Below are 72,089 nucleotides of genomic sequence, written 5' to 3' on the forward strand. Positions count from 1 at the left end.
CCAACTTATTCCCATTTGCAAAGTCTTCTTCACCCTGTTAAGCGACATATTCCCAGGTAATGGTGTAAACATCTATAAGGCATCAGTTTTCATCCTGCTATACTACAGTAATTAAGCATGTGTAGGACTTGCTGCTGGAGAGGTGGTTGAGCAGCTGAGAGCATTTGCAGAAGAGCCTAGTGTGATTCGAAGCACCACATGATGGGTCACAAGCAACTGCAACTCCACTGTCATGGGATGTAACACTCTTCTGTGGCCTCCATGGGCACCAGGCACAGTTGTACATGCAGGCAAAACACCCATATACATAAAAAAGTTAGAGTTAATATATAAAACTTGCCAGATATGTGTAATTCCAGTGCTTGAAAGGCTGAAGAAAGAAAGCTGAGATTTCCAGGACAGTCTATTGTCTAATGTGAGAGACTATCTCAACACAAACAAAGAAACAAAGAAACAAACAAACAAACAAACAAAAGGCTCAAAAAAATGTACGGTATTAGCAAAGGAATGGACATAAAGATCAATAGGACAGAGCAGGGGACCTCCCCCAAAATATGCCCAATTTAGTTTTTGCCATGGAATAAGAGTAATTCACTAAAGGAAAATACTGTTTTTTTCAATAAATGATTTCAGAGTATAAGATATTGAAAAAAAAAACCCAGTTGAAGTCCAAAAAATTATACAAGGTAAGTAAAAGCAGATAATAAACTTACATTTAAAATGTAAATTTATAAAGCTTTTAGAAAATAGTGGAAGATCATTGGGATTGAGAACTAGGCAAAGACCTCTTAAACTTGATATCAAAGCATGGTTCGTACAACTAGAAGTAAAGTAAGCTTCAGCAAAAATAAAAATGTATGCTCTGGGGGAAAAACAAGTTTCAGCCGAGTGTGGTGGTGCATGCCTTTGATCTCAGCACCCAGCGGCAGATGCAGGTGGTTCTCTATGAGTTCAAAGCCATCTACATAGTGAGTTTTGGGTCAGGCAGAAATGTTTAAAAAAAAAATTAAAGTGCCTGTAAAGAGGATTAAAAGATAAGTTACACAAGAGGAGAAAAATATTTGTAAACTATGTATTTGACAATCACTAGTATCATAATTGTATGAAGAACTCTAAAAACACAAAAGTTAAAAAAAATAGGGGCTGAAGAGATATCTCAGAGGTTAAGAACACTGGCTTATCTTTCAGAGGACCCGGATTCGATTCCCAGCACTCACAAAGTGATGCACAACAATCTGTAACTCCAGTTTTGAGAGATTCCAATTCCCTCTTCTGGCATCCAATGACACTAGGCACACATTTTACATTTAGGTAAAACACTCATACACATAAAATAATAGATACAATTTTTTTTTAAATGACCAAATAAGTGAACAGATGCTTTGTTAAAGAATAGTATGCAGATAATAAATAAAGCCATGAAAAATGTTTAATCCCCATTAGCCACTAAAGAGTTAGAGGTAGAAATTAAAACCACCAAGAGGTATTGCAGCTATCGGGATGGTTAAACTTTAAAAATAGCATCAAATGTTGACGAAGATATGGTGAAACCAGATCACTACTACATTGCTAGTGGAAATGTAATATGTAGACACTTGGGAAAGCAGTTTGGCAGCTTCTTATAAAGCAAAATTACAGCTATCATGTGACTGAGCAATTCCACACCTAAGCATTTATCCCAGATAAATGAAGACTTACATTCATACCAAAACATGAAGATGAATGTTTCTAGCAACAGTATTCACAATAGCACCCCTCTAACACTCTGTGGCACATTCATACCATGGAATACTACTCAGGAAAGAGCCATTCATACAAACAACAAACCACATGAATCTCCGGAGAACTATTCTGAATAAAAACGCTAACCTCCCCCAGGAATCTATATTGCAAAATTCCATTTCATATAACTTTTAAAAATTGAATTATTATTATTTTTACTTCTGGAGACAGGGTCTTTCTGTGCAGCCCAGACTGCTCTCAAATTCATAATTTTCTTGCCTCAGCCTTCAGAGTGTTGAGATTACAAACATGTGTCACCATGCCTAGATATTTAACATTCCTAAAATGATGATTTAGACATGCTGAAATTTAGTGGTGAATCACAGAAAGGGCTGGAGACAGGAGGGGAGTGAGACATGGGGGATCTTGTGGTGATGGAAATGATCGACTGTATCACTGTCAACTTCCTGGTTGAAATAGTGCTCTATATTTCTACAGGATGTTACATTGGAGAAACTGCGCTATGGCTGCATGAAGATCTCACAGTGTTAGTTTTTCTGAGTCTAGGTGAATCTAGGTGAATGCCAAAGTTAAAAGCTGTATTTCAAACTAAACAGATGAAAGTCAGAGAGACATTACAATTCATGAATGAAATAAAAGTACCCAGGCAGTATGGATGTTGGTCAGTGGTAGAAAGCTTACTTAGCACATGCAAGGCTCTGGGTCTGATCCCCATCACTGTAAAAACAAAACAAACAAACAAAAAAAACCAGAAGAAAAAGAAATGGTAGCAAGTCCATATTAGTGAAGTATTTTTAAAAGTTTATAATGGTTGGTGGTTGGAGAGATGGCTCAGAGGTTAAGAGTATTGGTTGCTCTTCCAGAGGATGCTGGTTTGATTCACATGGCAGCTCACAACTGTCTGTAACTCTGGTTCCAGGGATCTGATGTCCACTTCTGACTCTGAAGGTACCAGGCATGTACATATAAACATACAGGTAAATATTCACACACATAAAAATAACTTTTTAAAGTACATAATGGTTAAGTAGAGTTCATTCTAATAATGTAAGGATTGTAAAGCACCACATTAATAGGTTAAAGGTGAAAAACATTACTGTTTCAATACATGCAGATAATCTTTAATATGGCTCAACACTTAATTCTGATTCAAACACAGCACCCACCTTCAGAAAACTATGAATAAAACTGAACTTTAACTGGCAGAGGATATCAATCCAAACCTTAAAATAAACATCGTATTTAATGACGAATCTTTCAGACCTCCTCCAAAAACAAACAAACAAACAAACAAACAAAAACCCTGCTAGGATCACCATAGTTGCCAAGTGTAGAGAAGAGAAATGCTGCTTCTCATCCTAAGACCTTCTATGACGCTTGGTCTGTTACTACAGTGCTTTGATTTTTAAAAATGTGTTTACATACAAACAGTTTATAGCTGTTGCATATTTGCTTCACTCCCTGAAGCTATGATTTAGTTAAAGTTGAATCAGGAACATATCAACCAATTATAAAGTCATTCATAGAGAAACTCATTAACCTACTTCACAATGATCCTGCCTTGATGCGTTTTCTAGGAAAACAACGTTGGTGAAAAGTAAAGACGACCTGGAATAAGGAAGTAAAGTTCCTGAAATTTTGTCAATCCCCTTAAGAGCCTTCTGGTCAGGCAGTAGTTCATGAAACTAGCTAGGATTCCCTAAGCTAGAAGGCCACGAGAGTATTTTTTCCAAGATATCATGGAGTACTGAAACACAGCATTTCCTGTGTTCTTAAGTTTGCTTTTTATATAATTCAAGGTTCTAAAATATTTTACATTAGCAGTAGCAATAATCGTAAAAAGAATAATAACAAAGACACTGCCTGATTTTGTGTTTTGTATAAAATATAGTTTGTACAAAACACAGCTGTGTATTTTGAAATATACTTACCAATGTGTAGGCATTTGATAAGTCTTCGGTGTCATCTCATTTGATTCTAGGAAATCAATTGACAGCCCCTTGTACATTACTTAGTAGTGACAAACGGAAAATACTTTGTAATGGGGAACTCTGAGACATATGACCTGAATGCAGTGACGAAAGTTAAGACTAGCAGTAGTGGCACAATCTGTGACATGGTGCTTCTTGATATGCCACACAGAGGATAGAACTCCTGAGGTATTTTTGCCAAAAAAAAATAAGGCTAGCTCATTAGTCACATAGTTATATTCACTTTGATTATTTTACTCCTCATGTCTACTTTACACCTCCTTATTATGAGGTGCTACACCTCAAATGACTTTTGGAAATAAATGTAATAATATGACTTTATAGGTATCACTAATCTTTTAGCTTTTTAATAGCCAAAGGAAATGCTGGAATGTAGCATAATGGTAGAGCCCAAGATGTAAATATGACAGATTTAATTCCCAGCACTACAAAAACAGGATTTGGATAGACATTTTTCTTGAGAAGAAACAGATGAAGCTAATAAACACATGAAAAGATATTCCAGGTCAACAGTCACCAGGAGAAGTTCGGCCTGGTGGTGCAGGACCAGAACCCCAGTGACTTAGAAGGCTGAGGTGGGAGATTTGCAAAGTCAAAGCCCACTTGAACTGTAGAGCAAGCTCAAGGCCAATGTGCACAATTTAATGAGACTGTCTCAAAATAAAATTATACAAAAAAAGGATCGAGGTTCAAACTCAGGAGTAGATCACCTACCTATCACACACAAAGACCTAGATTTAATATTTCTCACACCCCAAATAAACAGAGAGAACTACAGTGAGATATCACTTCACACCCTCTAAGAAGGCATTAATCAAAGATAGATAGTAAGGGGTATGGCCAAAAGTATGAAGAAACTAGAGCCCCTGTGCACTGCTGCTAGGAATATAATACAGTTCTGCCCTTGAGGAGCAATATATAGATAACACACAGTTTAACATAAAATTATTATATAATCCAATATCTTCCTTAGGTGTCATATCCAAGAGAATTAAAAAATATGGCTATCCTAAAAGCTGTCCACAAATGTGGGTGGCATCATCATTCACAATAGCCAAAAAGTATTGCAATTCAAATCTCTAATGATTGGTGAATGATAAGCACTATGTGATAGATCCATCCACACACAGCGAAGTACTTAATGGGAATAAAAAGGGAATAAAGCAGTGCTATATTCTACAGCATGAGGGAGCCTTGCAACTAGTGCATCTGGCAAAGAAGGCAGATAGAAAATGTCGTCTTTGACTCCAATCTGAAATGGGCAAGTCTATACCAACAGAAAGTAGACTAGTAGGTAACAGAGGCTGGAGGGAGGGGAGTGAATGCTTAGAGATGGGGTTTCTTTTAGAATAACAAGACTATGCAGGAATTGGGTAGTGGTGATTGATATACAACTATGAATATACTAAAAAACAACATAAGCAAAAATCACTTAAATCCAGGTATGAGGGTAAATGACTGTAATTCCAGGGTTTTGGGTATTTAAAGCAGAATCATCCTGAGTTTGAGGCCAGTTTGGGATACACTGTGAGATCCTATCTCAAAACACAAATAAAAACAACACACACACACACACACACACACACACACACACACACACACACACACACCAATATTTTAGAGTGAATATTACATTATGCAAATGACATTTCGGTATAATTATTTTAAAAGTCATCATTGGTGCCTCCATTCCCACGCAGGAATCACTCTGGGCCTTTTGTTGCTTCTGTATGTTTTTCCTTCTTCACCTTTCCAAGTCCTGTCAAAGATTTCTGATCATTTACTTTCAATCTTGTTTTCCAGATTCCCTCTTGGGTTTGAAGAGACCCAGGGTTATCTATTCCATCCATTTTGCCGCAGGACTCTAATTGGTTCAGTGACAAACACATGACCCATAACAGGCCAATTAATAACAGCAAATACTAATTTAGGGACATTCAGGTGCTCCACAAACGAAGTGAATTCCCCTGCTTGACTAGTCACTGTGAGCCTGAAAATGCCAAGTATCACCAGTAAGAGCACGCCGATTAAAACCAGCCCAGAAGCAGCCATCACGACTCCCGTTGAAGTGATTTGCCCTCTAGCCACATACGCAGTTGTTTCTGCCCCTGTTTGGTTAGAGCTGGTTTGGGTAGGTTTTTTTTTTCTTCCTATCTCATACTTGCAATAAAAAAGATCCCAACTGGTATGGCTGTTTCACCTGAGTGGTTCCCACCTAGCTCAGGGCATGATTTGAAATCATTTCCCCTCATAAGATCCTGTCCATTGCGTCTATTCAGTCACAGGTTCCTGACAGCGGAAGAAGGGACATTAAGAAATCTTACAGCACAGCATAGAGAAGTTGAACTTGCATCTAACACACGAACAAATGAGAATCAAACACTTCCTACTCATTCCTAAAAAGCTGGAAAGGAATGTGTGACGCCATGGTGCCAGAGGGCGGTACAGAGTTAACCACTTCCGGCCCCAAAGCCAGAGAGTTTCATCGCCAGAATAGGGTGGCAAAGAGGGTGCAAGCCTCAATGACTGAGAGAAACGGTACCTAGGATTGGTTCTTGAAAGTTATACTAGTAAAATCCATGCTTTCCAAGGCTTATCTTCTGCCATCCTTGCCAGCCAAGCAAGAGGGGAGAGTTCCTAGAAAAGCAGAACTAGAGATTTGAAAGCACAGAAAATTGGGATCCAGGTACTCACTTCATAAAACCCCAAATGGAAGCCAGGCAGTGGTGGCGTATACCATTAATCCCAGCACTTGGAAGGTAGAGGCAGATGGATCTCTGTGAGTTCGAGGCCAGCCTGGTTTACAGAGTGAGTTCCAGGACAGCCAAGACTGTTTCACAGAGAAACCCTGTCTTGGGGAAAACAAACAAACAAACAAACAAACAAACAAACAAAAAACAAATGGAATTTGGTTGTAATTACATACCTTGAAAATTGATGACATGCAGCATCGGCAAACATTTGCCAAATGAATGAAGTCAGCAGAGAAAAACCGGAGGAGATGTCTTCCACATGCAGTGCAGGGTGGAAAGTATCTCAGGAAGATACACACATGATTTCAAACACAGATGTGGAAGGCCACAGAGAGAGACCTGGACTGAGCCTTGCTTTCATGTGGTTGGTAGACGTAAGTTTATTATTGAATGATAGGCAAATTCTCAGTAAGAAGGTAAGAAGGTGGACTGTACTGCATGGAACGAGGTAAATGTGGCCCTCTGTGGCCTCTGGCAGTTAGCAATCTGGCTTTCGCCAGCGATAACCCCTTGCCTTTGTGAGCCTATGACACGTCATGAGCTTAGCACTTTGTCCTCTTTAATATACTCATAAAGTCATGGAAAAAGACATACACAGTCTCAGAGAAGACGTCTGAAAAGTCTAAACCTTGCTAAATAATTGGTGCACATAATTTTCGCTATGTAAGTTTTCTTTTTACAGTCTTACATTGGGAGCACTTGAAAGCATTGGCCGACAATATTATCTACACAAAGGTTGCCATAGGCCATTTGTGAGGTCGAGCTATGGTGCACAAAGCCTTCCTCTGTGTCCACTGAGGTTATCATATTCATAGAGATATGGCTATCATTCTTGCTCTAGATTTTAAGTCTATTTTAAGTAACAGGTTTCAGGTAAATAAGACATATCAACTTCCCCTTTTCCCCCTAACTAGGTTAACACAGGTCCAGGAAAATATGGTAGTCTCATTGAATATTTTGTGTCAGTCATATCTAGACAAAGGGAGTTTGATCATTTCTTTTTTCTTTTCTTTTCTTTCTTTCTTTCTTTTTTTTTTTTTTTTTTTTTTTTTTTTGGTTTTTCGAGACAGGGTTTCTCTGTGTAGCTTTGCACCGTTCCTGGGACTCACTTGGTAGCCCAGGCTGGCCTCCAACTCACAGAGATCTGCCTACCTCTGCCTCCCGAGTGCTGGGATTAAAGGCGTGCACCACCACCGCCCGGCCAATCCTTTCTTGATTCATTCTTTTATTCAGGTTTTTTTTTTTTTTGATCAAAAGGTCAACAAAACTGTGTTCTCAGGAAAAAAAGATACATGTAAATGGTCCATTCCACAGTCTCCTGATTATATGTAAGAAAGGGAGCAGTAGGAGGGCATAGGAAGTGTTTTGCTAGGTCTACGCAGGCATAGCATCTGATGAATGGATGGTCCCCTCACTGAGATGAAGCATCTCTGCTTTAGAGGAATCAGACTTCAGCGAAGGAGACCTAACAGGAACTGAGCAAAGCCTTATCAACTGACAGAGCTATTGTGCTGCACGTTCATATGGAGACTCTGAGTCACCAGCATGCACACCAGTGACCAGAGAGAACTTGAGAAGACAGTGAATTTCTAGGATACATAAGAGACCATTCAGACTGGTATCCACGAACACCTGCTGAGGCGTATTGCTTTTAGTGTGTGGTCTCTCTCTCTCTCTCTCTCTCTCTCTCTCTCTCTCTCTCTCTCTCTCTCTCTGTGTGTGTGTGTGTGTGTACAAATGCCACAGTGTGAGTGTTGAAGTCAAAAACAACTTGAGGGAGTCAATTCTCTCCTCTCTCAATGAGGGTTCCAGGGAGCAAACAGGTCATCAGGCTTGGTTGCTAAGCTAACTCATTGGCCCTTGAGCTCATTGTGATGACATAGTTTTTTTCTCCTCTGATTTGTGTAGACTCAATAGTGTTCCTATCTACAATTTGGTCTCTGGAGGCAGACATTTGAAGCAGCAAAAGCTACTAACATCACTCCGGTAGTTCTCCTAACCATTAAGTTACGCATCCCTGATATAAAAGTGGTTTTCTAATTTGTGTGTGTGTGGTTTGTTTTATCTTTCAGAATTGCCAGCTTTTTTCAAAGAAGACAGCACTGATGTTACATACTGATACAAACTGAAACTGTGCCGCTCTTCAGGGCACTCAATTCTGAAGACATGGTGGTCTCCAGCGGACTCAGTGCAGTTGAAGCAGGCGGTCTCCAGCAGGCTCAGTGCAGTTGAAGCAGAGCATTGTGAAGAAGGCATCCAACACTGCCTCAGAGCCGACTGCTGGTGGCAGCTCACACCCGACACCTTCACACAGTTTAGAGCCTTTGTAGTCTGCCTCTTCCTAACTCATTTCAGGTAGCCTGGGGGGAGGGGGGCTAGTCTGGACTAGTCTGGAGTTTACTCAGCAGATTCCACCTTGATACTTTTTTGCCAACCTTGAGCTGGATTTAGCTTCCCCTCTTTGATTGCCTTCTAGGCTGTCTGCTCCAAACCAACGTTTCACTGACTTCAGAAGCGAGAGCAAAGCAAAGGTGCTTGAGGGGGAGAAATATGGAGGAAGACATTTTAGCTCTCATGGAGGCTCTGACCACCCAGGCAAGTGACGCAGATCCAGATCCTGTGGCTGCAGCCTCTGCAGGAGTGGCACCTGCAATTCAGACTCTCCCTCTTGAAGATGCTCTGTCCACTGCATGCCACGGGGTAAACCTGGGACAGAAAACTGAGCATCAAAAGGAGACTCAGGAGACAAGGGACAGGTTCAGTTTTAGCCCTTGTCTGAGTACAACGGACCCAGGCCTATGCACTGATGTGGCTCTTGAAGTTTCACCTGGTACACATGGTGGGGGCAATGTAGGGAAAAAAAACAGTCGTAAAAGGAGAAATAAAATGAAAAGTAAGGTGTATCTTTCTTGGCCCGTGACACTAGAGACTCGAGAATCGTCTACAAGGCAGGCTTCTGTTATGGAGGCTTTGTTCAGGAAAGAGCCAAGAAGAAAGGGGGCGAAAGAAAAGGCAGTGGTTCCTGCTCAGCTGTGGCACGAACCAGCTAGCACTTGGCTGCCCGAAGCAAGTCCAGTTCAGCCTTCTCTAGAAGAGATCTCTGTCGCAGCCAGAAAGAAAAGAAAAGCACAGAAGAGACGCCATTGTAGAAAGAGAGCTAAGAAGAGCCAGAAGATTGAGTCTAGTCCTTGGCCTGTGACAGTTCAGGCATGGGCTTCTTTTGTAAACCCGGAGCTGGTGCAAACCAGATTTACAGACTTTTTGCCAGCTGCCGCTGCCGCCGCCGCCGGGATCGAGGATGACATGTCTATTTTCAGTTTGTCTAAGGACACACAGGCTAACATCCCAGGCTCACCTGCACCTCTTCTGCAGGCCTTCTGGGAGGAGGTGGCCCCTGATGTGAACGCGAAGAGAAAGATAAAGAAGAAAAAACATAAAGGGTGGCAAGGAAAGGAGGACAATGCCCTGGATCATACCTGGCCTCTGGAGATACAAGCATTGGCACCATTCCAAGCAACAGCAGCTCCAGTCCAGGCTCTAAGTGAGGACATGTCTCCACAGTGGGAATGCTGGCCCTCACTGGAGAGTGAAAAAGAAAGAGAGTGTTTCCTTCCTTGGTCTGAGGGCACAGAGGAGGGGTCCTTCTCAGCAATATCTCCCTTGCAGATCTCACTGAAGGAGGTCCCTGCTATGACATTCGGGCAATCCAAGACAGATGAAGCTAAGAGGAGGCCTGATACCAGAGAGGAGCAATTCCAGGGCAGTGAGGCGCTTGCCCTGGAATCCCATCAAAGTTGGGGAAATGCCGAGCAATACCAGAGGCATCAGGAGAAAGATGACTGGGATTATAGTATTTTGGATATGCTTACTCGAGCTGAATGCTATTGTGGGGATCCCTTCTCGGAAGAGGGGGAAAAGGCTCCCTGCCTCACTGGAAGTGAGGCCTACACCAGTATTGCCGAGGCAGAGACGGACAGGCAGGAAGCGGAGGAGGATAAAGGCACATTTCAGACGCTCTGGATGGGAAAGTGGGGAGGCTTTTAGGATGCGGGAGAGAAGGGAAGTGGAGGGCCCCTTGCCTTCAGTTGTGCAGTGGCCTCCATGTGGATGGAAGAAGGAAGTGCTTTGAATGCTCGTCAGAGAAAGGCTCACACAACACAAGTGGCAAATGTCTCCATCTTTTATAGTCATCACAACTATACTCTTGAGGGTCGGTTTCTCTCCTAACCAAATTTGAAGTTTATTAGAAAACACAGGGAAACAAACAAACAAACAAACAAACAAAGCTTTTCTTCTGTCCACCCACTTTGTGTATGTAGTTTATGCTTGGTAAATGGTATTACAAATTTAGATACCCTAGTAGTAGAATGTGTATTTCATCCTAACTCGCCTATCAGTCCTAGGCTTCAGTGTCTATAGATTTGTGGATGAGTGAACGAGTGAGTTAATAAGAAGCAGAACAGTACTTTTAGCACACAAGAAGCCTACAAACAAAATCATATATGACTATTTTTGCATAAAGCTCTAGATTTTGGGGAAGAGTATTATGTGTTGTAAAAGACATACAAAGAAGTGCACACATAAAAAAGGGATATGTGATACCTCTATTTGGATTATGCCAACAAGAGTCTTAGGGGTAGGACGAGGGAGGTGGCTCAGCCAGGAAACTGATTGAGAAACAAGCGTGAGGACCTGAGTTCAGATCCCCAGCACTCACATAAAAAGATGGCCACAATGCTGTATGCCTGTAATACCAGAGCTGGGGTGGTGGAGACAGGATGCTCTCTAGGACTTCCTCACCGGCCATTCTAGCCAATTTGGTGAGCTGCAGGTTCATTGAAAGAGCCTGTCTCAAAGCACAAATTATCAAGCAATAAAGGAAGACACCATTATTGGCCCCTGGCCTCCTCATGCAGGTACACACTTGAACCTACCCATTGTTCCATCCCCATGTACACGTACACACACACACACACACACACACACACACACACACACACACAAATCAATCAAAGAAATAAAGAAAATCAACAGATTCTTAAGAGTTTGGGAAACATTACTTAAATGCAAAGAGCAATCAGCCAAGTGGTAGCTGCCATTTCAAGCTAGTAAATCTCAGTAAAGTCAAGAAAACGTTTAGTAAAGGCTGGCCAAGAGATGGGCTCTTGAATCTACGGGTCATGGCTAGCTGGAGAATCAGGTTTGTTAAGCATCTCAACCCTTTCCTGTAATAGCCATAGCCTAAAACTCGAGACAAACTGACAAGAGAAACAAGGGTTCACAGCAGTGGAGTTGGAGGGCTCCATGAATATGTCTTGCTGGCAGCTGCTAGACTTCAGGTACCTTTGGTTTGGACTGAACACGGCCAGCCATGCTGGGAAGGAAGGGAAGGACTTCAGTTTGTTCGAATGACCTATGGGAACAAGAGGAGAGAGAACTGTGCTTTTGCTGGACTGGAACAAGCCCCGGGGCTGCTTTGGCAGAGCTTATGCGGCCCTTTGTGGCTGCTTCCATGAGATCAGTTTATTGGAAGTTTATTCAGAAAGCATGAGTAGGCAATGGAGCTGGGCAGAGCTTGACGTTAAGGAGTTTGGGGGGAATGTTTTGTTTTGACTTTTTGAGTAACCTGGGTTTGGGGTCAATTTAGTTTGGAAGCTGTCCTGATATCTCCCCTGGCTACATCAAAGGTTTCAACAATCATGAGAGTCTTGGAGAGTGCTAAAGTGTCCCTTATATGTGCCCTAGATGCTCTAGCTAGAGATCTGGGGAAATCTGGAGAAATACTTACACCAAAGTTCAGGCAGGAGTTTCCTAATGTGCATTCATCTCCTGGCCTGAGGGATCCAGCTGCAAGCTCATCTACTTCAATCGGAACAGCAGTACTTGAACTTAGCCAGAAACCTTGCTCTTCTTTTGGTGGGGAGGGGGAGAGGGGGGTTTCGAGACAGGGTTTCTCTGTGTAACAGTTCTGGCTGTCCTGGATCTCAGTCTGTAGCCCAGGCTGGCCTTGAACTCACAGAGATCCGCCTGCTTCTGACCCCCCCAGTACTGGGATTAAAGGAGTGCACCACCACCATCTAGCTTAGAGGCCTTGCTCTTAAAGGTAGGGTTTTAACGGGAAGGAAGAGCAGGTTGGAGGCTGGCTGCAACGCCTCACGGGACCCTCTCATTCTAAAGTTCACAAGGGCTTGCTGATAAAAATCAAGGTTAGACAAAGAAACCCTATCTCGAAAAACCAAAAAAAAAAAAAAAAAAATCAAGGTTAGGATATGGGGAACAAAAGACCTCTAATTAGGTGGAGCTTTCTGAGACAAGAACCACCAAGAGAGCGCATGTTTTCCTTCCCCTACTCAGCTCTCTACCATGCCTCCTATGTCAGTGACAAAGTCCACGGAAGGGGGTGGAGCAAGATGAGGGGAAAGGAGGCAGAGAGAGGTGCTTGCCCCGTTCCCCGTCCTTTCCAAGTATGAGGCTGAAAGGAAGGCTAACGGCAGTGTCAGGTAGCCTCACTGTCCAGCTCCGCTTGCCCAAGCAAGTCAAGACGGACTTAAGGAAAAAGCTTGTGACTGTGACTAAGGATTGATTGTCTCTGACATATTTTGTGTCATAGCTGTCTTAGGACCTTCAAGTGCAGTAGCAGACAACTGGTAGGAATCTGGGAACGATGGTGTGGGGTGTGGAGGGAACATAAGCTTTTCTTTTCTTTCAGTTGAGGTAGGGTCTTATTCTGTAGTCCAGGAAGGCCTGCCTGGAGCTCACTTTGTAGCTCACTGCAACCTTGAACTCATTTCAAAGAAGTGAAGCTGGTCGTGGGTTTTTTTTTTTTTAATCCTACTACTGACATTGCACACACTTAAAAAGTGTAGGGGCTACAAAGGAGAAGCCAATCCCAAGAAGCTCCCTCGCGCAGTAAACTTCCCTCCACTTACAAAGGCAACAGGGTGGAATCCGTGGCCACAGAGCCAGCCACCCTTTGGGCCAAGCTTTCTAGTCCCAACATACTATCTCTCCCATTTAAAAGTCTAAATCTTTCTGCCTGCCTTTTGTACTTAAGAATACTCCGAACTTCTGGCACTGTATCCCAACAGTGCTTCTCCAAAAGGCATCATCTATTTCAAGAAGACTGCTCACCCCCGTGTCCTCAAATATATCCCCAGCATCCCTGCCCGGGTTCCATTTCTCAGACTCTCTCCAATGCCGGCTTTCCTCTCTTGTTCTGATATCCCAGTCCTAACAGAAACCTCCAGAAGGCCTTCCTGTCAGCCCCAAATACTCACCTTTATTGCTTCATCTGGATTGTTTTTTCTCACCTAAACCAAAGCTGTTTACTCAATTACTTCAGGAGCCCAGTGAAGGTCGGTGACAGGAAGCATTCCTGCAGGATATAGATTGTTCTGAACTGAGCCAGCCACTCGGGAGCCCCTTCCTGTATCCATATAATGGGCTGGGTGCCCAAGGCACTGCACTGGAACCTCACAGCTGAGTTAAGAAATCCTGGACATTATTCATTTCCTACAGCAAAATAAATAAGCCCTTGAGGGTGGTAGCCGGGAGCCCTGTAAAAACAATGGCCTTTTCATAGGACCCACCTATAACAACTGGAGAACCCAGAGTTTATATAGTTAGTACCTTCCAAAGAGTTCATTATGCTTTAAAAAAAATATGTATTTATTTACTTGTTTTTGTGTGTATAAAGGCGCATACGTGTCACAGCAACTTGTGGAGGTCAAAGGGCAATTTGTGGAAATCGGTTCTCTTCTGCCATCTTGTAGGTCCCCTGGCTCAAATTCGGGTTGTGAAGCTTGGCAGCCAGTGACTCTGCCTGGTAAGCCATGTCTTTGGCCTTCAGCATGCTGAATGTCAAAATACATTTACTATATGAATATGACATCAATCACACAGGAGGAGGAGGAGGAGGAGATGTGGGGTGCAGAAGGAGATGTGGGGTGCAGTAGACTTGGAGTTGTTTTGCCAGAAGCAGAGATGGGACTGTATTCAAGCTTCAATCTCTCCCTCAGGCATCTTGTGACCAACAGTAGCTATTTTCCAGCCAAGATTGGGCCTTCTTTGAAAGGGAGTACAGCTAAATGATACACAATGTACACTTCCTGGCCCTGTGCTTTAAACACAACTAAACCGCCTTAAAGGTATTTACGTCTACTAGTTTTAATGTCAATGTGTCGCTTACCTCCAGGACTATGTACTCTGGAGTCTGAATGCAAATATCTGAACTCTGCTTTGTTAACTGCTTAACCCTTCTATGCCTCAGTTCCTTCATCTGTAAAATCTGAATGCTGTTAATTGTAGCAATTCAGGGCTAGAGATGGGAATCAGCGTTAGAGGGTTCCCGAGTGTGTGTGAAGCTGGGGGGAAGGGGAGTCCAAGAGGAAGAGTGTGTGTCTGTTAATACTGTTGGGAGGGTTTAAGACGGTAGTTTGTCAGGTTCCTAGAGCAATGCCTGGCTTTACTTGAGAATGTAGTGAATACTGGCCCTTACTCTTGTTCCTTCTTCCCATTGAGGACACCAAGAACTGAGGCACCTTGCCCTGTATGCTCTGACTTGACCTCTAAGCATCCGCCAAGGTCTTCCTCATCTTCATCTGTTTGTCAACCTAGATTTCTTGTAACTACTTAACACCCAAACTCAGAGCATCTTGAAGGTATTGCTCAAGTGTTTTAAGGAGTACGTACATACATACATACATACAGCCATGGGTGCTGTGAAGGAACACACACGTGTGCAGGCTAGCCCAGAGGGAGAGCGGAGAAACTGAAACTGAGAGAGAGGCCAGTTGTCCACCTGGCAAGATTCAGCAAAAGGGAAATAACTTTAGCAACCTGCAGAAATTATTGCAGTGTAGCCCAAACCTGCTGGTCCTGAGCAGGTGCAGCTCCGGCCCCTAGAATGAGCTTTTAGCCCACATCTGAGAAAGCAACAACACAAGATCTGGGAGATAGCTGTAAGACAATCTTGTGGCGTTTGTTGTTGGTAAAAATAAAATGAGGGACGTTGATCTCCTAACAAGGACATAACAATTATTATCTACTAATTACCTAGAATACTGTTGTGTGGTGTGAAGGGAAAAGAAGATATCTATACGTGTGTGTGTGTGTGTGTGTGTGTGTGTGTGTGTGTGTGTGTGTGTATTTATCTTATTTAAGCAAAGTACTAGGCTTTGAACTGTTTTTTTTTTTTTTTTTTGTTTTTTTTACTTTATAAAAGCTTTCATTCTAGCCGGGTGGTGGTGGCACACACCTTTGATCCCAGCACTTGGGAGGCAGAGGCAGGAGGATCTCTGTGAGTTCCAGGCCACCCTACTCTACAGAGTGAGTTCTGTGACAGCCAGGACTGTTACACAGAGAAATCCTGTCTCGAAAAAACAAAAACAAAAAACAAAAAAAGTAAAAAGAAAAAAAGCTTTAATGCTTATTGCTTTTGTTTTTGTTTTATTTTTTCATTTTACATACCAACCACAGTTTCCCTCCGCCCCCCCCCCCCAGGATAACACTAGCTAAGACTCCTAGCAATAGTGGAGAGGGAGCCTGAACTGGCCTTCTCCTGTAATCAGATTGATGAATACCCTAATTGTCATCACAGAACCTTTATCCAGTGACTGATGGAAGCAGATGCAGAGATCCATAGCCAAGCACTGGGAGTCCAGTTGAAGAAAGGGAGGAAGGATTATATGAGCCGGGGGGGGGGGGGGGGGGGGGGGGGGGGGGGGGGGGGGGGGGGGGGGGGGGGGGTCAAGATCATTATGGGGAAACCCACAGACTTTGAACAGTTTTTAAGGCAGCACAAGCTTTGAAACAATTTTAAAATAATGCAATAAAGGAACAAACATATGATTCCACTTACATGATATATCTACTATTAAATTACAAAAGCTAAATTCATAGATACAGGATTTAGAGTAACAGTAAATTTTGTTATTTTACCACAATTTTACAAATATAAGGATCTTTTTAAAAGTTCCCATGTAGTCAGTTATTCAGCCTGGCCTAAGGTAAATCTATTCATAATGAACTCAGAATAATGAAATTATTGTTACAGAATAATAATAATTTCCTGTAGAAAATTGTGTAAGAAATTCAGTAAGACTGAGAAACATTTAGGGTATTTGGAGTTTTCTTTCTTTACTGTGCTGGAGGTTGAACCCAGAACCTTGTGCATAATAGTCAACTATATTCTCAATGCACACAGTATTATCCCTTAAGCAAAGTCTATTTAAAAAAAGCAGCATGAGAGCCGGGCAGTGGTGGCGCACGTCTTTGATCCCAGCACTCAGGAGGCAGAGCCAGATGGATCTCTGTGAGTTTGAGGGCAGCCTGGTCTACAGAACGACATCCAGGACAGGCACCAAAACTACACAGAGAAACCCTGTCTCGAAAAACCAAAAAAAAAAAAAAAAAAAGGCAGCATGATGAACCTTGAGAAAGTACAGTTTGTCAAAGTGGGAATGAGGAGAAAATAGTCAGAACAAAGGCTTACAATTTGGAATGAGCATGGCCCAACAGTGAACAGTGTAATCTCATTGAAAGTTCCATGTGTCCTTCAGAAACAAGTGGGAGTTATGGCTAATTGGGTCATGGGGAGCCTGACCTCAGAAGACCTCAAACATGAAGCAAACATTTGAAATGGAATTGTTGATCAGTAGGGATTCATTGTATTAATATTGACATTTCACTACCTAGTTTGCTTTGCAGTGTTGGGGATGTAAACTCGGGGCTTTGTGCATGCTAGGCAGATAGATACTCTGCCATTGAGCTACAGTCCCAACCCTTAAAATTCTCACCTTTTGCTGAAGAACTTTGAGAGCATCTATAGTCTAGTTCATTATAATGAGCCAATGAGTCTGATTTTGCTCATGTACTATGATTAGTTACTATTGGAGGTAGTGAATGGGGAAGAAAAGGAATTCTCTGAATTCTCTTTGCAGCTCCTTGAGGCTCTATAATTATTTAAACGTTTAAGAGGAAGAAAAGTGATTGTTGAGAGATTAGCCTGCCATCTGTGTGCATGATAGTTTGAAAGGAGAAGAAATCATGGCAGGATGAGAAAAAGTCATTCCAACCAAATATTTCCTTATTTAAATCCTTAGACTTGACTCATGCAGAACAGAGACTGGCCTTGGGTAAACAAAACTTTTAAACTTTTCAGCTCAGAAGATTTTATTCATCTATGCAACTTATGAGCCAAATGTCGTGGTGCTGCATGAAGGCATTTGGTTTGTGGAACTCTGAGTTGAGAGCGGCTTTACAGTCAGCTCTCCAGAGGTGAGTCAGCCCCTGATTGTTTCTAAAGACGCTCTGAGCAATTTCATCTGCTCAGCTGTTAGACAAGTAAACCAGAATTTGTCCTAGAAAACACAGCGGAAACATCTTTAGAGGTCTCTAGCCATACAGACTGAGCCTGGAACAACTTTCTCTGTAACGTGAATCCTTAACCAATTAGTTCGGTGGGTGCCAGGATATGGGCAAAAACACGGGGTGGTGGGGGTGGGGGAGTGAGGAGGGGAACAGAAGCTCTTTCTCGCCTAGTATCTTTTTTTTTCCCACTGGCCCTTCTGAAAGTTAAAGTTTCTAGCTTTCATCCCGTTTGGTTTCTTGCTTCAGCATTTATTTCCGGAGGAAAGGATTTCTGCCAGTTAGAGTTTATGGTCTGCCTTGTACAACAGCTGGCTTCCCCAAGGCTTCTGACTTCGCTCAATTATCTTGATTGTTACAGTTTAGACTACAGAATTAGAGCAGTCAGTCATGAATACTCAGAGGATTTATCACTTAATAGCTGAACTGTTTGGGTCATTAGGGGGTGGGAGAGGAACAGCCAAGTGATTGTTACTCCAGAGGAAAATGTACCGAGATTTTGACCCTTTGCTTCCTGTCCTCCTTAAGGCACTCCTCGCTGTTAAAGGATGGAGGCCTCCCGTTTTGCCTTCCTGACTTTTGGGGTCAGGAACCCCAGTTTGGGCAGAGGTAAAGGGCATTGCAGGGTGAAGGGAAAGCAGAGGAAACCGGTTTGGACTGCACTGAGAGCAAGCAGAATACTTTTGCTTTTTACATATCAGTTCAGACTAGGCCTTTCCAAGATCATCCTGAAGGAATTTGCCTAGTTTCCTTTTAGCATTTGCATTAACCCAGGCAGGTGGTAGGATTCCCAGCTTTCCCACTGCTATGTGCTTCCAATGAGAGGACAGTGAGTTTGTCAAGGGCACAAAAAACTTGAATGTCTTCCTTCAGAGCAGTGGCTGATGAGAGTCTGTAGCCTTGCATGGTAGCCATGCTTCTACAGAACAAAACATTTACTATAGTGCCTGGCTATGTCAGAGGCGAAATATAAACTCAATACTCACTTTTAATCTGTATGCTGGGGCCATGAGCGGAACAAAAGGGTCAGGAAGATAGGTGTTCTGGATCCTTCACAGAAGCTGAGCTGAGAGACTGTGACCCCCTCTCAACCCGTGTCCTTTTCCTGGGCTAGCCTTGTGATGAACCAAGGGTGTGTGCACCCCTTCCGACAGGAGATAAACCAAAATGGTGGCAGCTCTCTATATGATACCATAGTTAGCAATTTGGCTTATGGCATTTCTGTCACCAGGCCATTCGCGTTGCAATAAAGAAGTTCTCTAACCCATGACATCTTCATAATTCAAAAGAAGAAATGTCCAATAATGGAATTGCAAGACATGGGTCAAGGTGGCAAGAAAGCCGTTTGTGAGTAAGTGGTCCCCTGCCCCCTCATGTCTCTCCACTGTCATTCAAATGAGAGTATACTGTGACAAGCCAACTCTTTTTAACAATCTTCAGTGTTCCACTACAATATTGAGTGTACTGATTCCCTAAAACATCAGTTCTAAAACTTTACATCAAAACCACCTAGAGGACTCACTGGAAACACAAATTGCTATACACCAACTCTAGAGACTAATTCAGGTGGTCTGGCCTGGAACCCAATAGTTCAGATTTCTAGTGAATTTTAAGTTAATGCTGATGTTGCTAGTCTTGAGTCTACAACTGAGGCCCATTGTATAATGTTCAGGTGTACAGGCTAGACCCCTCGGGGTAGAATCTCCACTCTGCTACTAACTGGCTTCATCGATTTATGATGGAGACTTGACCTTTACACCTTAGTTGTTTTGTTTCAGAAAAGAATAATAATGGAGATAGTGGAACCGAGTGGGTAATTGAACAGCACATAGCACCTACTAAGCTCTGTTATCATTACATAGATAATGTTATCATCATTCTAGAATGCTTCCCAGAAGGAAGCATGTCAATGTATCCTCAAAGCAGTCCAAAATTTTTGAATAATATATACTCCCTGCAAACTCCATAGACGAAGCCTTAGTGGTTTCAGAAAACAACAGCTTAGTTGAAATAGAGGCATGTGGACTTCTTTGTCTGAAGGAAGAGGAGCGTGTAATAGGATACACACAGAGATGCATGCACAAGCACACGAATGCACACATACTCAGATATTTTTGCATTTTTTCCTTTTAGGAAAGAGTCATAAGGCTCATCTCCACTGAAGGGCAACCTTCCCCAAAATAAAATGAAATTCTCTTTACTCTGAGACACAGTGGGAGGCGAATGAGCTGAAACCCCTTCCCAGACCTCTGGGGAAGAGAAACTTGTTTCCTGTTGCTTCTGAATTGGGGTCCTATTTTAATCAACCAATTTGGCTCTTCCTGGAGGCCTCACAAGGGCTATTGTTAGTGCTAGGAAAACCTGAAAGTGGGCTGATCGAGACAGTGGCAAGGCAAAGAATTTAAAGGGTTCAGAGACAACACACAGGGAACAATGAATTTTGGCCTGTGTTGCTGGATCTTAAGATTATTTAAAAAATAAAAATAAAAAAGAAGAAAGAATTCAAATTGCCGTGTTTTTCAGTAAATTTCCCAATTCCTTTTCGTGACATGGTTTCACTATGCAATCTTGGTTGGCCTAGAGCTCACTATGTAGACTAGGCTGGCCTCGAACTCACAGAGTTACACCTGCTTCTGCCTCCAAAATGCTGGTACTAAAGACCTGTACCACCATGCCCATATAAATTTTCCAACTCCTAAATGTTGCCAATCAAGAGATTAAAAAAAATACACCATGAGCCAATGAATATATTTTTACAGCAAGTACTTGCTGCCAGTGTGTGACCTCTGGGCTCTTAGGAGGGAAAAGACGGCCTTTGGGTTTTTAGTGTAGATGGTAGAGGAGGTTATCAACAAGAGTGTAGGAGACTGAGAGGTGGGAGGAACAGATGCTACAAGTAAGTCCCTGAGTGATGTCGGGTACTGTTCAAGAGGGGCTGGGTGGGGCTGGAGAGATGGCTCGGTGGTTAAGAACAATGGCTGCTCTTCCAGAGGACCTGGGTTCAATTTCCAGCACCCACATGGCAGCTCACAACTGACTGTAACTCTAGTGCCAGGGGATCTGACACCCTCATGCAGACATACATGCAGGCACATGAAAATAAAAGTAAGTAAGTAAATAAAAGTAAATAAAAAGGAACATATGCTGAGCACTTTTGACCCGGAGAGAGTGATGTATCAGAATCCTTGCTGCCTCTGAGTCATTGGGTGAAAATAACTAACATTTATTGGACAATTTCATGGTCCCAGGGGTTGTTTTGAAATTTATATATATACAATTATCCCTGAATCTCTGTGGGGGACTGGGTCCTAGACTCCCTACGGATACTAAAATTTGTAGATTTCATGTCCCTTTCAAAAAACATGTAACCCATGTGCATCTTGTCGTATACTTTTTTCATGGGGTTTGGGATAGTACCCAGGGCCTACATATACCCCGTGGCAGGTGCTCTACCACTGAGCTATATCTCCAGCACAATTACATAAACTTTAAGTTATTTCTAGGTTACTTATAGTACTTAATACAATGTAAATACTTGTTAGACTACTGCTTATAGGATAATGACAAGGAAAAAATCTGTGTGTGCTTACTACAGATAAGGCCACCAGAGATGCCTGATTACATTTTCAATCCATGGTTAGTTGAATCTGTTGATGTAATACCTATGGCTACATATACCTGACTGTGCTGTTTCATTCAACCATCACAATATCTTTGGGAGATTGGTATTGTTATTCCCGTCTTCAGGTCACCAGTACCCCAGGCTTGCCTGAGTTGACTTCATGGAGTGGAGCTTTGCTGTATCTGGACAACACACCCTAAAACCAACTCACTGACATGGGAAGAATGCCCAGTAATTACTTACTATGGAGTCCATGCAGCAACCCCACTCAAATTCTAAGAAAATCAACTTTCTTAGCAGAGTCCCATGAAGGTTCCAAATCACGGGACAATGAACTGAATGTGTTAATCTTCAAGAGATGGGACATTGAGAAATACTGTTATAATTTTACATCATCTCCCCAGGAGGCAAGGACCAGAATCTGGCTGAAAAACTAAGATCATTTTCCTATGTGTAGAGAGAACTATGCAATGTTAGCTTTGATAGCAGGGAGGGCATGCTATTTATGCCCTGGGAAACTTTTTCACAAAGGACATTGCAGCGAGGGACTGGGTGAATTGGAGAAAAAGATGCAAAAGGAACCAAATGCATAGAGGAACAGAAAGAGAGGCTAGAAGGAGCAAAGTTAACATGCTGTACAATTTTTTCTGAAGGTCAGTCTTGTATACAGGCCTTTAGCCTGGCTGGGAAAAGCCACGGAAGGAAGTGGAGTTAGGAAATCCAATTAGTACAAATGTTGGACTAGGGCACCTGGGCTCTTTTAACATTTCCCCCATACTCTTGCATCACTACAGCCTCGGAAGAGAAGGAATCTGCAAATCTGGCTTAAGGTCTTGGTTTATCATTATCTAAATATATACTTAGCAAAGGCTTATGTTTAAATGGGAATTTTTAAAACTCTGGGTAACATCCTTTCTGGTATTTTTTTTTTTTTTTTTTTTTTTAGGAAAATGAGCTTGTTGCTTTATCAAATCATGGGTTATTTATTGATGGAAAAATAACAAGGAGCACCATTTCTTCATATTGCTTAGTAACTTCTTCTACACACACACTTATCTTATTTACATATTTGTCCTAGGGCTAGCAGTTATGAAATGACAGGAAATCCTGAGCAGGCTTTAGTGTATATGTTACACTTTAGTCAGAGATTGTTTCATGCGTCCTTTATAATGTCAAAGCTGAAGTTGGTGAATTTCCTTCTTTTCAACTACTTTACAGGAATCCTTTGAACCCACTACTTGGTCATTCAACAACATTTGCTGAATGTTGGAAATAAATGTTGTGTAGCTAAAGTTTTTCTGGTCCCACCTGGTTCCTGTGGCCCTGCGGTCCCGCAGCCACTCAGACCCAAATGAACACACAGAGGCATATATTAATTAAAAACCGTATGAAGCCGGGCGTTGGTGGTGCATGCCTTTAATCCCAGCACTCGGGAGGCAGAGCCAGGTGGATCTCTGTGAGTTCGAGGCTAGCCTGGGCTACCAAGTGAGCTCCAGGAAAGGTGCAAAGCTACATAGAGAAACCCTGTCTCAAAAAACCAAAAAAAAAAAAAAAAAAAAAAAAAAAAAAACAAAACAAAAAAAACTGTATGGCCTATTGGCTCAGACTTCTCTCTAGCTAGATCTTACATCTTAAATTAACCCATTTCTATAAATCTATACTTTGCCACATGGCTCATAACTTGGTATCTTTACATCTTGCTTCTTCTGGCAGTGGCTAGTAGCATCTCCTCTCCTCCTTTTCTTCTCTCCTATCTCCCCAGTTAGAATGTCCCACCTAACCTTAATCTGCCTCACCATTGGCCAAATAGCTTTATTTATCAACCAATCAGAGCAACACGTTCACATACAGAAAAACATCACCCATCATTTCCCCTTTTCTTTGTATTCAAAAGGAAGGTTTTATCTTCAACATAGTAAAATTACATATAACAAAACAGTTATCAAGCAAAAATTGTACCTATAATGTCTAGTCTATTTGTATAAATATACAAAACTAAGGTTTTATATCTACCTTATCTCTTATCATAACCAAGGAAAAGCATACAAAAAGCATATTTTTTGCTGGTAGTGTATGTATGAGTTTCCCTTCACTAGGATTTGTTGGTGTGGGATTAACTATTGCCTGTGTTTTTGTGGGTGCATCTAACTTTTTTTGGTTGGATTTTTTCCTTCTAGTGCTTTCTATACAGCTGGATTTGTAGATAGGCATTGTTTAAATCTGGTTTTGTCATGTAATATCTTGTTTACTCCATCTATGGTGATTGAGAGTTTTGCTGGGTATAATTGTCTGGGCTTGCATCCATGGTCTCTTAGTGTCGCATAACATCTGTCCAGGACCTTCTGGCTTTCAAAGTCTCCACTGAGAAGTAGGGTGTTATTCTGATGGGTCTGCCTTTATATGTTACTTAGCCTTTTTCCTTTGCAGTTCTTTATTGTGTATGTTTTGTGGTTTGATTATTACATGGCAAGGGGACTTTTTTAGGAGGGGTCCAGGCTGTTTGATGTTGTGTTAGCTTCTTTTATCTTCATAGGCATTTCCTTCTTTAGGTTGAGAATGTTTTCTTCTATGATTTTGTTGAATACATTTTCTGTGCATTTGAGCTGATATTCTTCTCCTTCTTCTATCCCTATTATTCTTAGGTTTGGTCTTTCCATGGTGTCCAAGACTTCCTGGACGTTTTGTGTTATGACTTTGTCAGCTTTAATTTTTTCTTTGATCAATGAATCTATTTCCTCTATCATATCTTCAATGCCAGAAATTATCTCTTCCATCTTTTGCATTCTGTTGGTGTTATGCTTGCATCTGTAGTTCTTGTTTACTCAGATTTTCCATTTCTAGCATTCCCTCAGTTTGTATCTTCTTTATTGCCTCTATTTCAATTTTCAAGTCTTGAACTGTTTCCTTCACCTGATTGATTTCTTTTTCTTGTTTTTTTTTTTTTTTTTAACTTTCTTTAGGGGATTTATTGATTTCTCCCAATTTTTTTGTTTGTCTTTTCCTCAATTTCTTTAAGGGAATTTTTTTACTTTCTCTTTAAAGGCCTCTATCATCTTCATAAAATCATTTTTAAGGTCTATTTCTTCTGCTTCTTCTACATTGGGATGTTCAGGTCTTGCTATTGTAGTACTACTAGCTTCTGATGGTGTCATATTGCTCTTACTTTGTTGAATGTATTCTTGCACTGATGTCTAACCATCTCTTCCTCCAATTGGTGCAAATGGTGTCTGTTTCAGGGAACCACTCTTGGTCCAATCAGCACTCTTGGGCCAATCAGAATTCTTGGTCCAATCCGAGCTGACAGAGTCTCTGTCTCAGGGAGCAGCTGTGATCTCGAGGGATGGGTAAGTTTGGGGGATGAAGTGGGGCTGGTAATTATAGGTCCTGATGGGGTCTTGCTGGTCAGGCCTGCCTGCAGGAGTCTTGCCTGCTGGCCTGCAACTGGGACTGCAATGGGTGGGGGTCTAGGGGTATGCTTAGAGGTAGTATAGAGGACATAGACTCTAGTGACAGTTACCTTGGTTCAACTATCAGCTCTATGACAATTAGCAAGTCACTATAAAGTTATTGAAGGAAAAAAAGAAACAAAAAGGAAGGACATGATGCTCCTAGGTATGGTTGAGGAGAAGGTTTATTGTAGATATGAGAGAAAAAACAGCCAGAGGTATCTGCAAAGGTCCTGAGTAAACATGGGCAGACTGAGTTGGGACATGTGGAGGAGGGGGAGCAAAAGAGGAGCCTCCAACCAAGAGGAGTGGCCTGGGCCAAGAGACTGATGTAGTCAAAATGGCTGAGTTATAGGGAGGCTAGAAGAGCTTGGGGAAAGGGCAGCCCAGCCCCTGGGCTGGACAGTTTGGAGTAGGGGTGTGGTATGCCAGCAGGAGGGCCCTGTAACTGGTAAGAACTGAGGGGATGCTGGGAGAAGCTGCCAGCCAGTGTCTACTTTGATATGTTAATAAGCACCTAAGTTAGTCCTTTGTCTCAGGTTTGGGACTTAGCAGTTACCTTCTCAGTTTTCTCATGAAAAAATAAGACTTGATGGGTTCAGAATAACTTAGAAGAGAGGATGGCATTTTAATTGTTGTTTATTAATTTCAAGATAAATAAGCCAGCTCCATTACTGTCTTCATGGGATAAATCATGTCATCTAGTTAGATGGAAACAGAAAAGGGAAAGTGGAAAACTCTGTGAACTCGAATCTTGCCAGCAATAGAATTCGATGCAAATCCAGTTTCTAAAGTCTTCCTGTCCCTGTTTTTGACCTGGACTTGATGACTGGGGAACTTCTCTTGAAGACTCTCAACAGGGGACACAAAGTTAAGGCCATCGCTGGGATCCACTGGAGATGTTTGTTCTGGATTATGCTTAGATTTGATTGTATTAAGGCACGGTGCACATACTCCACCTCTCTAGAGACAAGACTCCTCTCCTCTCTCCAACTCCTTGGCTCTGCTTAGCCCTCCAAAGGTCAGGAAGTTGGAGGCGTCCACCCTAGTGCCTCCATCCAGCACCTTCATCAGGGCCCAGCTGCCCTGAAGGATCTTAGCCGCCTCTGTTTGTGAGCATGACAATGAGGGCAGCTCACTTTGAACACTGGCCCTCCTTTCCCATCACTACCTCTTACAGCTCTTGACTTCGTGATCTACTCTTGGGCATGCTGACTTCCATTCAGCTCCTGCAATAACTCATGCTGTCTGTCATTTGTCATTAGCACCTGTTACTCTCTCTTCTTGGGATCCTTTCATTTTGTGTTGTTGGTAGCCCAGGTTAGTCTCAAACTTCTTATCTGATTACCTTGTTGGGATGATAGGCAGATATGCTGTTTGAATATGTTTAACTCCACTTTAGCAGGTTGATTATTCCTTACTCTCCAGGTATTACTTTAAATCTTACTTCATCCAGGAACTTTCTTCTGATGCCTCTAAAGTAAATATAACTCTTTATTTGAACAATTACATGACTGTACAATACACCAGTGGCAGAAACTAACTAGCTTCCTTCATTTCCTTACTGAGCAAGGAGGAAGATCACATTTCTCAGGTGCTCCCACCATTGGATTAGCTTCTGGTCACTTTCAAGTCTTGCTATAAATCTTCCTACATAGTTCTCCATGACTTGGTTTTGCTTGCTAGTCCCCCGAGTAGAGTGGGTCCAATTCAGGACTCTAAAGGGGGCGCGGAATGGTGAATCCACATGAAAGAAAAGCTTGTATCCTGAGTCATTGCTTGGATATCTACTCAGAGGAGCTCCTTGGCATCCATTGGCCTGTGACATAATTAACAAACACACTTTTTTGTATGTGGTGAGCCACTGATATGCAAGGGTGGTTTCATTACTAATGCTAGAATTAATTACCTTGAGTAACAGTATCTCCTGTATGTCACAGCAGTTAATAATACTGATTAAAATTGCCAATTTGCTTGGCTTTACTCACCATTAGAATGATGAGTAAAGCTCTATTAGAGTTGGGAATTTTGCCAGGATTATTCTCTCCTATATCTTCAGCATTGTATTCCTTTTCTATTACTGTGATAAAACGCCATGACCAAGGCAACTTATAAAAGAAAGAATTTAATTGGGCTTATGGGTTCAGAGAGTTAGAGTTCATGATAGCAGAGCAAAGGTATGATGGCAGAACAGCTGAGAATTCACATCTTGATCCAAAAGTAGGAGGCAGAGAGAGAACACTGAGAATGGCATTAGTCTTCTAAAACCTCAGGTACTCGCCTCTTTCAAAAAGGCTGCACTTCTGAATCCTTCTCAAACAGTTCCACCAACTGGGGACCAAGTATTCACATGTCTGAGAGCTTTGGGGGATATCTCATTCAAACTACCACATTCCACTCCCTGGCTGCCACAGGCTCATGGCATATCATAACACCAAAATACATTTAGTCCCACTTCAAAAGTCTCCATAGACTTTCAGTCTCAAGACAGTTTAAAAGTCCAAAGTCTTCTGAGACTTAAGACATTCCCTTATGTGTAACCACTTGTAAAATCGAAACAGAAATTATATCCTTCCAACATACAATGACACAGAACATTCATTTCCAATCCAACAGGGAGGAATCAGAACACGATGGAGAAATACTGGACCAAATCAGACCAATACCCAGCAGAGCAAAATTCTCTAGCTCTGTATCTGGTGCTAAAGGACTTAGATGGCTCTGCCCTTCCAGTTTTGCTGCCTACAGCATACTTCTCTCTCTTGGGCTGTGTTCTAGATGGGGTTACCATGGCCGTGATAAAACACCATGATCAAAAGCAAGTTGGGGAGGAAAGGTTATATTTGGCTTATGCTTCCACAGCACTGTTCATCATCAAAGGCAGTCAAGACAGAAACTCAAACAGGGCAGGAACCTGGAGGCAAGAACTGATGCAGAGGTCATGGAGGAGTGCTTCATACTGGCTTACTCCCTATGTCTTGCTTAGCCTATTTTCTTACAGAATCTGTGACCACCAACCCAGGGGTGGCAATATCCACAATGGGCTGGGCCCTCCCCCATCAATCACTAATTAGTAAAATGATCTACAGGCTTGACTTGCAGCCTGATCTTAGGGATACATTTTGTCAATTAAGGTCCCCTCCGCTATGATGACGCTAGCTTGTGTCAAGTTGACATAGAACTAGTCAGCACAAAGCTGGTTTCACTCCCTGTATGCAGCCCTTCTTGGTAGATATCCCATGGCTCTGGCACCCCAGATCTCCAATGAACTCTGGGTTTCATTTTCACACCTTCATACAATAGCCTGTCAAGGCCTCCATGCAGAGATTTTTCTGCCACATGCCGAGCCTCAGTGGCTCCCCTTAACCATAGAAGAAGATTCCTGTGATCCTTTTATTATTATGTCTTTCATGACTCTAAAGCCAGAATCACATGAATGACACTAAGTTCAACTGTCTGCTTGAGATGGAGCCTGGCCCCAATGAATCACTCCTTGGTCATTCCCTGTGATAACATTTGTATTTTATTCATGTACTGTCCTAGTTAGCTTTCTATTGCTCTGATAAAGACCATACTCAGGAGTATCTTGGGGAGGAAAGGGTTTATTTGGTTTATACTTCCAGTCAAGTATCCATCATTAGGGGAAAGTTAAGGGCAGGAACTCAAGAAAGGAGCCTGGAGACAGAAACTAAAGAAGAGGCTATGGTGGAATGATGGCTTAATCTCCATGGCTTTCTTAGCTTGCTTTTCCTTCCTTCCTTCCTTCCTTCCTTCCTTCCTTCCTTCCTTCCTTCCTTCTTCCTCCTCCCTCCCTCCCTCCTCCTCCTTCCTTCTCTCTCTCTCTTTCTTTCTTTTCGAGACAGGGTTTCTCTGTGTAGCTTTGCGCCTTTCCTGGAGCTCGCTCTGTAGGCCAGGCTGACCTCGAACTCCAAAGATCCACCTGCCTCTGCCTCCCGAGTGCTGGGATTAAAGGTGTGCGCCACCACCGCCTGGCCTCAGCTTGCTTTTTTATAGCACACAGGACCACCTGGCCTCGGGTGGCACTACACAGAGTAGACTGGTCTTATCATATCAATCAATTAAGAAAATGCCCACAGAATTGCTTACAGGCCAGTCTGGTGGAGGCATTTTCTGAGCTTCTGAGCCGAGATATATTTTTGCAGATTACTGTTTTAATCTTCATTTTGAAATTAAACTAGAATTACCTCATTTCCACCCGCTTTCTTTTCCTCCCTCCAACCCCTTGCTCTCTCTCAAACTTATGGCCTCTTTTTCTTTAATTATTGTTTCTGTGTGTGTGTGTGTGTGTGTGTGTGTGTGTGTGTGTGTGTGTGTACAACCTGCTCAGTTACACGCTTACGTACATGATTTCAGAAATGACCATTTCGCTTATGTCAAGTTGACAGAAAACTAGCCAGGGTATGCCCCTGTCATGATTTGAAATTCCGTATCTACTGGGTGTTTACCTTTCCATTGTCTTCCTCCCTCAATGTGCTTTCAACTCTAAGAGTATAGACAGTACTTGTTTTACTCACGCAGTATATTGTGGAACACTTAGCACAGATAGCAGGCACAGGTGGCTGAAGAGCTGTCTCAGCACTTGTTGCTCTTGTAGAGGATCCAGGTTCGGTTTCCAGTACCCACATGGTGACTCACAACCATCTGCAACTCTAGTTCCAGAGGATCTGATTCCCTACTCTGGTTTTTGTGGGCACCAGCCCCATATGTGGTACACATACAGATGTGCAGGCAAATAGTCATAAAATAAAAATAAATAAGTCTTAAAAATACATGTTTTATATTATTAGCTGATTGTGGAAGTGTATGCTTTTAATACCTTTTAATATCTCTGAGTTCGAGCCAACCTGCTCCACATAGTGAATTCCAGGCTAGCCAGGGCTGTATAATGAGAGAGAGAGAGAGAGAGAGAGAGAGAGAGAGAGAGAGAGAGAGAGAGAGAGAGAGAGAAATTTCAAACATGGAACATAGTCTACCTAGCTTGTGATGGTGTTATTGCCTACAAATTCATTATGAAAAGCTCTCTCAGTTCTGCAAGGTGACAGATCCATGTAATTTCAACCCTTAGGAATCTGAGACAGGAGGATCAAGAATTCTATGTTCCTAAGTAGATAGACCCTGTCTCAGCAACAACAAAAAACAACCAAACAATAACAAAAAAAAAATTATGTCAGGCTACATAGTAAGAACTTGTCTTAAAAACAAAACAAAAACAACAAGAAGACAAGTAAGCAAAAGAAAAAAGAAAAAAAAACTCTAACAGTCCACCCCATTCAAATTTTAATATCATGTAAAACTCCCATTGGAATCATTAAGGCATGCATTAACAAACTGCTGCCCCAAAGCCAAATGTAGCCGGCTGCTTCTTTTTATACAGCCCAGCCAGGAATGTTTCCATGGTTTTACATCACTGAAAAACAAAAGGAATGATTTTTTATTTTTGTTATGCATGGACATTACATGATACATAGCTTCCTTCTTTATTGGTGTAGTCACTCTAATTTAGCTATACTTGGTCTTTTGCTGACGTCATGCTCTGACGGCTGAGTTAAATAACAGCAACAAAGAGTGTATGGCTTGAAAAGCTTAAAATATCTGCCATTTAGCCTTTTAAAGAAAACTATGCCAACCCTTGGACTAGGCCCCCATTGCAATGTGTAAGTTTCATGGGCAGTCTCAGAATGAGGTCGGGTCTGCGATCAATACTCAAACTCAGGTTTTATTCTTTGATCTGTATAAGAAAAATATAAATCATGATAAATTGTAGAAGGAAAAGAAAGGAAGGTGAATGAAATGAGCACATGACCACTCCTAGGTACAGTTGAGGAGGTTTTTATTGTAGATATGAGGGAGACTACAGTCAGAGGCATCTGGAAGGGTCCAGAGCAGGGAGAGAAAGCAGTAGACTGAACATGGCCAGCAGAATGAACCAGGCCATGAGAGGAGAGAGAAAGAGAGAGACTGGGATAGAAAGAGAGGAGGACCAAGAGAGAGGGGCGAGAGAGAAGGGGGCAAGAGAGAGGGGGGCAAGAGCGAGAGAAAGGGGCAAGAGAGAGAGAGGGGGGCAAGAGAGAGAGGGGGGCAAGAGAGAGAGAAAGGGGCAAGAGAGAGGGGGGGGCAAGCACACTGAAAGAGAATCAAGAGCCAAGAGAGTAAATGGCCAAAATGGCAGGGTTGTATAGCAATGAGAAGCTAGGGGAAGGGCAATCCATGGGCTGGAGAGATTTGGGGTAGGGGCAGGGTGAGAAGAACTGAGAAGAGCCAGGATGCCATGCTGGAACTCTGGAACAGGTACTTGCTGAGAAAGCCTAGGGGGCAGCATGGACTTTCATATACTAATAGGCATCACATTTGTCCCGAGTTTCTTCTGGACCTGACAGAAGGCAGGGTCCAAAGCAAATATCACTGACATTGATGGCCCCACTGTGAAGTCCTGAGTGGGAGCCAGGGAAAGAGGACAGTGGTGTTTAGGAAGAACGCAGCAAATGATGAATGTGGGGGAGTGGTGTTGTGAGGGACTGTCCTGTGAATCGAGCGACTGCTCTCTTGGGTAGTTCAGCTGTTCCATCTGTCAAAAGGGCTATCTGAGCTGGGCTGGTTGACTCCTTACACCCCCTCACGAGCCACACCTGAATATCCAACTCCTTATCACTGTTGTATGCAACTCTGCCTTGCCTGGACGTGACCTCAAGGAGGGGTTAGAGTATATGGGAAGTGTGGGGGCGAGGGGGATGGGAGGCTCCATTTATGAGGCTATGGGAAAGCCCTCATCTGCTGGGGGAAGGTTTTCCAGGTGCAGTCTGTAGTGGGGGGCACTCACACTGCTGTAAGTAAACCCTCACGTGTGCTCTGTGAGGGAGCCCAATAAACTCACTGGTTCCCCCAGAATGAACTTTGGTGGGAAGGTACCTCTATTTTGTCAATGGGACCTTAGGAGAGGGGGTAGACATTGTTGCTTATATCTCTCCCTGGGAAGGAATTTTAGGAACACAGCGGGGAGGGAGGATGGGAACTGCCCATACCCCAGTGAGAAAGAAGGGAAAGTATAGCCTCCCACATCCATTTGCTCCTTGTGCCTGGACACTGAAAATGCATGGAGTCCACAGGAAGTAGTCTGGCAGAGAGAGCCTAAGCCATGCTGTGGAGGATGTCAAGCTTCGCGCTGTGACTCCATGCTGATTAACTGTTGGGACGCTGTGCATTGCATGCGTGCGTGCGTGCGTGCATGCATGCGTCCGAACACAGGCATAGTTGAGAGCTACTCAGAGAAAGAGCATCCTGAAAGCCCAAAGTTCCAGGAGGCCAGGGGCAGGGAAGGCGCCCAGCTCCAACCTCTCTCCGTTTCCTGTTCTTCTTTATAAATCTTACAGATTCAGGTTTAAGTCTTCAAGAAGGCCTTTGGTTTTAATGCCCTCTCTGAGTCGCTTATACTCTACCCTCGATGGATGGGATTTGGGCCCTTCCTGCTCCTCTCTCACATGCAGGCAATGCCATAGGCAAGGGCCTGAGGTGAGGATCTTGGGCGAGCTGCCCCATGTTCTCATGGCCTACTTTTGCTTCTTTTGATTATCTGGAAGGCAATCTTCAGCAGGCCCCTGCACACAGCCGGCTCTCTTTTCCTCCCCCTATGGCAAAGGATTCCTGTTCTGCAGTGAGTCACCACCCACGAAGAAACACTACGAGCCTTTCGGCGTCGGCACTCCTAACAGTTTTTTAAGGGTGAGGCGACGGGAGAGAGACAGGCATAACGGTGAATGGAACAGAGCGAGCACACCACAAGCCAAGAGGGTAGCTCTGGTCTTCTACTTCTGGTTGGCCTGCAGGGGTCTGTGATGTGTTAGGCAGCCTTTCATTGGCTGCTTGGTTTCATTTCCCTTGCTCTTTGAATTCCACTTAATCCCTTGCAGATTCTGGAGTTTAGGGTTTGCTCTGATGGTTCAGTCCCACGGGGATTCCCAGAGCCACCAAAAGAGAGATCTAAGACAGCCTTGTGAATGTGCTCACAGACCTAAGTATAGTCTAAGACTAGGATGTTAAACATACTGTCGGAACAATACACAGGCCATCAAAGTCCAAAGGCAATGTATAAGATCCATGATAGTTATGAGGCAGAGCATTGGAGAACCTGGGTCATGATGATGATGATGAGGAGGAGGAGGAAGATGAAGAGGAGGTGGCAAGATGGCCCAGCAGTTAAGGCCATTTGTTGTTCTTACAGTGTCTTTTTTATTGTCTTTTTTTTTATTAAGAAATAATAATGGAAGGCAAGGGATGGGGAATGAGAACATAGGGGAACAGGAGGTTCGAGCTGGAACAGGGACAGAGTGAGAGAGCAAGGAAAGAGATACCATGATAAATGAAGACATCATGGGGATAGGGAGAAACAGAGTGCTCGGGAAGTTCCCAGGAATCCACAAGGATGACTCCACCATAGACTACTGGCAATGGTCGAGAGGGTGCCTGAATTGGCCTACTCTGGTGATCAAATGGCTGAATACCCTGTCATCATAGAGCCCTCATCCAGTGACTGATGGAAGCAGATGCAGAGTTCCACGGCCAGGTCCCAGGCAGAGCTCCAGGAGTCCAATCGATGAGAGAGGAGGAATTCTATGAGCAAGAGATATTGAGACCATGATGAGAGAAAGTACAAAGACAGCCAGCCAAATTAGTAGAAATGCATGAACTGTGGACCAATAGCTAAGGATGCCCCAGGGTACTGGACTAGGCTCTCTGGATAGGTGAGACAGTTGTTTAGCTTGAACTGTTTAGGGGGCTCCCAGGCGGTAGAATCGGGACCTGTCCCTAGTACATGAACCGGCTTTTTTGAGCCTAGTGCCTATGGTGAGACCCTTTGTGCAGCCTTGGTGCAGGTGTAGGGGCTTGGATCTGCCTCAACTGAATGTACCAGGCTCTGCTGACTCCCCATGGGAGACCTTGCCTTGGAGGAGGTGGGAATGGGGAGTTGGTTGGGGGGGGACTGGGGGGCTGGAGGAGGGAGGATGGGAATCTGTGGTTGGTATGTAAAATGAATAGAAAATCTCTTAATAATAAAAAATTATCTAAAAAAGAAATTTTCTATTCACTTTACATACCAACCATAGATTCCCCCTCTTCCCACCCAGCTCACAACCAGCTGTAACTCCAGTTCCAGAGAATGTGGACCTCTCTTCTGGCCTCTTCAGACTCCAAGAATGGACAAAGTGCACTTACATACATGCAGGAAAATACTTACAGACATAAAAAAATCTTTGAAATAATAATAATGAAGTCATTATGAGTTTTTTAAGATTTATTAACTTATTTAAAATTTATTTTCCTTTTTAGTGTGTGTATTTGTGTGTGTGAGCACGTCAGTGAAGGTGCCTGCAGAGGCCTGAGTTGTTGGATCCCCCCGCTGGAGCTGAAATTACAGGTGGTTGTGGGCCACTTGATATGGGTACTGGGACTTGAACTCAGATCCTCTGGAAGAATGGTACAGGCTCTTAATAGATGTCCAGTCCCCAAATCATTCGAACACTGTTTTAGCTGGGCGGTGGTGGAACATGCCTTTAATCCTGGCACTCTGGTAGCAGATGCAGGTGGATCTCTGTGAATCCAAAACTAGTCTGGTCTACAGAGTGAGTTCCAGGACAGCCAAAACTATACAAAGAAACCCTGTCTCAAAACCAACCAAATAAGCAAACAACAACAACAACAAAAAACCCCACTGTTTGAAGACACATGTACATATACACACACATGTATAATGGGTTTAGTAAAATCCTCATCAGAACACAATGAGGTATGTTGTGTTTTTAATGCCACATCACAGAAGAGAAAACCAAGGGTTTCAGGTAAAGTAATTGCCCCAAAGGATCTATGCCAAGGGGATACAGACCAGAATTTGAGCCTAGAGTTTGGCACTGGGGTCCATGCTCTTAAACACTATATTCCTCCCACCCCTCAGAAAATGTATTGATGTTTAAAAATGTGTGGCCATTTTGGCATTCGATTGGAGAAAGTCCTCTGATGAGCTGTGTCCTTCCATAGCAAACATTCTAAGACGAGGAAAGAAACAGGAGGAAGGAAAGTATGAGATTTTGCACATTGTCCTTACCTCTTAAATTTAAACGTAGGCACATGCCAAGCCTTGGCTAGAACTGGCATAACCTGGTCTCCAGAAGTCTTACCAGCTGGTATCCAGAAAGCTCTTTGTGTGAAACCTTCAAGCTGCCTGCATGTTTCTTTCTGTCTGTGGCTTGGATGTATCACTTCCGGTTTCCTGGCCACCCACCATTCTCTCTCACATAACAAGATTTATGGAACCATTTATGCTCCCTGGAAGGAAGTATACAAAATTTGAGCTTAGGAATGAGGTAGCACTTTTGGGAAGAGACAGCAAAGGCAGAAGTGAGTCGCAAAGGCAGAAGTGAGTCACAAATGAAAATTGTAACTGGTCAGAGCATTCTGCCTGGTGTATTTGACCACTGAGAGAGTAAGTAAGCAGGGAGTCTGTTGCCATGTTCATCTTTCTGGACAAAAGCTGTCGAAGGTAGTTATTATGCCATCCTCTGAAATGAGACTTACCATCAGAAATCCTCTGGAATTGATTCCTGGATAAAATGACATGTGTACTCAGAATCACGGTGTAGATGCAAGGTATAATAAAGTACATCTGCTTTGCTAGCAGAGTCCAGGAACTGTATTATGAAAATTTCAATGACAGATCTGTTCCCAGAACACAGCCACTTTACTTTGAAACAAAGCCTTGCTAGAATGGAAAATAGATAACTGCCCAGTACTCACACACTGCAATGTGGTAATGAAAATTGGTACTTACACAAGCTGGCTGAACAGAAAAAGGTACTATTAATGCATCCTAACTTTAAGATGTAGATTACAATTTCTTGGAAGAAACTGCAACAGACAAAACATGAGTTGTGCCACAATTAGCACTATGGTCATTCACTCTACGAAAGTCTTGAGAGGACCAATGTACACAGAGTGCCAAGCTGAAACTACATCAAAGGGTAATCTATGTATGGTAAATGATTCTAATCATAATAGGCATAGCTCTGCATGTATAATTGTGTACAGATAGACATAGCAACTTGAGACCAATCCATGTTACCAACTTGAGACCACTTATGTTACCATAAAGAATATTAACAGTTGCCAGGTGTGGTAGCACATGCCTTTAATCCCAGCACTAGGGAGACAGAAGCAAGTGGATCTCTGTGAGTTTGAGGTCAGCTTGGTCTACAGAGGAAGCTCCAGGACAGCTAGGGCTACACAGAGAAATCTTGTCTTGAAAACAAAACAAAATAAAAACAAAACCAAAGAATATTAGTACTTAGCATGTGTTGTGGAATAATCCTTTTGTAAACTGTGAACATATGTTACTCTTATTGTTTTAATAAAGGGCTAACTGTTCAATAGCTAGACAGAAAGAGGTTGGGTGGGAGAGGCAGACTGAGAGAACACTGGGATGAAGAAGGATAGTTGCCAGCCAGATGCAGAGGAAGCAAGGCATATAGAAAATGAGATAAATAACTATGAACCATGTAGCAGCACATAGATTAATAAATTTTGGTTAGTTCAAGTTGTAAGAGCTAGTTAGTAACAAGCCTAAGCTATCAGCCAAGCATTTATAACTAATATTAAGCCTCTGTGGTTATTTGAGAGCTGGCTGGCAGGAAAGAGCTGACTGTTGAGACACAGAAATACTGCTAACAGGCATGTAGAAGAAGAAAATTCAAAATGCTTACTGACCACTCACTGTAGGTCCTTCATTTAGGCAGAAGTTTCTGTTCCACCAACAACTCCCAAATACCCAGCAGATGCTTTCCAAATTACCACACAGAAGCTTATATTAATTATAACTGCTTGGCCATTGGCTCGAGCTTATTACTGACTAGCTCTTACACTTAAATTAACCCATAATTCTTACCTTTTCTCAGTTCTGCCTTGCCATCTTGCTTCCTCTGCGTCTGGCTTGTAACTCCTTCGCCCTTCCTCTTCCCAGCATTCTCCTAGTCTGCTTACCAAGCCTATACTTCCTGCCTGGTTACTGGCTAATCAATGTTTTATTAAACCAATTCGAGTGATGAATTTTTACAGTGTATAAGAGCATTATCCCACAGCACTTCTAATTGCACAGAGCTATGTTAGTCTGGCTTTGATGTTTATTTAAAAAAAAAGACTTGTGACTATCTTACTACCTTCAAAGACAAGAGATTTTAAAAGATGGAAACTAAGGGGTTTTTTGTTGTTGTTGTTTTCTTTTTTTTTTTGAGATAGGTTTCTCTGTGTTGTTTTGGTGCCTGTCCTGGATCTCACTCTGTAGACCAGGCTGACCTCAAACTCACAGAGTTCTACCTGGCTTTGACTCCCAAGTGTTGAGATCAAAGGTGTGCGCCACTGCCACCCAGCTAAAATGGGAACTAAGAATGTGGGAAGAAAAGTGATTTTTAAAATGAAGATAGAGAAAGTTGATGCTATTATTTTCTCTGCCTTGATCCTGACCTAAACTTTTTGACAAAAACATTTTTACAGAGTTATTAAACTAACTGCCTGTCCCATTGGTCTATGTCTTCTGTCTTGTGTGCTAGAGGTTAGAAGTCTGGGGTTTGGGAGAGAGATTGATTGCATGCAGCATTCTCCATGAGTTTATGGATATGTACATGGTTTCTTTCCCCTATAAGGAATGATTGTTCCTCTCTCTCTCTCTCTCTCTCTCTCTCTCTCTCTCTCTCTCTCTCTCTCTCTCTTTGAGACAGGGTTTCTCTGTGTAGCTTTGCGCCTTTCCTAGAACTCACTCTGTAGCCCAGGCTGGCCTTGAACTCACAGAGATCAGCCTGCCTCTGCCTCCCAAGTGCTGGGATTGAAGGTGTGTGTGCCGCCGCCGCCGCCGCCGCCGCCGCCACCACCACCACCACCACCACCTGGCCTGTTCCTCTTTTTATATCATTTAGGTAATCATAACATTAGTTGGTATTTTTACCTTTTTAAAAATGATTTATTTGTTTTTATTTTATATTCATCGGTGTTTTGCCTGTATGTATGTCTGTGTGAGGGTGTCAAATCTCCTGGAGCTGGAGTTACCATGTGGGTGTTGGGAATTGTGTCTGGATCCTCTGGAAGAGCAGACAGTGCTCTTCACAGTTGAGCCATCTCTCCAGTCCCAAGATTTTTTCCTTTATCCATGATAGGTTCCCCCCCAGTATGTCAAGATACCTATTTCTGGTCAGAATAGTCTCCATGGGGTGAAACAGAAGTTGCAGAGTTAGTGCTAGATAGTATGGTCCACTGATGCCTGTTTTGCAGCCCAGAAAGAATCATTTCTATTACACTTCTTTACTTAGTGTGTACACATGTGCGCATACTCATGCCATGATGAGTAGAGGTCAGAAGACAACTCATGGGAGTCAGGTCTCTCCATCCACCATATGGGCTGGCAAGAGCCTTTTTACTTGCTGGCCTGTCTTAGAATAATTTGTCTTGTTAAGTGGCTTCATGTAATGTGTGATTGGGGAAGAAACCTAACATATACCTCAAAATCATCCCCTAGTGACAGGTCATATTATTTATTAATTGATTTGACAAATACTTATTATCCAGTAGATGTATACATCATATGTGTATATATTACATTGTTCCATAAGATCCACATAGCATTATTTCCTACATTTTGTGGGTGGGGAAGTAATTACAGTCAAAGATATTTAGAGTGGCCACTTGACTGTTCTGGTGGACCCTGCCCCTCACCTCAGAAAGTTCTGCCAGCGATTCACAAGACCACTTCCACAGGGTATTCAAACTGCACCCCAGAAAACAGATACATGGTTTTTCGGTCTCTCTTTCCCGACTCCTCTCTGGGGCTGGAAAATCACCCAGGAGCGCTTTATCCATTAAACCAGGGGCTTTTTCTAATTTGGTCTGATGATTGCTGCATCAGCGGAAAGGCTTATTGGGGTGCAAAAACTTTTTATTGACCAAAGTCTAAAGAGAATGCTATGTTAGGGTTTTGAATCCTGACCACAGCTAACTCAAATTTACAACTGAAAAGCCTAGGGAGGCACAATGACTGAATTAATGTCCCAAGAAACAAGGTGCTGAGAAGTACCCAGGGCCTACTCAGGCCTCTGTTGTCTGGGTGAGACTATCTGGGGAGCCAGGCCCACAGCTTGCATCTGGAGCTCTTCCAAGCACCCTGGCCCGGCTCAATTTCCTTCTCCAGACAAGCCATGCCCCTATGATCTTGTTTCCAGCACCACCGAGACTATTAGATTACAGGATTCCTGGGTGAAGGAACAAAAGGCCCTGCCAACATGCCCGCCACTTTACCGAGTCCTCCAAGACAGAATTTCCTAGCAGAGCACACAAAGAAAAAGGTCAGCTCCTTGCGCCGTGATTGTTTGCCTTCCCATTTTGGCCCACCGCCAGGCTGCGATTGAGAACTCGGGCTTTTAGCTGGCCGTTCCTGGTTTGGAATTAGTCTTTCTCCCCTTTTAGCCATCCTGTGGAAACTGTAGAGAACATTCGATGGTGGTTTGTCTATTTTTGCCATTGTTGTTTTGATGGGGTTTTTCTCTTGTGGTTTTGGTTTGGTTTGGCTTTTGAGACAGGCTCTCAGTGTTCTGGCTTGTCTATGTGGACCAGACTGGCCTTCAGCTCACAGAGATTTGCCCTGCCTCTGTCTCTCAAGTGCTGGGATTAAAGATGTGAGGCACCACACTCAGCTTGGGAGCCTGCTTTCTTAAATTAGGACTGCTTTCAGGCCGAGTCATTCCTCCTCACATGAGATCTTTAAAGGGCCCTTCAGATCAAAGAACGAATGAGTATCAGGGGGACCCGGGATTGCTGCAGTGAGGAAATGGGGCCATCTGCCTCAGGCTCTTCCTCGGATTCAAGGAGCTTGACAGTGCTGCAGATCATGTGTGGCCTTGAGCCTCCACCCCCTATAGAGTAACAATAAAAGATGCCATGTTGCCATGGCATCATGCTCTTAGGCACACAGTCACATGCCCACACTTGCACCACACTTCTACCATGCCCACAGCAGCCTTGGAAAAAGTGACGTTCTTGTGTCCCTTGCATACAATAGCAGTCCCCATTTGCCCAGTGTTGGTTCTCTGTCTGTACAGTTCCCTGGCATCTCCCACTTCTGTTTTCTAAATACAACCTTGGTTTTAGCATGTTCATGGTGGGGGTCGTTAAGCAATACCTCTATGTAGTCGACTTAAGGCAGACTAAATCCCATGGCACATAAACAAGAAGTCACAAGAAAGGCATTTTCAGTCCTGTGTGGTAGACAGAATGTGTAATCACAACAGTCATGAGGCTGAGGCAGGATGACAGCGTTCAAGAACAGCTTGGACTCCATCCTGGCCTGCCTAGCATGAGCCTATCTAAATACAAAATGCATCCTCTGAGTTTAACAGATCACTGATAACTTAGGAATGTTTTCTAGATACAGTTCTGTTCCTATACTGATGAGAAGGCCCTGCTTCCTGTACCATATGTCTTTGGCTTAAGGTTTCTTAGAAAGACTACTACATTCATCCTTGGAAATGTTGGGAAAGCCAGAGACATTTATTTCCAGATACCTATCATCGCAGATGTTTGCACTCTAGATACGGTGATCACCTCTGTTTTCCTGACAGTAACAGCTTCAGTCTCCTCTACCCCAGCTCTCGTGGTTATTACCATAATTGTCCAGTGGGGGTTGACAGACCTATATGCTCATCATTTGCCCAGGCTCTGGCATTCAAAGCCAGGTGTTTAAGTAACTGCATAGAAAACAGGAATCCAATGCTCTCCATTTTGACAGAGGAAAGCTAACCAGTCTTTCAGGATCTATTGCCTTAGAGTTATGTTTTCTGCAGAGAAACCTGGGGCATGGGATTTGGATATGATACCTTCAGCATTCTGAAAATTTCTGCAGCTTCATTGGGACACTGGGCTTAGTGGTAACTGAGGTGCGGCACTTCATGCGGGGAGCCACAATGAAATTCTCATGACTGGTAAATACGTTTAAAATCCATTGTCTGGACTCATTCTTCAAGTCAACACATACTCATCACAAGACTCATTGACTGCTGAATAGAGGTCTGCAAGGGTATTTGTTCTCAGTCGCTCTTTATATACTTCATTTTTTCCTAGTTTCTTTTCTCTGCAGTGCTGGAGATGAAACCCTAGACCCTGTTCACAGCATGCTAGGCTCTACTACAAGTCTTTATGCTCACATATTTTCCTGGTCTCTGTTTCTTTACTTGTTTTTATTTATTTGTTTATTTATTTATTTATTTATTTATTTATTTTTGTTGGTGTTGTTGTTTTTGTTTCTGTTTGGGGGATTTTTGTTGTTGTTGATGATGATGTTTTCTCATGCATGGGTCAGAATAGATAAACCGGACAGTTTCTAGTGTCTACATGAAAAATCCATCTGAACTTTCTCCTTAGCATGTGACTCAGAGAACATTCAATTGAACTTACCCTGGCCTGGTAAAATAGGTGATACCGAGTCTGGTTCACAAAAGTCTTTCTGGCTGAGCCTCACAGTAAGTAGAGGAACTATTTTTAGATAGAAAATCTCAGGTTTTACAACTCCAGACAGAGGAAAGTGTTTTCATCTATGGCTTTAATAACTCTGTGTCTTTTACTTAACAAATGCAAGAACAGTGAATTTTTCCTCAGATAATTGCATTTTTGAATACTAAGTACCTGCAATCATTTTAAAATATGAATCCAACATTCATGTGTACTTACCAAAGGTCCTGGGAACATTTCATTAGGCTGTATGAACCTTAGTGTTTGAATTCACATTTACTCAGTTGGCAGAAAGAACTTATTGAAAACAAGGAATTCTGGGTAAAACATGAATCAGTGTCATAGGCGACACCTCCTAGGTAGGATCAGAAGGTACCCACTTTACTGTATGGTACTATTTTTGTCAGTACAAGGACCACTTTGGGAAAGTAGGGGAAAGTTCAGATGACATCTGCGTAACTTTCTTTCAGGAGTTCATTCTCGGGACATGCTCTTTGCTTTCATAAGCTTATTGTGCAATTCCACAATCCAAGAGAGGTGGCTGTCGGATAAATGTCATGGGGGCGGGCTTCCCTTCCTGTGCAATGCGGAGGAGTTCTATTTGCTTTACACAGCTTAAGTTCCAGGAAGGATGCCTTCCCTCCCGAGAAATCCACTTAAATGTAAACTCAGACTTGGGGTTCAGGGGAAAACTTGAGTCATGAAACCTGTTGACGAGCTGCTGCTGCTGCCACCTCCGCCGGGCATCTTGCACACCACACCACTTTTGTTCTCTCTCTCTCTCTCTCTCTCTCTCTCTCTCTCTCTCTCTCTCTCTCTCGTCTCTCGCTCTCTCGCTGCGCGCACACACACACACACACACACACACGTGCTGGTTGTAAGTGTGAGGGAATCAGACGTGTCCTGGAAAGTTGTGCTTCGTGTGCACGTGTGAAACAGCTCCAGTTCTCGCTCACTTTCTCCACTCGCAGCTCCACCCTCCCTCACCTCTAAACCTCATCCAGACAAGCTTGAGCGCATCAAACCTTGAGGCACTTCACAAAGCCACCCTTTAGGCTACCCTTAGCACAGTCTGTGGCTTGACCCACTTAGTAATGGTGGAATTAGGAGACTTTGCTAGCTCTGCTTATTTGCATTTTTTTTTCAGAATAGGTCTTGAGCAAACAATACCACTCATCCCAAAAGGCACATGAGCAGTGCCCTACGCAGCTATTCGACGTGAAAGATGGCTAAGGGAGCGTTGTTTGCCCTACCCAAACAGATGCCAGGAACCTGTCTCCTCTCTTTATCCAAGCATCTATGTCAGGACATCTCTTCATCAGCGTACTGCCCCCATGAAACCATGGGCCTTACATTCTTCTCCCCTCACCACCCCCACACTAAATGTTGGTTCAAGTTGAATGCGGCAACTAAATCCAGAGAGGAATCTTATAAGCTAAAGGTGAGGGGATCTCATGATGGAGTACCATGAATCGGAATAGCAAAGAGGAAGGGAGAGGAAGCTGCAGTATCCAAGCAGCCAGCCTTAATTTAAATGCACAATGCTCTCTTTTTAACTTAGACAGCCATAGCCTCTCCATTCTCTGTCCTTCACTGCCTTTCTCCACCAACCACCTGGTCTCAGATCTCTGCTGCTGAGTGGGAACTCCCAGAGCGCAAGGTCAGGCAATCACCCTGTTAGCTATAGACCGAGGAAGGCTTGGGTCACTGCCCTTTCAGAAGATTGGCTTAACAGAGGTGGGGGAGGGCTTGGAGAAAAACTAGAAAAGGTTGTAGAAAGAGATTTAGGGCCCTGGAGGGGGCGGGCTGTCCTGTGGCATAAAGGAAGTGTGATTAAAGTGATTAGCTGCTCTTCAATCCGAAAGGCAAGGTCAGGGAGCCTTAGAGACCTTTCCAAGCATGAAGAGTCCAGTGAACAATGAATAGCAAAAGAAAGAAAAGAAGAATTGCTTTTAGGTTTATAATGTGAGTTTAGATTAACCCAAAGGAAGCCTGATTTTACATAGAAGGAAAACTACCCTGTGAGGTAGTACAAGTAGGCAATATATGTCACATCTGCAAAGGACCAGAAAGAATCATTATTGCTAGCCTGTAATCCTAGCATTTGGGGAAGGATAAGCAGGAGGTCACGAGTTTGAAGCCAGCCTGGATAGTGTAAGGGAAAGACAGTCTCAAGTTTCTGCCAATGCCTCCCGCTTGCCTTGGAGGCATATTCAGTTCCAAGGTTTTTTTTTTTTTTTTTCTTTTTGTAACATTCCAGACTGGCCTCGAACTTAAGTAGCCAAGAATGACCTTGAACTCTTGGCTCTCCTACCTCTACTCACCAAGTGCCAGTGTCACAGAAGTGTGATGCCTTACTCAGCCTTTTCCATCTTCAGTTCCTTTCTGTTTGTCTGTTTTGACACAGGGTTTCACTATCTAGCTCAAGCTGGTCTGGAACTTTCCATCCTCCTGACACTGTTTCCTCTAGGACTAGTATTACAGGCATGTGCCACCATACTTGGCCATTCTTAAGTCCTTAGGCAATGTAGTGAAGACAGTGTTTGAATTTCCACAACTTTTATCTCTGGATATTACACCCAGAGATGAATTCTCTTATGGAAAGTTGTACTTGCTAGGCATACTCCAAATATTGTGCAAATCATATTTCTATAGTTTTTCATGTTATAAATAACACTGAGATATAAAAATATAAAATATAAAAATATTTTGGACAAACATTCTAGGCCAGGTTGAAAATGTAATCAGGCTGGGCTAAAACTAAATCAGGCTCAAAGGTCTAAGAACCTAGATAAAAATATGAAACTACCACACACTTTATTTTTGTTAAAATTAAGGGAACATTTGGGGCAGTTATCTGGCTTGTCAGAAAGCACTCTTGGCAAATGTGAGCAAGGTTCACTCAGAAGGTACGCTGTTCTAGTGAGGGTCACTTCTGCAGTCTAAGGGTCAAATAAGACAGAAGGGACTTTTTCTTCACCTTATAACACACAGACAGACAGAGACAGAGATTTAGTAGTCTGTGGAAGCAATCAAAATAGAGATCCATTTAAGGACTGTTACTTTTTAAAATTTGTTTATTTTTATTTTATATGTGTTAGTGTTTTGCCTACCCCTATGTCTGTGTGAGGGTGCCAGGTCTCCTGGAACTGGAGTTATAGACAGTTATGAGCTGCCATGTGGGTGCTGGGAATTGAACCCAGATTCTCTGGAAGAGTGGCCAATGCTCCTAACCTCTGAGTCATCTCTCCAGCCCCGGGGACTGTTACATTTAAGCAATTGAATGCTACTTTGTCACAGGCTCAGAAACGTATCAGCCAGTTAAACATCACTAGAAGATGTACAAAATTCAGAATTTGTAGTCCTACACAGTTGCAGGATTTTTACGATGCCCTTGTAAGGATGGCTATACTACAAACAGCTGCTGGAGGTAATAAAATACTTTGTTGTCCTGGTGATTGCTTTTACTGTAGATAGAACATCTACATGAAAAATTAACAATTTTTCATTAGGTTCGTATAGGAAATAATGAGTTTTGTTATGACATTTACATACATGGATATCATTGTACTTTGTCCCCCTTCCCTTTCCTGCTAGTCCCCTTCCCTTCCCCCAAATAATCATTCTCCCTCTTTCATGTCGTGTGTGTGTGTGTGTGTGTGTGTGTGTGTGTGTGTGTGTGTGAGAGAGAGAGAGAGAGAGAGACAGAGAGAGAGAGAGAGAGAGAGAGAGAGAGAGAGAGAGAGATCGAGTTTCCTTTATCCATTAATCTGTTGATGAACACCTAGGATGATTCTATAACTCAGCTGTTTCGAATAGTGCCACACAAGAAACAGGGGCTCCCTTGTCTTTCTGTGATAGGCTGACTCAGATTCCTTTGCATATATTCCCAACAGTTCTGCAGCTACATCATGGGGCAATTCTATTGTCAGTGTTTTGAGGAACCTCCACAGGGATTTCCATAGTGGCTGGATAAATTTACATCTCCACCCGCAGTATATAAAGGTTCCGTTTTCTCACGTTCTTGCCAGCATGTGATGTTGTTGCTTGGTTTTTCATGGCCGTTTTGACCGGGGTGAGATGGGATCTGAACGTCATTTTAACCTGCATCCATGCTGTCTAAGGATGTCGCACACTTTCCCTATCTTTATCACCCATTTGTATTTCTTCTTCTTCTTCTAAGAATTGTTTGTTTAGTTCGTTTGTCACTGTATTGATTGGGTGATTTGGATATTGATATTTTTTTTTCCTGGAGCTGAGGACCAAACCCAGGGCCTTGTACTTGCTAGGCAAGTGCTCTACCACTGAGCTAAATCCCCAACCCCAGATATTGATATTTAATTTGAGTTTTTCATATATATATATGAATATGAATATATATATGTATATATATATTCAATGTCAGGTATACAGCTGGCATATATAAATTCAATGTCAGGTATACAGCTGGCAAAAACTGCCTTCCTTCTGTATGCCATCTCTCTGTTCTGCTGCCTATTTCTTCTGATGTGCAGCTTTCCAATTTTATAAAACACGATTTGTCAGTTCTCGCTATTACTTCCTGAGCCCTTGGCGTTCTTGTCAGAAAGTCCTTTCCACGCTTCACCTCCATCTTGAAGTGCTCTCCCCGTTTTATCCCGGCAGTTTCAAAAGTTAAAGCCTTACATTAAGGTCGCTGAGGCAGATGGAATTGATTTTTGTACTAGACGAGAGATCGTGACTGAGATTCATTCTTCTCCACGGGAACACACAGTTCTCTCAGCATCATTTGTTGGCATGGTGGTGTTTTCTGTGGTGTGAACTTTTGACACCGTTGTCACAAATTAGGACACTGGAGGTGGGCACCTGCAATCCCAGGACTTGTAAGACGGGGGCAGCAGGATCGGGAGTTCAGGGCAAGACCATCCTGAGCTGCAAGTGATCCTGTCTCAACAAGAACGAATGAACAAACAAACGCCACCCAAACCTGTACCCGAGTCTCCGAGTCTCTTTTCTACTTCTCTGTCATGCTGGTAGCACACTGTCTTTGTCACTATGGTCCTGCAGTGTAACAATCTCAGGTTCTGTCGTGCCTCTAGCAGCCTTCTTTCTACTTAGGATTGCTTTGGTTACGTGTGGCCTTTTGTGTTTCCGTGTGAACTTCAGAATAGTTCTGTAGCAAGTCTGTGAAAGATACCATTTTAATTTTGGCCGGGCGGCGGTGGTGCACGCCTTCGATCCCAGCACTCGGGAGGCAGAGGCAGGCGGATCTCTGTGAGTTCGAAGTCAGCCTGGTCTACAGAGCGAGATCCAGAACAGGCTCCAAAACTACACAGAGAAACCTTGTCTCGAAAAACAAAACAAACAAACAAACATTTTAATTTTGATAGAGATTGCACCAGATTTGTCGACTGCTTTTGGTAATATCACCATTTTCACAATATTAATTCTTCTAATTTGTATCAGAAAGTCATTCTTCAAATTCTTTCTTTGATGTTTTAAATTTTTATTTATTTATTTATTTATTTATTTGTTTTTTTCTTTTTCTTTTTTTTGGTTTTTGGTTTTTGGTTTTTGGTTTTTCAAGACATGGTTTCTCTGTATAGCTTTGCGCCTTTCCTGGAACTCACTTGGTAGCCCAGGCTGGCCTCGAACTCACAGAGATCCTCCTGCCTCTGCCTCCCAAGTGCTGGGATTAAAGGCATGCGCCACCAACGCCCGGCTAAATTTTTAATTATGGGGCTAGAGAGATGGCTCAGCGGGTAAAGGCATGGGCCAGTAAGCCTGAAAAGCTCACTTCAATTCCTGGGAGCTACTTGGTGGGAAGAGAGAGTCAGCTCCTGCAAGTTGTCCTCTGACCTCCACACACCCACAGTGGCACATGAATGTGTCCACACACACAAATAAAGAAATCAGTGAAAAATATAATAAAGTTTTAATTACATGTGTCTTTAACAAACTTTTAGGTTAAAAGTTAGGTTTACTCCTAGGCAGTTAGTTTTTTGATTTATTTTGTTTGTCTAATTATGTGTGTTTGTGTATAGATATGTATATGTGAGTGCACAAGCTCTCAATGGCCAGAAGACAGCATTGGATCTCAGGGAGCTGCATTTACATGTGGTTGGGAGCTGCCAAAATTCCAGTTCTCTGGAAGAGTAGTGTGGGCTCTTACCAGTGGGACATTGCTCTAGTCCCCTGGGTGTTTTTACTTTTGCTATTGCTAAAGGGATTGTTTTCTTTCTCTCCCAATATGTTCATTATTCACACAGAGAGAAATCTAATTAATTTTGTATGCTTATTTGGTATTCTGCTACTTTGTTGAAAGCGTTTATGAAATCTAAGACTCCTTTGGGTCTTTTAAGGACAGGATCATTTGAGAGATTTGACTTCTTCCTTTCCTATTTGTTTTCTTTTGGCTTCTGTCTTTTGTCTTTTTTGTTTTGACTAAGATGCCAAGCACTGCAGTGAATAAGAGTGGATGCTTTTCACCTTACTTATTTTAAATGTTGGTGATAAGATTGTCATATATGGTCTTCATTATGTTTTCATGGTTGGTCTTTACTGTCAAACTAACTAGATCTGGGCATGACTATTAGGACATTTCTAGAAAGACTTAACTCTCAGGGAATACACATGGAGAATGTGGGTAGCACCGTCCAGTGGGTTGGGCTCCCAGACTGAACAGAAAGGATAAAAGGAAAAAGCAAACTGAACGTAGCAGTCCACATCCCCTGCCTCCTCACCATGGGGACAGCGTAAAGAGTTGTCTCAAGAGCCTGCCACAAGAGCTGTAGCCACGGTCACTACCACGCCTTGCCCAACATGATGGGCTGTATCCCCTCCACAGCCTGAATCAACATATGCCCTTCTCTCTTTAAGGTATTTTGTCACAGCACTGAGAAAAGAAATCAATACAGAACATTGGTACCAGGATGGGAATCATTAATGTTATAAACTTGACCTTGCAGTCCATAGGCCTTTGGAATCGGCTCGTAAGAGGAATGTGGAAAAGTTTAGAGCTGCAGGTTAGAGAAGTCCTAGAACACTGTAGGTAAAGCTTAATGGGTGGGACATTGGAAGACAAAAATGCTAATAGAAACATAGACAGTCAAGTCTGCTCCTGAGGTTTCAAAGTGGAACAAGGACTGTACTAGGAACTAGGCTAGAGGCCATTTGTGTTATATTCTGTCAGAGAATATGGCTGCATTCTGTCTATATCCTGGGTAGTTAGTTGCGTGAGCCTGAAATCAGAAGTAACCGACTAAGTTTAGCATAGGAAATCTCAACATATCATGCCAATTTCTCTGATTAAAAACACTTGAAATCACATTTACGTGTGAGTTCTTTCTGGGTCTTCCAATGGTGGAGTCTGCCAGGTGGAAAGGGTGGTAAATTGAATAGAGTTTTCTTGCCTTGTCTCCTATTTATGTTGGTGGTGACCCTGGACTAGTCAAGGGCCGGACGTTCAACCTGCCCATCTTTGGGAGCTTTGTACAGCAGCAGCATCTGCTACACACACTTAGCTTTCCAAGCCTTATGGCCAAGCAGGTTCTGCCATGTTCCAGCTTCTCCACAATACCCTGCTCTGGCTAGGTCCCAAGCTGTGGGGAGGCCCCTGAACACTTGGAAGAGTGGGGGAAGCAGAGAGAGGGCTGAGATCTGACCTGGAGGCTCAGCATCTGTGTTTTCCTAACTCATCCCTCAGCGAACGCTCTGTGGGAGGAAGGAGGCTGTGGAAATCAAGTGCTCCACTGGGGCCAAGTTTCAGTGTTTTCCATCCTGCTGGGAGTGGGGTGCATGGCAGACAGCTGGCCCCACAAGTCAAGCTTCCCGCAGACCTCACGTTTGGGGCTGCCCATCTCTGCAGTAATCCTCAGGTGACAGTAACAGTGCCTTATACAGAGGGCTGGGCTACAAACCACCGTTCCCCTTCCTACCCAAATCAGATGCCAACCTGAACGGATCAGCATGTCTATATCTGCTTCTCACTCTCTATAATTGTCCCTACAGCTGTCTCCCACTCGGGCTAGAGCAGTGTATCTTCGGCTCCTTCACTTAATCCTTGCTTTCATGACACCAGAGTAGTTCAGTTCTAACACTTGATTTCTTCTCAAGATGGCACCTAACCACAGTCACGGGGAATGACACCATGAACATCCCGTCTGATGCCAACCTATCATGAACTAGTCATTATCTCACTCAGTTATCCAACTTGATCCTAGCCTTGCAAGAACTGTGGGTTTGTCCTGCGAGCAGGACTACCAGTTTCTCTTCACCAGGGCCACCTGGTGCCCTTTGACTGAGTCATCTGTTTTCTCAGTAGGATTTGTTTTCACCTTGTCAAGTAGCCAAGAAAGGGGACCCTAAATACAGTAAATACAGATCAATAGTTTGGGGTGATTTTAAGGAACTTTACTTTGATACTGAGATTCATTGTCAAAGGTACTATCATTTGCCGGAGGCAAAACCACTTCGTTTCAGTAACCAAAGCTAAATAAGCTGTGTGCAGCAATGCCTGTATATCATTGTTAAGAAAGACAGAATTTATATTAGGAATTCCAGGAAGCCAAGAGGTTTCGAGCTGATGTATATACATCATGGAAAAACATTTTCCCTCTTTTCAGGCCAGACTTTCTAGTTATGTAAGACCTTGGATGTTTTATTTCGATGCTTTTTCCATTTTCCATTTTAAGACTTTGTACTGTATTTCTCTAAATGCCCTCTCTGAAAATTTGAAGGAACGACTAGGCTGGGAGAATGACCATTCCTGGGTCAAAGCCATTTTGACAGCAGCTTCCTCCTTCTGACCCCGACACGTTCTCTTTCCAGGAAGACGTCCTCATGAATGTTCCCTGGAGGATTCTTGAAGCCAGCTTTTTCTTCAGCACCCCTGCTTTACCAGGAACTGTGCATGCACCAGAAAATTCATTTCTGTGAACTTTGTCTTCCTGTCTGTTCCTTATATCACCTTTGTCCGCCTCAGTAACGTGGACAATGATATACTAATTTCTTTAATCCAACATCCATACCTCCAAAGAGCAGAATGAAGAGAAGTTTTCCATCTAAGTACTAAGCAGGCTGGACCTTCCTTGCTTTCTGGGATCAGGCATGTTCAGAGTGATATGGCCATAGACTAGATGATAAACAGCTAAGCACGTGCTACTACAAGACAACTGTATACTATGACTTTCATTTTAATCTGCCCCAAATTGCTGAGTCTGCCCTGATATGCTTCCTTCCCCTACAGGACTGCAAGCTCCCTGATGCTATCTCCAATCCATAATATTGTAGTAAATTCAAGTTGTTCAAACAAGCCCGTCTTGGTTGTTGTTTTTGTTATGTATTTTGGTTATCAGTCTCAAATGTTGAACCAAAAGCTGACCTCAAGTTTGCAGCAATCCTCATGGCCCAGTCTCCGATGTGCTGAAATTAAAGATGTGGGCCATTACATTCAACTCCCTGTTCTAGTTCATAAGGCATGACTCTGATTGTTTTCCAACTTTAATTTCCTGTTTGGTTCATAACTGTCATCCTCCTCACTCTCTCTGTGCTCCTTGTACCATACACTCGGTGGCCTTTATCTTTCTGGCCTTGAAATCAAAAGACAAAACAGCAAAACCAGTTGATTGCTTTCTACTTCTTATCAAATTTGCAATGAGGCCAGCTACAGAGGGATTCAGTGGAGAACAATACCTCTTAGATGTGGCCTGTCCCTTGTAGTTCCCTGCTGTGCATTCCTTTGATGGGTGTGATTCCTTGGGCTAGACTACATGTGTTTTCTCTATGCTAGGTAGGGTAGGAATGGAAAACCTACAGCTTCCTACCTCCACCAAGGCTCTGATTTCCCTATCTTTTGAAGATAAGAAACTCAAGAAGCCTTTGCTTCTTCTTTAGCTGACAGTCTCATCATCCCCTCCTTTCTAGAGTTCTCCATCCCTCCAAGTGGTAAATGGCCACTCTGCAGGACAGAACTAGTGGCTGGGTACATGTCTAATCACTGTAGCACTTAGCCAGGATGGCTGAGTCTATGTCTAACTACTGTCATGCACCAACATGAAACTTCAGAATACCAGAGAAGCCATTGGAATCATTGCTTCATTAGACAACACAGTAGTCAGAGGACTTAGAAAACAGAGGTTGTAACATAAGAGGCTGGATTCGAGGATATACACATGAGTGATTACCTCCTAGTTAACAATGATGAAACTGTGTCACAATAGGAAAAGAAATAACAGCTCTTCCGCTTGTGCTCATTTAACCAAGAGCAAATTCAGATTCAAACTCGATACTTCATATGTCTTCTGTCCTCTGTCCATTCAGATTTGAATTCAGTACTTCCTGTGTCTTCTATTATCGGTCAATTTAGATTTATTTCCCACTTGCCTGTGTCTTCTATGGAATGTCCATTCAGATTTATTCCCCACTTTTTGTGTCTTCTGTCCTCTGTCAATTCAGATTTGAACTCTGTATTTCCTGTATCATCTGTCCTCTGTCTATTCAGATTTGAAGTCAGTACTTCCTGTGTCTTCTATTATCTGTCCATTCAGATTTATTCCCCACTTCCTGTATCTTCTGTCCTCTGTCTATTCAAATTAGAACCCTGTACTTCCTGTTCTTCTGTCCTCTCTCCGTTCAGATATATTCCCCACTTCCTCTGTCTTCTGTCCTCTGTCCATACAGATGTCAATCAGTACTTCCTGTGTCTTCTGTCCTCTGTTCGTTCAGATTTCAACACTGTACTTCCTGTCTCCTCTGTTCTCTGTCCTTTCAGATTTGAACTCCGTACTTCCTGTATTTTGTGTCCACTGTCTATACAGATTTGAACTCTAACTTCTTATGTCTTCTCTCCTCATTCCAATCAGATTTATTCCCCACTTCCTGTGTCTTCTGTCCTGTTTTAGTTCAGATTTATACCCAACTTCTTGTCTTCGGTCCTCCTTCCATTCAGATATTAACTCCTTACTTCCTGTGTCTTCTGTCCTCTGTCCATCAGGTTTGAGTTCAATACTTCCTGTGTCTTCTGTCTTCCGTCCATTCAGATATATTCCCTACTTCCTGTGTTTTCTGTTTTCTTTTTGTTCAGATTTATACCCGCCTTCCTGTGTCTTCTGTCCTCAGTCCATTCAGATATGAACTCTGTAATTCCTGTGTCTTCTGTCCTCTGTCTGTTCAGTTTTGTTCCCCAATTCCTTTGTCTTGTATCCTCTGTTTATTCAGATTTGAATTTAGTACTTCCTGTGTTTGATGGCCTCTGTCTGTTCAGATTTATTCCCTCTTCCAGTGTCTTCTGTAGTCTGTCCATTCAGATTTGAATTCAATACTTCCTTTGTTTTCTGTCCTCTGTTCGTTCAGATTTGAACTCCGTACCTCCTGAGTCTTCTGTCCTCTGTCCATTCTGAATTATTCTTCACTTTTTTTGACTTCTGTTCTCTATCCATTCAGATTTATTCTCCAATTCCTATATCTTCTGTCCTCTGTCCATTCAAATTAAAACCCTGTACTTCCTGTTCTCCTGTCCTCTCTCCATTCAGGTTTATTCCCCACTTCCTGTGACTTCTGTCCTATGTCCAATCTAATTTGAAATCCTTATTTCCTTTTTTTAATGTGTTTTTCCAATCATATTTATTCCCCACTTCCTGTGTCTTCCTTCCTCTGTACATACAGATTTGAATTCAGTACTTCCCTTGTCTTCTGTCCTCTGTTCGTTCGGATTTGAACTTGTTACTTCCTGTGTCTTTTGTCCTCTGTCCATTCAGATTTATTTCCTGCTTCCTGTGTCCTCTGTCCTATGTCTGTTCAGATTAATTCCCCACTTCCTGTGTCTTTGTTCCTCTGTGCATTAAGATTTATCCCCCACTTCCTGTGTCTTCTCTCCTCTGTCCATTCAGATTTATTCTCCACTTCCTGTTTCTTCTGTGCTCTGTCCTTTCAGATATGAACTCTGTTCTTCCTGTGTCTTCTGTTCTCTGTCCATTCGCATTTGAATTCAGTACTTCCTGTGTCTTTTGTCCTTGTTTGTTCAGATTTGAAATCCCTGCTTCCTGTGTCTTTTGTCCATTCAGAATATTTCCCCACTTCCTGTGTCTTCTGTCATCTGTCCATTCAGATTTCAACACCGTACTTCCTGTATCTTCTGTCCTCTGTCTATACAGATTTGAACTCTGTACTTCTTATGTCTTCTGTCCTATTTCAATCAGGTTTACTCCCACTCCTGTATCTTCTGTCCTCTGTCTATACAGATTTGAACTCTGTACTTCTTATGTCTTCTGTCCTATTTCCAATCAGGTTTACTCCCCACTCCTGTATCTTCTGTCCTCTGTCTATACAGATTTGAACTCTGTACTTCTTATGTCTTCTGTCCTATTTCCAATCAGGTTTACTCCCACTCTGTATCTTCTGTCCTCTGTCTATACAGATTTGAACTCTATACTTCTTATGTCTTCTGTCCTATTTCCAATCAGGTTTATTCCCCACTCCTGTGTCTTCTGTCCTCTGTCCATTTGTATTTATTCCCCACTTCCTGTGTCTTCTCTCTGTTCATTCAGATTTATTCCAGACTTCCTTTTGGTTCTGTCCTCTCTCTATTCAGATTTATTTTCCTCTTTCTTTGTCTTCTTTCCTCTGTTCATTCATATTTGAACTCCTTACTTCCTGTGTCTTGTGTACTCTGTACATTCAGATTTGAAATCCATACTTTCTGTTTCCTCTGTCTTCTGTCCATTTTGATTTGAATTCAGTACTTCCTGTGTCTTTGGTCCTCTGTCCTTCCAGATTTATTCCCCACTTCCTGGGTCTTCTTCCCTTGTACATTCAGAATTGAATTCAGTACTTCATGTGTCTTTTGTCCTCTGTCCAACCAGATTTAAATTCAGTACTTCCTGGGTCTTCTGTCCTCTGTCCATTCAGATTTATTCCCCACTTCCTGTGTCTTCTGTTCTCTACCCATTCAGATACAGTCTCCAATTCCTGTGTCTTCTGTCTTCTGTCCAATCTGATTTGTACTCTGTATTTCCTGTGTTTTCTGTCTTCTTTCTTATCAGGTTTATTCCCCACTTCCTGTGTCTTCTGTCCTCTGTCCATTCAGATTTATTCCCTAGTTTCTGTGTCTTCTGTCCTCCTTCCATTCAGATTTGAATTCTCTACTTCCTCTTTCTCCTGTCCTCTATTCTCTCAGATTTGAACTCTGTACTTCCTGTGTCTTCTTTCCTCTGTTCTTTCAGATTTATTCCTCATTGCCTGTGTCTTCTGTCTTCTGTCTATCTGTTCCATGAGTATGAATCTGTACTTGCCTTATGAAGGCTGACTTGTCAATCCATTTGTCCTTGTGTTTGTGTATGACTGTATCTTCTGTACCTCACAGAGGGCTGTCCTCTCTATTTACTGAACAGCACAAAGAATATCACATAGGGAAAGAATGGGACACTTCACAGAAATCTTTAACAGAGTTTTTGTTTATGTTGTTTTGATTTTTAACAATGGATTAAACACTGGCTCCAACTGATTCCAACTGATGCACTCAACAAACAGTACTACAAAACATCGATGTTTATCAGCCAATATCCTGAAATGGATGCTTCTAATTTTTATGATAGATTTTTTAGGAGGTTGTTGTCAACCTCTGTATTTGCTGCTTTCAGTAAATTCTTTACACATGCATTGTTTTGGGTCAGGGGCATGGAAAAGTACATAGTTTAAGACTACAACTATGCATTTGCTCTGGTTGTAAAAGCTGATTACACAGGAAATCCAAGGCAAGTAGGGTTGGTTGCAACATCGTTCTCTTAAAGGCAGGTTAAGCAAACAGTCTGAGTACACAGTAGGCTAGCAGTCTTATGTCTTCAGTGACCTCAAGGTGTATTATTAACTCTGTCTATGGGGTCCAGCAAATGTTCCACTCTCTTAGAATGTAAGAGGTGTTTTCAGAGTACTGCATCGCCACAGCTGGACAGAAGAAAACTCCCAGGATTTAGATGAAAGGAAAGGCCAGGAAAACAACTGTGTCATGGGTTAGAGACACGTGACTATAGGGTTCTGGGAAGATGAGTCCCGGAAAAAGGTGGAACCCTCAAATTACTTGGGATGTGGTCCACACTGGGAAGAGCTTTAGGGCCTGTTTTTGTTAGGGTTACTATTGCTTTGATGAAACACCATGACAAAAAGCAATTTGAGGAAGAAAGGGTTTATTTCACTTACATTTCCATTTCATGGTTCAACATCAAGAGCAGTAAGACAAGAACTCAAGCAGGTCAGGAACTGAAGCAGAAGCCGTAGAGGAGTGCTACTTACTGGCTTGCTCCTCATGGCTTGCTCAGCCTGTTTTCTTACAGAACCCAGGACCACTTGCCCAGGGGTGGTACCATCCACAATGGGCTGGGCCCTCTCCCATCATTCACTAACTAAGAAAATGCCCTGCAGGCTTGCTTCCAGCCTGATCTTATGGAGGAATTTTTTTCAATTGAGGGTCCCTCCTCTCAGATGACTCTAGCTTGTATCAAGTTGCCATAAAACTAGCCAGCAGAGGGTCATTCAGGTCAGAATACTAATGATAGGCATACACACACACACACACACACACACACACACACACACACACACACTGAGCACTAAACTAGTGAAAAAGGAAGTATTCATTAATTCTATGAAAAAGATATATACAATATGGGAAAGGGAAAGAATCATCAGGTTTCCTACAATAAACAAATAGGAAATACTTCAAATTAAAATATCAATAAATAGGGGCTAGAGAGATTGCTTAGTCATTAAGAGCACATGCCTCTAGCTTTGGGCCAGAGTTTGATTCTGAGCACTCATGTTAGGTGGCTCAAAACTGTCTGTAAATCCAACTCCAGGGAATATGGCACCCTCTTCTGGCCCCCATGGGCATCTGCAATCACGTACATATATCCACTCCCCCAACAGACTCACATGTAGCTGGAAGTTTTTGTGTTCTACTATCATTCAGTCCCAAGTAAACATACAGAAACTTATATTAATTACGCACTGTTTGGTCTATGGCTCATGCTTCTTGCTTGCTAGCTCTTTCATCATAAATTAACCCATTTCTATTAATCTATAAGTTACCACATGGCCATGATGTCACTGGTCTGCTAGTATGTTGCTCCTTGAGCAGCTGGATAGCATCTGCCCTGACTCTACCCTTCTTCATCTCCGTCTTCAGTTTGAATGTACTGCCAAACCTTTTGCCTTGACATTAGCTAAATAGCTTTATTTATCAACCAATGAGAGCAACACATATTCGTAGAATAAAGAAAGACCATCCCACAGCACTTCCTCCTTTCTGTCTAATCAAAAAGGAAGGTTTTCATTTTAACATAGTAAAATTACATATAATAAAACAGTTATCAAGAAAGAAATAGTTATAATATCTAGCCTATTTGTATTTGACAAAATTAAAGAAAATACACTATCATCGATTTTATTTTTGTGAGCCTAAAGTTTTACACCTAATTTATCTTTTATCATGACTAAGGAAAACTATAATTATAACTATCTAGTCTTCAACTCCATAAAAGCCCCAGAAGGATATATTACCTTAGTAAACAGGAAGTGCATTGCAAGCAACTTCCATAATTCTAGAAATGACAGAGACAGCTGGCAGCCTGGACAGTCACCCAAAGTTTTTTTGTAAAGTTGGGGCATCCATCTTCAGCCTACAGGTCTAGAAAAATCTGAAAAATCTAAAAAATCTGACAGACTTTTTTTTCAGTGAAGCAGGAAATTTAAAGAACTGTTCACCTATTTTGGCAAAGTTCATCATCAGTCACTTTTCTCTGGGTCCTAAAGAATGTCTGGCAGTTTCTTCTGTGAAGCAGGAACCTGAAGGACCATCTCACCTTGTTTTGGCAAAGTTCAGTAGTCACCTTTTTATGAGTTCTGCATGTCCAGTTTATCAAGCAGTCCAGGCAAGAGCAGTTTAATGGCTAGCCTTTTCCACATTGTAAGCAAACTCCACACCAAGTTTCTTCAATGCCCATCATTCTCTTTGAAGTGATTGGTGCTTCCAGAAGCAGACATGTCTCACTGTCCAGAAAAGTCTAAGTTCTTAAAACATTTTTTTTTGAGACAGGGTTTCTCTGTGTAGTTTTGGTGCCTGTCCTGGATCTCACTCTATAGACCAGGCTGACCTTGAACTCATAGAGAGCCACCTGGCTCTGCCTCCTGAGTGCTGGGATTAAAGGTGTGCACCACTACCACTGTCCAGTTCTTAAAAACATTTTAAATGCCATATTCTGTAGGTCTTTGAAGTGTTTGAAGATAATCTATATATCTGAAATATATTTCTGCACATCTAGAAAACCTGACTAACATGACTATAAGTTTGACTATTACAAGTGACTATTAATTTGTATTTTTAACTATGTATTACATTTTAAAATGAGCTGCATAAATATCATACCTTAAACAAGAGTAGAAATATACATATACTATAAAAAATTGATCTTAAATTTGCATTAATAAACCAAAAGCTATATCAAATATAACATATTTTGAGATTAACAGTTGTTTTTTGATCAAAGTAGATTCAATAGTCTATATTTTTATCATTTCTATATCATATCCCCCTTTTGTCTTTAGAAAGAGATTGCATTTATAATCAACCCCCTTTAAATTAAAACAAACATTTATAAACAATACTTTGGGAATTTGAGTGCTTTTCATACTACTTTCTGCTAATTGGGATACTGGCAATCTTATGGGGATCCTGAGAAAATGTAGAATTATGGTTAAGTCTTGACTGAAGTAGTCTGTGAGGCTGCATCATCTCAGCCAGTTGCCTTGAAGCTGTTCTAGATGTTGGATCATATGGACCATAGAACCCATTGGAGACCTCTCAGGGTGTCTTCCATGATGGAACCATATTAACCTGGAAGGAATCCACAGCTTTTCATCTTCTGTGGAAACAAAAGCAAACCTCTTTTCCAAAGCAACATATCCTTAGACCCAAAATTTGAAGTCAAGATACCTTTAAAATATATAGGTTGGTTTATCTTAGTGGCTTTTACAATCAAACATTTTTCTGCAGTTAGCTCATTAACAATGAAAAATTCAAAGAAAACATAATAATATACATAATCCAGACCCTTGTATTTTTCATCTTTACATGGCTTATTTATTTTATATTACTTTTACTGTCTCTTTAAAGACTTCTTTTTTTTTATACCTGCCTATACTCCTTTTCCTCTCTCTTCCAAGCCTACGTACATTTTTACACACACTGTAAACATTTTAGAGGTTTTTTTTTTTTTTCCATCAGATTCTGTTCTACTGTGTATCTGTAATCCTTTTCCGACCAGGAGAGTTTTTACATTATTAAGCTGCACAGCTTTTCCTGCTTGCTCTTCCCTGTTTGGCTTTTCAACAGGGTAGATATACATTCACTGCCAGCTGTGGGAGCTCTGTTCACTGCCCCAACTCTGGGAAGCAGTGAATTCATGCCACCATCAAGCAGCATGCAGCACATTGCCCTCTAACCCCATTTAAGTGCTCAGTAGCAGAACCTCTTAAGAGAGCCCTCTATGCAGCCAGCACAAACCAGGAAGGCATCTCTTGAAGGAGCCATGCATTTTTTCACTACCAGCAAACAGAGACTATCTGAAAAATTGCACTTACCAAGAAGCTGTGCTTGACTCCCATTTTTGTTAAGTCTAGAAGTCCTCTTTTTTTAAAGCTTTTTAAGGCTTTATATGGGTGTATGTGCCCCACATTGGGCACCAAAGTTTTCCTGTGTCCTGCAGCACCTCAATCCCAAGTAAACACACAGAGGCTTATATTAATTACAAACTGCTTGGTCTATTGTAGCTGGAAGTTTTTCTGGTCCCACTCAGCCCACAGTTCCACAGCCACTTATAAAATAATCACTCAGTGGCTTATATTAATTATAAACTGTATGGCCTATGGCTCAAGCTTCTTGCCAGCTAGCTCTTTCATCTTAAATTAACCCATTTCTATTCATCTATATGTTGCCACATTGCTGTGGCATTACCAGTCTGCTGGCATCTTGTTGCTCCTTGGGCGGCAGCAGGCATCTCTCTTGACTCTGTCATTCTTCTCTCTGTTATCTCTGCTTGGATTTCCTGCCTAGCTATAAGCTTTCTGCCATAGGCCAAAACAGTTTTATTTATTATCCAATGGGAGCCACACATATTCACAGCATACAGAAAGACCATCCCATAGTATACACATGTATACATATAATTAAAAATAATAAAAATTTAAAAAATTAATAAGCATTAAAAAATAAATATTAAAAAATAAAATAGCCAGGCGGAGGCAGGGGAATCGATGTGAGTTTGAGGCCATCCTATCTACAGAGTTAGTTCCAGGAAGTCCAGAGCTACACAAAGAAACCCTGTCTTGAAAAAACAAAAATAAATAAATAAATAAATTACCAACAAATAGCAAGATAAGCTCTACTTTGAGAGTTTAGAGTTAAATGCAAAAGCAAATCAAAACCAATCAAAAATATGTATGATTGTTTGTATGATTGTTTGTGTCTTAGATGACACAGAAATTGATGGAAGGGGGTCAATGATAACTGCTTTTTTTCAGTATAGAACTCCTGGGTACTATGTGTTCAATCATATGCATTTATTATTTTGATAATATCAGTAACTACTGATAAGAGTTTGAGTGGATATTAAATAATATAACATGGATCAAACTTGATATTTGGAATATTGTGAACTGCAGTTCTCTGAAGAAACTGGTATCTGTGTTGGCGATCCTGCGAGCTGTTTAACTTTGGCTGATTAAAGCACTGTGGTTGGGGGCTGGAGAGATAGATAGCTCAGTGGTTAAGAGCATGCGCTGTTCTTATGGAGGCCCCAAGTTTGGTTTCCATGTCAGGTGACTCGCAGCTGCCTCTAACTCCAGCTCAGGAGGATCTAATGCCTGTTCTCAAATACACACAGAGAGACACATACAAATAACTAAATATAATATAATAAACCTAAAAAACAACATCATGATTATGAGACGGGATATTGTAGGTCAAGAGCCATCATCATTTGGGGCTATCTTTAGTCTTCTGATAACCATTTGCTATTATCCTTCATATCTGACATAACAACATGCATCTCCTAGCTTAAGATACTTCCATCAACCCTAAAGCTAATTATGTGATAAAAGCAACTTCTGGATCCTTTCTTTTTCCATAGCCTACCTATCTGGTGGTCCTACTTATGTAGTCTATAAATACATTGATTCATAACTTTATTTTCTATGACTGTAAGAGTTTGTGTAACTTTTTCCATGGTGGGGTTGTCTTTCAGGCTAAATTGAATTTAAATTCCTAGGCCATGTTCTTATGCATTTGACTTAGAATAAACTTTTTTTTATTATTTCCTTAAAACAGAGTTGATGTTTTTATATATTGACAATAAACATGTCACTAAAGTTCCTATAATGTAGTAATATTTTTAAAAAGTTAGGTACCAAGTGTTAGAGTATTAGCTATAGAAGGCTATAAATGGGAAGCTTAAATGGCTATATATTGCATTCACAATCACATATGCCTTAGATTTGGGGCTATTTTGGGTTACTAATGTCACTTTCAACCTTCTAGTCAGAAACACAATTGAGAATTTTATTATCACTTTCATTATTCTTGTAAGCCAATTTCCTTTGTCATTAGTAGTCAAGAAAGACATCTGTCTGTGCCTTTGTCCCTCTGACATTTAATTCCAGTAGAAAAATAGGTTTGATTTACTGTACATAATCTCTTGGTGTCTCATACTGGATGGAATCTTCTCCCACTTTGCTGAGTTGTCAATACTTTTGTCTCTAGGAGTAAAAACTGGATCTCCCTGACAACTGAACTACTGTAGACTCTTGATCAGAATCTAAGTGACAGTGTGATGACTATTCTTGGTTGTCAACTTGATTACATCTGGAATGACCTAAAAACCTGAGCAGCTGGACACACCTGTAAAGGAGTTTTCTAACTCCAGATCATTTGAGGTAGGAAGACCCACTCGACATCTGGGCCACACCATGGTGGCTGCCTACAGAAAGGACATGGAGGAGGGAAGCTTTTGCACTTTGCTTGCTGGCACTCACTCTCTTTATCTAGCCTGCAACTGAGGCCTTCCTTCACTGATATTAGAGTCTGCTTCCTCAGTATGTCAATGTATACTAAAGACCAGCTGAGGCATCCAGTCTCATGGACTAAACTATTTGATTCTTGGAACTTCTGTCAGGAGACAAAGCATATTAGACTAGCTAAACCATAGCCTGTTAGACATATACATATACATATACATATACATATACATATACATATACACATACACATACACATACACATACACACACACACACACACACACACACACACACACACACACACACACACACATATATATCAGTTCTCCTCTAGAGAACCCTAATACAGTCTCCCCATATTCTTTTATACATCTAGAAAGAGACACACTATCACCAAACACCCAGAGTTTTAAGCCCTGTTTTATTTTATTTCTTTGGAAATTTTCTTTGTCCCATTTAATTGCAAACTGTAATTACAAACAAGAATCATGCACAGGAACAGTCTGATTTTAATCAAAAGCCTAGTGACACACAGTCCAGACCATTTTGCTGATTCCTGGGCCTAGTAGAAAGTTTGTAGAATGAGGAAAATGTGTAGTGTGATGTGGTATCCCATTAAAGGTCAGACTCTGTTCAAATAATGCTCATTTGGGGTCTCTCTTCTCTCATTTACAATCTCTTTGGCACATTACTTAACCTTTGTTACAGTATTTTTATTTGTTAAATGGTAATAAAAATAGTGGGTATCTTCTAAAAATCTTGTCCAAGGGCTAAATGAGACGTGAAATTTCAGTCACATAGCACAGTGTCTGGTGCACAGCAAATGTAGGAAATTGATAAGCAGTTGTCCTTATTCTTCTTATTTCTCTATGAAGTAAAGCAACTCCTTCTCACTTGAGATACTGAAATCAAAATACACTCAATCAAATTTAAAGTCCCTTTGTTATAATCCAAACCAGAAAATACAAAATACAAAAAGAAGCCTAAAATTATTAAAAATTAGTATTTTTAATTTTTATCACACTTGCAAAGGGAAAGCTGCTTTCTTAAATTTCTTATCTGTGTATGTATATATGTATATACACATATGTATATAATTTATATCTGTACATATATTGCATACATTAATAATATATGTGTATATTTATGTATGTGTGTACTAATGGTAATTGTGTAGGTATACATGTTAATATGTATGTATTACACATATATGCACATATAATATATACATGTGTTAATATATACATGTATTAAGATTGCAGCATGATGTCATCTCTAACTTCGTGGACAGTATTCATTGCTATCCTTGGACAGACTGGATATGCCTGCATAGTTTTTCCCTGTATGTCTGGCGCCTGCTGGCATCAAACATATTAACTTTGCTCACATTTCTTTTTTTTTTGGTTCTGAAAATTATGACCAAGTATGCAAGCTCTAAATCTGAAGTGAGAGACATTCATTAAACTGCAGTTGGGTGTTTCTTTTAGCTTCACTTGTTTTTAAAACTCTGGCGCGCGCGCGCGCGCGCGCACACACACACACGCACACACACACACACACACACACACACAATTGGGGGAGTTGTAAGCCCTGAGAGAAAATAGTGGCTGTATTAGATTCCATCTAGATAAATGCACAGGATTCTCTCATTTTCGAACCGGACAAAGCCCCAGTGAACGCAAAGCTAGGTCAAGTATGAGCCATGCAAAGCTGAAAGTATTTGAGCTGTGGGCTGGCACTGGTGCTTCAGTAGTGACTTTGATCCAGAAAACAGTTTCTAGTGTGAATTTCCAGAAAAAGTCATTCAAAGCTGTATTAATTAGCCAGCCAACTCTGTTCATGTTTTCTTTTAAAGCTAAGTCATTTCAAATGACTCTAAATGCCTGCTCAAGCAAGATTTTATAAAGATCAAGACAAATGCCTTTTAATTAAAAGATAATCACAAATCTCATTTGTATCACTGTGTAACAACATCTGGTCTGGAAAAAAGGAAAGGACATTTCTGATCATGATGGCTTAAGTAATTTCTGGTAGAAAACTTCTATTAAATATTTAATCCGAAAGAATAATTAAACTGTGTTGCTCTGTGTTTATATTGCTTCATCTATCTCTGTACTTCTTTTTTTTTTTCTGTTTTCCTTCTTTGTGACAGTGACTGTATTGATTGCCACTCAGTTTCTCCACATATTTCAAACCAATTCAGCCTTATCTCATAGGGTTGGAAGTCAGGTCTCGGGTTTCCTGAGAGTCTGCCTCCCCACGACCTTTTAATTAACATCATCACTAAGTCGTGCGTTCCAGAAAATAACCAACGTTGCCATGGTTTCAGAGCTTCTAGGAGGGGAGTTGCCTTTCTTGGCTTGACTCTGTAATATGCTCCCAAGCATGCCTGGTTTTGCTTTCTCTTTGTTGGACAATACTGCCCACGCCATCTCCTCTACACCTGCCACATTGCCCAAGACCTTGAATAACATGATCTTCTATATATCTGGCAAGTGAACACAATATTGTACCCAATAAATAATGTCCTGCAATCATCAAGTGCTGAGCATAGAACAAGATGGACAGTTTTATTGGGGCACAGCAAAAAAAAAAAAATGTTTTAGCTATGGGGGCCATCTGAGAAAACCTTCAGCTAGTGAGCTTAGTAATTCTGTTATGATAATTTGGGGGATCGATTTTGCCACTTAAAATGTCCTCCTGAAATGTGACTTCACTCTGCCTACCATAAATCATAACTTTAAAAAAGAAAGCTAACAAAGGAACAAACTGTAAGTCTCCCAAAATTCAACCGGGAAAAGTTAAGGGGCTACAAGCAAAAAGACAGACAAACAAACAAAACCTTATTTGTTGGGAAATCTGGTCTTAATTTTAAAAGGTTTATTGACCAAAAACTGCCTTCCTTAGGAAGCTATGATATTGTGATGGCTAGAATGAGATGTTCACCATAGTCTCAAGCATTTGAATACTTGGTCCCAGTTGATGGTAGTGTTTCCGAAGGTTTGGGATGTGTGGCCTTGCTGGGGGATTAAGTATGTCCCTGGGGGAAGGCTTTGAGGTTCCAAAGACTCTTGCCATTTCTAGTCTGTTCTCTCTGCTTCACACTTGTGGTTCAAGTGTGAGCTCTCAGCTGCTGATCCTGCCACCAGGCCTCACTCCACCATCATGGACTCTAACTCTTGGGGATCATAATCCCAAAGAAACCTTTCGTCTCTAAGTTTTCTTGATCATGGTGTTTTAGCATAACAATAGAAAAGTAACTAATACAGGTATCTTCTACCAAAGCCAGGAAAGTGCTCTCCATGAACTCAAGTGAGCACTGACCTATGAATATGTTCCTACCGATTTGGGGACAAGTGCAGTTATCGAAGTGGTTGAATTGTAGAACCAAGTTCCACCCATTTCAGACAGAGAGGTCACCCATTTCAAGGAAAGTGCGGAGGTTAGCTCAGCTGCCTGTGACTTAAGCACCATGCTAATTGCTGTTTATTACAAGAGCTGCATCCTGGAAGGATTGAAGAGCCCTCAAAGAGAAGACTCGGGACTATGGCTGCAGCTCAGGGGTTCGGCTGTTGCCTAGCATAAGAAAGGCATTGGACTCCATCCCCAACACTGAAAAATTGTCAGCCATGCTTAGGGGAATTGCAGTTTCAAACAGATCTCATTGCTTCTCTCTTCTATTTGCGCTGGTATATTCTTCCTTTTCTTCTTAATTTATTATTATCATTCTCTCCTATATTATTACATCCAGACCACAGTTCCCCCCCCCCCCCCCCCACTCCTTCCAGTCTCCCACTCCCCTCTCCTCCAGATCTGCTGCTCCTCTTTCCTTCCGAAAAGAGCAGGCCTCCCAGGGATATCAACTGCATGTGGCATAACAAGTTACAATAAGACCAGGCACAAACCCTCATATCAAGGCTGGATGAGGCCACCCAATAGGAGGAAAATAAGATGCAAGCCGTTTCAAGTTTACAGATAGATCTGGTTCTAAAATAAAATATGTTTATAATTTTTTCCTTCAATTCAAACCCCACTTTCCCAAGCATCAATGATATAAACGCTGACTTGGTTCCAAGTTCAACCCACAAGAACTTATTTAGACTTCAGTGTTGAGGAAATGCTAAATCTTTGCAGAAGAAAGTGTCAGAATATAGTTGACGAAAAACCAATAACTAAAGTTAAAAAAAAAATGAATAATTGTTTAAAATTTTTCATCCAATGTAAATGCTTGAAGCCACACATGTTTTAATGGGGGATGATGAGGATGGGTGGAGTCTAGAATCACTTCAAGGGTGGGGGTGGGGTGGGGGTGAAAGCTCCTGGGCTTCTTGATGAGCTATAGAACTTTCTGTTCCTGGTGCCTTAATTTGAATTTATTGTTAACCTTCTGCTAGTATTTCAGTGTTAGCTTCATAGACCTCAACGATCAGCTGCATTCCTCGTTAGAGAACCTAAAGGAGATGACATGGGTGAGCACCTCTTACGTCTTGCCCAGAGCTACGTCCATTATTAGACACAGGGAAACCATTGAATGAGCTCTGCCTCCTATCTACAGAAGTAGAAATCTGGATTAAACAGCATTTCTAAAGAGGTAGCTCATGAACTCTGTACTGTAAAGTCATTAATGACTTCTTCTCAGTTTCCATTTACAAAGTCAATACTGAAAGCTTCTTAAAAGTATTGGTTTTGAAAAGAGGACATTTGATAACCTCTAGTAACCCCACACAGCAATGAATCTTGGATCACGATGTTCAAACTCTTATCGCTTCCATATCCAATATAGCCTAGCCATGTGCGTGTGCGTGTGTGTGTGCGTGTGTGTGTGTGTGTGTGTGTGTGTGTGTGTGTGTTTGGTTTTGGAAGTTTGGTTGCTAGAGATTGCAGCCAGGGCCTCATACATGCCAAATAGACACTGAGCTAATACACAGCTCCGTAGCCAAGTGTTTCAATCATTACGTAGGTTTAACTTGCTTTTATTGATATATTGTTCCATTTGTGCCTGTGGTGGGCTGTTGGCTAAAGATAAGAAACACGAGGAAGACTTCTGTTGAAATGAAAAAGATGGTCAAACGATAGCAGTTCTAAAAGGTAGTGTTTTCTAGGCTCATTCTTATGACCTGCCCTCAAAGTCTTATGGTGAAGCCTTGAGCCCCGTTATGGCAGAGTAGGTCTGTGTTTGGAGAGATGGCTGTGGTCATTAAGTTGTAATGAGATCACTTGAGTGGGCTCTTACACACCAGGAGTGAGATTCTTAATAAGAGGAAGAAATTTGAACACAGATCTGAATGAGCACAGAAAATACTGTGAGGAAACACAGGAAGAAAAGGACTATCTCTTTTCAGAGCTGGAGGCAGAACGAGATTAACCTTCTGAGAGAAAGAATCACCTCTATCAGCATCTTGATTTTGGGTGTCTATTTTCCAGAACTGTAAGAGAGAAACTATTTCTCTTGCTGAAAGACACCCAACATTCGGTGTTTCATTAGGGTAGCACCAGCCCATTAATAAATTGTCTTAAGTTACTTTTTACAAGATTTTTCTTAACCATTGTTTGTTGGTCTCTTAGATAGGGTCTCACTGTGAAGCCTAAATTGGCCTCCCGTCCTGGGATTACAGGTGTGTGCCACCATCTATCCTTTACAAGATTATTTCTTTCTTTTGAGAAAGTTCTCACTATGGAACCCTGGCTATCTTGGAACTCACTATGTAGACCAGTTTGACCTTGAGCTCACAGAGATCCACCTGCCTCTGCCTTCCCAGTGCTGGGATTCAAGGTGTGCACCACCATGCCTGGCCTTATAAGATTCTTACATAACAACAATCTGATTTAAAAAAAATCTATGCTGTACATTAAGCTTGTACATAGAGTTTATTAATCAGTGGTAAAACTGAAAACATAGTTACAGCTATATCCAATTTATATTTATGTCTATTGGGAAATGGAATAAACACTTTTGCTATGTTATTTGTGAAACAAGTATAGAAGAATGACAGAATTTTCTCCTAATGCCATTATGTAGAAACAAAGTACTAACATGAATATAAGCAAATTTACTTTTACACAGCAAAACACAAGACTCTCAAACATCACAATAGAAAAGTTTTTGTGGGCTGGAGAGATGGCTCAACAGTTAGGAGCATGGACTACTCTTCCAGAGGTCCTGAGTTCAATTCCCAGCAACCACATGGTGGCTCACAACCATCTGTAATGAGATTTGGTGCCCTCTTCTGTATACATAATAAATAAATAAATCTTTAAACAAAAAAAAAAAAAAGAAAAGTTTTTGTCAACTTCTATACCATAACACACGTAAATTGCTTTTGACATTTTAATATACATTTATCCTTCAAACAAAACACACTGGAATGTGACAAAAAAAATTTCTGTTTGTTTTACATACTCTTAACAGCACACATTATTCAATAGGTTAGCAGCAATTTCCTCCATTTTAAATAATATTAGCTACTGCATAAATTTTACTTTAAAATATGAGGCCTGCAGTGGAAGGAACCCACTGAGACAACTCTCAGTGTTCCATATCTCTTGGTATTCAGGTCTTAATCTCTTCCTCTTGATTGTGAGTTGGACCTAGCCACCTGCTTCTAATGAACAGAGTAGGACAAAGAGGCAGTGGGGGGGGGATTTCATGTCCAAAAGGACCCTGACTTCTACCAGGTATACAAGCATAATAGCATAGCAAGCCCTCCACACTGAACTACAACCCTAGACCGGCTCTCTCCTCCCTTTCTCTTTCCCCATCTCTCCCTCGCTTGCTCTTTCCATTACTCACACTGAAGGAAGTCAACTGCCGTGTTGTGAGCTGGAGTCACTCCACAGAGAGTCCCACATGGTAAGCAATAGATGTTTCTTGTCAACAGCCATAAAAATAAAAACAAAACAACAAACAAATGAGCAACAACAAAAAAACTAAATCCTTCTAGCAACCAAGTTAAGTGAATTTGGAAATAGATTCTTCCGGTCTTAGTTAGGGTTTTTATTACTATGGTGAAACACCATGAGCAAAAGCAAGTTGGTGAGGAAAGGGTTTTTTTTGGCTGCCACTTCCACATCATAGTCCATCACTGAAGGAAGTCAGAGCAAGAACTCTAACAGGGCAGGAACCTGGAGACAGGAGCTGAAGCAGAGGCCATGGAGGAGAGCTGTGTACTGGCTGGCTCCTCATGGCTTGCTCAGCCAGCTTTCTTATAGACCCCACGGAAGGCACCACGGACAACTAATCAAGAAAATGCCCTACAGATGGATCTTTTGGAGGCATTTTCTCAATTGAGGATCCTTCCTTTCGGATAACTCCTGCTGGTAATAAGTTGACATAAAACTAGCCAGCACACTCCCCGGGTTGAGGTATCAGATGAGCCCCTATGCCAGGGCCTGTGTCTGGCATAAGACCCTGAGCTAAAGCCAATCAACTAAACCATGCTCAAATTCCTGACCCATAAACACTATAAAATAATAAATGTTGTCGTAAGTTGCTTTGGGGGTAAATTCTTCTGAAGCAAGGCTAGCTTCAATAAAATAGTGAGCTGAAGTGCCTTTCACTTAGCAACAGTTTTTAATTGTGGAGCAGCTATGGAGTGAGAAAATATTTCAATAATTTCTAAACTGGATGCTGATTAGATGTTAATGTGAAAGAGATACATAAATTCATGACGGGCTAGGCAAGCCTTTTCTCAAGAGAACTTTGAATTGTATAGCCAGGAATGATTACAAAGTGAACAATCATTTCTGCTAGGCCCGAGTTACCTGGTGCAAAGTTTCTCTGACCTATTCCAGAGCTACTACATCAGAAGAAATAGTGGGATGGCCTAGAGAGCCATGCTTTCACACAGGTCCCACTCTGCCAAGCTAATCCAGCGTTCATCAAAGTCTGGGAGGTTTGGTTTGTCAGGCGGATATTTACAGATTCGGCTTCTGTAAAGTCTGGCTGTGCAGCAGCCTTCTCTTGGGAGTTAATCCCAACTTCGTTGAATCAGAGTCCCAGAGGACAAGGCAGCCGATCTGTATTTTTAAAGCTGCTCAGTTAGTTCTGAAGAAATTCTCGGGGAACAAGCCAGGCTTTGTCAGTAAATATCATTGAATCATTTTTGGTCTGTGCCACCCACTCATTCTGTCCTAAAGCAGTCACTTGGAAAGCAGTGCATGTACTGAGTATCCCAGATAGTATCGATGGACAGGCAGCCACCCACAGCTCTGGTCACATGCACTGGATAAGAGAACAAGAGACAACAGGGGTGGGGGGCCCTCGGGCCATAACTGACGGACTTCCGGGAGAGCAGGGTAGGAGTAAAGCATGGAGATAAACATTGTACCCAGCTCACAGTGCAGGAGATTCCCACCACGCAGGCCACATGGAGCCTGCGAGAAAACAAGGACGGAATGATACACGGTATCTGGAAATCAGTGTTCTCCAGGGTGTCCCGATGGGGTATGTGTGCCAAGAATTTGGGGCTGTATATGATTTAGCCCCTGACCTTTTCTTTTTCTACTGTAGTCAAGTGACTGGGCTGATAATGTATGTGTGAGAACAACAAGGAGAAGTACCATTTCTGGAGTCTTGCTACGGCCCAGTCCTAAGCTAACTAAAGCTTTAACGTGCATGGACTTAACAATCGTTTGGCCTCCAGCTCCAGCATGCTCTACTGGTGAGCATCAGCACGATCAGCAACACACGTGGATGCAATCCTTCCATTATTACTCTAAGTACAACACTTAGCTCCATTTTAGACATAAGGAAACTGGCTCGTTGAGACTGAGCAGCTGGTGCTAGGTGCCTAGCCTGGAACTCCTTATGTAGACCAGGCCTGCCCTGAACTCACTCATGGAGATCCACCTGTCTGTCTGCTTCCCCAGTGTTGGAATTAAAGGTGTGCACCACCATGCCTGCCAGATATCCTCAGCCTTGAGGCCCCAGCCCTTTTAAACACAGTGCCACCGGACTCCAGTGTATTCAGGAAGAGGTAATTGTCTTATCTTCTCTGTGTCTCCTAACATTTTTTTCTAGGAAAAAAACAACTTGAAACTATGATCAGTTTGGGGATTAAGTTTTGGCTGGGCTTTGTATCACATGGAGAGTAAGTTCAGTCAACAGTGTCAGGGGGCAAGCAGCCCATCCCTCTCAGGGACAGTAACCTGACCCTGGGAGCCCGTCCCAGGGTGTGCTTCTGTATACTGAGGTAAGAACTGTTCCACTGGACTTGGAGATGCCACCCTGCTTTAAGACTTCTCTGCTAATCAGGACCACAAGCTGGGCTACTTACCCGATAGCCTTTCCCCCACGGGGCCAGCCCTTAAAGAGCTCCCTAAGTGTGGTTTGTCTGAACAAGCAACCAAGAGCTTAGGAGAAAAGGGTTAGGACCGCCTTAACTCTTAGCATTGAAGAGGAATGGCAGTCACAATAGTTCGTGTCCTCTCCCCCGGAAGGCAGGAGGCACTGAAGGTGATTTCAATAGGGACAGCTATTGAGATCCCCCTCAGACATGATGCTTATCTGAGACTTCACCTAATCATAACTACCGGATTCCTGGATTCAAAGGAGAAATAGTTAGGTTCCCGTGGCGAGAAGGAATTACATCGTGCAAACCCATGCCAGACAAGGACTTTCACATACCAGAGTTTACTATCCTACCACTCCAAAGAAGTTGTACACTATTAGTTTGGGGACTCTGGACGGGTGGACACGTTTAAACAACAGAGACGATCTCTGTGAGTTCGAGCCACCTGTCTCAAAGCGAGTTCAGAAAGGCAAAGCAAAGAAAAGTCTCGAAAAAAAAAAAAAAAAAAAAAAAAAAAATTAGAAGATCAAAACAACCCCAATAGTGTTCTGGAGACAAAAGCAAAATGGGGTTAGTGTAAGGGTCATGAGCCCATGTCAAGCAATGGGGGCTAAGGCTACATTGGAGTTTCCCAAGGGGCCTGTGCAAACATTTCAGAGCCCCCTAGAGAACACAGTGCTTTAGATGGTGGTTATGCTCAGGAGAATGGGAAGGCTTGCTTCTAGTATCTTTTTTTTTTTTTTTGTTTTTGTTTTTCAAGACAGGGTTTCTCTGTGTAGCTTTGCGCCTTTCCTGGAGCTCACTTGGAAGGCCAGGCTGGCCTCGAACTCACAGAGATCCACCTGGCTCTACCTCCCGAGTGCTGGGATTAAAGGCGCGCCGCCGCCCCCCCCGCCCCCAGCGCGTCGCCGCACCACCACCCGGCCTCTTCTAGTATCTTAATAGCTGATCCTGGGTTTCTTCACATTCCTCACACTTGATGCTCATAGCCTAATGTGAGGCGGAAATCCCCAGGAGACAGCCTAGATTCATGGAAGAAGAAGCTTTAAGAACTTATGGGGCTATTTGAGTTCTAAGAGAAGATCCGCTGATGCCACCGGAAGTATTTCTAGAATTTCAGGCTTGTTCTCAGACGGCTTCCAGAGTGAGGACATGTGATGCCCAGTTTCTACTGTCAACTCAATTGGCTTTGTAGTTAATTAGGAGACAGCTCTGAGCCTATCTGTGAAAGCATTTCCAGAGAAGTTTAACTAAGATAGCAAGATGCACCCTGAATGTAAGTGGCA

This window comes from Peromyscus leucopus, chromosome X (genome assembly GCF_004664715.2).
Source record: "Peromyscus leucopus breed LL Stock chromosome X, UCI_PerLeu_2.1, whole genome shotgun sequence".
NCBI classification, from domain to species: domain Eukaryota; kingdom Metazoa; phylum Chordata; class Mammalia; order Rodentia; family Cricetidae; genus Peromyscus; species Peromyscus leucopus.